This window comes from Vicugna pacos, chromosome 2, assembly GCF_048564905.1.
Source record: "Vicugna pacos chromosome 2, VicPac4, whole genome shotgun sequence".
Lineage (NCBI taxonomy): Eukaryota > Metazoa > Chordata > Mammalia > Artiodactyla > Camelidae > Vicugna > Vicugna pacos.
Window position 1 is genome coordinate 13,176,279 of NC_132988.1, and position 71,898 is coordinate 13,248,176.

General features: G+C 45.6%; 3 long non-coding RNA genes across 5 annotated transcripts; 1 reads left to right on the top strand and 2 right to left on the bottom strand.

Moving 5' to 3' along the window:
• Positions 1–15,476: 15,476 nt before the first annotated feature.
• Positions 15,477–16,473, top strand: LOC140699916 (uncharacterized). Its single transcript, XR_012078154.1, has 2 exons — positions 15,477–15,579; positions 15,878–16,473. It is a non-coding gene; the product is annotated as an uncharacterized lncRNA (long non-coding RNA).
• Positions 16,474–41,021: 24,548 nt separating this feature from the next.
• On the bottom strand, positions 41,022–48,893 carry LOC140699919 (uncharacterized). 3 transcript variants are annotated; one of them, XR_012078156.1, is made up of 2 exons: positions 48,652–48,893; positions 41,022–41,479 (listed from the first exon to the last, which is right to left on the bottom strand). It is a non-coding gene; the product is annotated as an uncharacterized lncRNA (long non-coding RNA). The 3 variants fall into 3 exon arrangements; XR_012078157.1 differs by lacking the exon at positions 48,652–48,893 and adding an exon at positions 47,576–47,782; XR_012078155.1 differs by lacking the exon at positions 48,652–48,893 and adding an exon at positions 47,511–47,586.
• Positions 48,894–63,239: 14,346 nt separating this feature from the next.
• Positions 63,240–64,075, bottom strand: LOC140699924 (uncharacterized). The gene is made up of 2 exons (XR_012078159.1): positions 63,962–64,075; positions 63,240–63,400 (listed from the first exon to the last, which is right to left on the bottom strand). It is a non-coding gene; the product is annotated as an uncharacterized lncRNA (long non-coding RNA).
• Between the last annotated feature and the right edge of the window lie 7,823 nt (positions 64,076–71,898).

Genomic DNA, 71,898 nt, shown 5'->3' on the forward strand with positions numbered 1-71,898 from the left:
TCCCAATAAACTTCCTGCACGCAGAGAAGGATTCCTACTTCCTTCCTGCATGCAAAGTACATGCTTCCTTCAGTACCATTCCTTTCAGGTGAACAAATTATTATTTAGCATATACTTGGGGCACCGTGCTAGACACTGAAAGGACAAAAATGAGTAAGATTTAGTTGCTGCCCCAAGAGAACATGTATCTTATGGCATCAGCAGAAATATGAGCAGAGAGTTTCCAAATCCAGGCATGCCCAGGTTGCTGCAGCAGTACCATGGAGCCTCAGGAGTTCAAGAAGGGTTTCCTGGTATGCCTGAGTGGAGTCTGGAGGGATGAGTAAAAGTTAGCCAGGAGAGGAGGAAGTACATTCCAGATGGAGGGACAGCGAGAACAAAGACACGGGGCCCTGAGAGCACAGAGAGTGCCCCTTGGTGCGATCAGAGAGTCACGTATTCATGGCTGTTATGATATGATAAAAGAGGGGAAGACAGACCAAGGAACTCGGAGTTTATTTTAGGCGCAGTGGAGAACCATTGAAAGGGTTTCAGCAGAGGGGCAACGTAGTCAGATTTCCGTTCAGAGGCATTGCTCTGGTGACTTTAAGGGAGTGTAGTAGAATATACTGGTGTTACCCATCTGTTCCAGCCTTCTCCCGGTGGGGGGGGGGGATGCCTCCCATTCTGCACTTCTGAGTGGCTGAAAAGCTACAAGCTACACTTCTAAGACTCCACTGCAGATGGGATTCTGGATATGACTTAAGTGTTCCCAGTCAGAAGTATTTGTCCAAGATCTGGAAGGTAGAAGCCAGGCGGGGGCTGGAACTCTGCTGGTCGTGCTACTAGCTCGAACGTGGAGGGGTCGGGGTTTCCTGCAGTGGTTTCATGATCACAGTTGATTCTGATTGTGGCTGTTTCCTAATCACCTTGGCTGCCTGGTCGCGCTGGCATCCTGATCACGGCAGCAGAGCTGTGGTTCTGGAGCTGGCAGCTGAAGCACAAGCCTCTCTATTTGGCAAAGCAACTTCCTGATTGTAAAAGAGGTGGTAGTTCCCTTGCTCTCCAGGTTCTGCGGTGGAGCTCCAAAGCCATTTTCAAAAGGGCAGCCTATTTTATCAGCTTTTCCAATGATTCTGCAAGCCACTTTGTGCCCTCGCGCAAATCACCTTCTGCCCAGACTGGATGGCGTGAATACTGTTCTCTGTACCCGAATCCTTACTGATACCCAGGCAAGACTAAAGGCCTGAGGGAGACATGTCACAGAGCTGTGACAAGTGTCCAGGCTGATGATAAAGAGAGATGTGGGCCCAAAGAGGAAGGAACGCCTTAGAAAAACATTTGGGAGATAAAATTAGCGGTACTTGGTGATTAGTTGGTGTCAGGGGTGGGAAGAGAGAAAGAATGAATTGCTATAATGACTCAGTTTTCTGACTTGAATCGGTTGGACAGGAGTCCTGATAAGTCCCAGTAATAAGACTGGGACTTTTGGGGAGAAGCAGAATTGGGAGTAAAATGAGAAGTTCAGGTGTCTATGAGGAATTCAAGTAAGACCTTTTCTGCTTTAAAAAAAATACAATCAGCTACAAATGGACACATAATTAAAATCCGTTCCTTTCTAAAACTGTGAATTCCATGACGGTCGCAACTGCATCCTGTTGGTTATACCCAGCACAGTCTGGCCCAGAGTAGGTGTCGGTAGACATCTGTTGAATGTGAAAAAGTGAGTTGGAGATTTAAAATCATAGTGATCATCCTCGCGCCATCAGGATGAGCAGTCTGCGCTGCTGCTGTGAGTAGTAATTAGACCCTCAGCCAGATTGTTCTTGATGATGGTGGTGATGATGATGATGATGTGTTTGACCAGGAACATCTCTGGGGTTAGAAAATCAAGCCAGAAGAGGAGAATTTCATCAGCCTTCTCCCCAAACTCAGAAAAAAAAAAAATAGGCCAGAATCTCCTACTTCAATCAAATTGTACTTCTGTTACATATTCATGAAGTGCCAATAGTGCAGTCGGCCTATTAGGTGGTTCTCCCAGGTGCTTTGCAAATGGGAAGACTTCTGTTGATCTGTCATATACTTAGTGCAATTGCCAGCTCTTGTAAATCAAAGCCAAAGTCGACTCCAGCAACTCAGAGGGAAGCGTGCCCTCAGCCAGACTGATTTCCTGCAGCTGCGCGCTGAGCACGGCAGCCTCATGTGCAACGTGGTGATTAAGCCGGGCTGTGATTGGGGCAGGTGCTGCCCCTGCCTGTTTCGCCCTTTCCCTCCTCTGCTGGACATTTGCTGTGCACACACAGGGCCTCCATTGTGGGTGCTTGAGAGGCGATTCTCTGACTCATCAGACATGATGGACCCCCCCCTTTTTTTAATAGTAGAACTGGGGATTGACCTTGTTCCTGCTAAGCATGTGCTCTACCACTGAGATATACCCTCCCCCCACCTATGATAGGCCTTTTAAAAATACGTATTATGCCTTTTTAACTTCCTGAAGTGCAATTCATAGATTCTATAACTTATAAACATACATGATTTCAGATAAACCAGTATCTTGCCTAATGGTGACACCGAGGCACTCAGAAAAACTGCTTGAGGATGATGATGTGCTTGACCAGGAATGGCTGGAAAATCAAGTCAGAGGTGCAGATTCATCTGCATTCTCCCCAAATCCAGAAAAATAGCCATATACATAGTATGAATTATATAATATATAAGGAAGGTCATGCACAATAAAATGACATATATCTCAACACACAAATGACCACATGGCTAGGCATGAGGAAGTGCTCAATGCTTGCACCCGTGTGAAATCCCCATAAACACACCAGCTACAAATGGAGACTGAGGGACGTTACGTGGATGTCTCAGAAACGAGTTGGGGGCGGTGCTTCAATTTTAAAAGTATGTAACATTTTTTTCTCTCTCTCCAACTAGAATATAAACTCCATGAAGTCCAAAAATAACTCTTATAAGGGGGAAGGTATAGCTGAGTGGTAAAGCACATACTTAGCATGCACAAGGTCCTGGGATCAATCCCCACTAACTCCAATAAATGAATGAATGAATAAATGAATGAATGAATGAATGAATGAATAAATAAATAAATAAATAAATAAATAAATAAATAAATAAATCTAATTACCTCCCTTCTCTCACCCTCAAATAGAAAAAAGTAGTTGCTTGGTAAACATTGTTTTAAAAATAACAATAAGTGGAATCACTGTCAGTGATGCAATTGTCCTTTGATGAAGTTCCAAATAAAATAAAGAGCAGTCTTCCCTTGATGTACCCAGCAGTGGCCTTCTTTGGCAATCAAGTGTATGGTAAACTGTAAACAAAATCAGAACCCTCAAAGCCCCAAAACTTTGTGTTAAGCTTCTAGGCGCAGATGATTGAAAGCAGATTGTTCATCTCTGTAGTTATCCAGTGGGCCAGACAGAGCTGTGTAGGAGGCAGACAGCTCTTTACCGTGAGAGCAGCCTTGGGCAGTGGTCCACTCAATGCCAGTAGCCATCTAGTCGTGACCACCAAGAAAACATCCCTCCCCAAATTTCCAAATGCCCCTGAGGGGGCAGTACCAGCCCCATAGAGAGCCACAGCACTCCAGCGGGAGCTCCCCGTCAATGACTCTATTCAGTAGACTTGAAACAAATGTGGGGCATGGGATGGGGCTCAAGGGTTAGGAGGACAACAGAAAATTGCCATGTTACGAATCCTGCAACCCAGGCACTAGAGTTAGTATAGTTGGAATTTACACAGCATGCATTTTGCAGGGGGTTCTCCTCTGTTAAACTCATAAATAAACAGCAATGGGAGCTCAGTTACCATCATCTCTTCTGATTCTTTGGAGCTTATACCTGGGAGAGTAGTTCAGCCTAATGACTTCAAGTCACTATCTGGTCTGAAGTATCCAAGTAAAAAGATCAGTAAAAGTGAGATCATATATACAAACATTTTGCAGCAGGCATTTTATTAGAGATTAAGGAGTAACTTCTTTGGTTCAAATCCTAGCCCTGCCACTTACTAGCTGTGTGACCTTGGGTAAGTTACTTAGCATCTCTGAGCCTCAGCAAGAGAAACAATGCTTCTGTTACATATTGCCAAATATATCATAGAGTCATGAGAATTAAGTCAGATTATATTGTAGAGTCCTTAGAATTGTACCTGGCATATATCATAAAATATCTGAATAAATACATTTTTAAAACAATGAGACAGTCACAAGCTTACAAAAAGTATCAGGATAAATGAGGTATCATAAGCAATGTAAAGGGTGGCAGATCAACAGCACAACAAGGAAAGAGACATCGTGAAGCCATTCAAGACTGACTTGTCAAATTTGGAGGAGAGTTGGATCCCACATGGATTTGTGAGGGAGGTTAGAATTATCCCTGGTTGCCACGTGCTGGATAAAAATGGGGGCTCTGTTACAAATGAAGGAGAATGGATATTGAGGTTTAACCTGAAATCTGCCAGAAAAATCAGTAGGAAAGGCACCATTATCCTCACTATAAAGGATTTTTAAAAAAGAAGGTGCAACTCTCAAGATGATGGATTGAGCACATCTCTTTCCTCCTGACACACACACACACACACACACACACACAAATAGTAAAGGAAAAAAAGCATAAACTCATAACAGTAAAAAGCATGGAGAGGGGACACTGTCAGTGGATGAGTAGTTTTAGCAAATTTCTGGCAGCCAAAAAGTGCATGTGAGAAACTTTGATGGTGCTTGCAGTAAAGGATGAAATCAGTCTACCCAGCAGAACCTGGGCAGGTTCTGAGCCCGAGTTGGCAGGTAAGACAGAAGGGAGGACTGAGAACTAGAACGGAAAGAGAGGGACTGATTAAAAGTCTGTATATAAAATGATTGCAGCCCACTCCCACCTCCTACTCCCGTGCCCCATACCCAGAATGCATGACAGCCAGGAAATGATCACCACCACAAAAAAAAAAAATTATATCAATCCCTAAAGGAATTAAACAAATGGTCTAAGAAGATTTTGGACGGCTGTTATGGTTGCTGGTACCCCAGGGTATAATCCTTCTTATTCTTTTTTTCGGAATTCTTCAGAACAACAGTCAGTTCCCGATCCATTTGCATTGGAGCAAAGCCCACTGTTCAACAAACTGTGCACTCACAGCTCCTAATGACTAACCCCTCAATCTTAAATATCAATGGACAATCAGGGTTACAAATAACAACCTGAAAATGTCACCCTGAAGAAACAGAAATCACTCAAGAGCAGAAGAGAACTTTACAAATAATTCTTAGTATCTTTCTTCACAATAAAGAGACTGTGTGATTTATCCAATCTGGGCAATTGCTTTTAAGTTAAAAATATCTTTATTAAAGTGGTTTCTTAAGTATTAAAGTAAATAAATTTGAATGTATTCAACACAGACATAGAAACTTGGCTTAAATGAAAAAGAGTTGCATAAGTTTTAAGAAATATAAATAAAATTCTTCCCTTGTACCTGCCACAGAGTAAGAATTAAATATATGGTAGCTCTTGAATGTTTAACTGAGTTACAAATACACTAGTTGCTATTGTACCCTATAGTTCTACATTCTTCTTCTCATTTCACTTTTAAAGTTTTTAAATTTTTTATTGAATATGGTTGATACACAATGTTTCACGTGTTCAGCAAAGTGATTCAGTTATATATATATATTTCCAGATTCTTTTCCATGATAGGCTATTACAAGCTATTGAATATAGTTCTCTGTGCTATACAATAGATCCATGTTATTTATCTGTTTTATATATATAGTAGAGTATATCTGTTAATCCCAAATTCCAAATTTATCCCTCCCCACCTCTTTCTTCTTTGGTAATGATAAGTTTGTTTTCTATGTCTGTGAGTCTATTTCTGTTTTGTAAGTAAGTTCTTTTGTATCATATTTCAAAGATTCTACATATAAGTAATATCATATGATATTTGTCTTACTCTGACTTAGTATGATAATCTCTAGGTCCATCTATGTTGCTGCAAATGGCATTATTTCATTCTTTTTTTATGGCTGAGTAGTATTTCATGAGTATACACATATATATGTACACCATGTCTTCTTTATCCATTCATCTTTTGGTGGACATTTAGGCTGTTTCCATGTCTTGGCTATTGTAAATAGTGCTGTTGTGAACATTGGGGTGTATGTATCTTTTTGAATTAGGGTTTTTGTCTTTTCTGGATATATGCCCAGGAGTGGGATTGCTGGATTGTATGGTAATTTTATTTTTAGTTTTTAAAGGAACCTCCATAATAATCTACAACAAAGGAGACAAGAATATACAATGGAGAAAATACAGCCTTTTCAATAAGTGGTGCTGGGAAAACTGGGCAGCTACATGTTAAAGAATGAAATTAGAACATTGTCTAACACTATTTATAAACATAAACATAAACTCAAAAAGGATTAAAGACCTAAATGTAATGCTGAATACTATAAAACTCCTAGAGGAAAACATAGGCAGGGCACTCTTTGACACAAATTGCTGCAATATTTTTTGGATCCTTCTCCTAGAGTAATGGAAACAAAAGCAAAAATAAATTAATGGGACCTAATTAAACTTAAAAGCTTTTGCACAGTGAGGGAAACCATAAACAAAACAAAAAGACAATCTATGGAATGGCAGAAAGAATTTGCAAACAATGCAACCAACAAGGGCTTAGTTTCTAAAATACACAAACAGCTCATACAACTCAATATCAAGAAAACAAACAACCCAGTGAAAAAAATGGGCAGGAGACCTAAATGGACATTTCTCCAAAGAAGACATCCAGATGGCCAACAGACACATGAAAAGATGCTCAATATTGTTAATTATTAGAGAAATACAAAGCAAAACTACAATGAAGTTTCACCTCACACCAGTCAGAATGGCCATCATCAAAAAGTGTGCAAATAATAAATGTTGGAGAAGGTGAAGAGAAAAGGAACCTTCCTACACTGTTGGTAGGAATGCAAATTGGTGCAGCCACTATGGATAACCTGAGACAGTTCTGAAAGTGACATAGGGAGCTGTTAATAATTATGCCAGGACAACAGGTATAAATCATGATCATCTGCAACAAACCAAGATATACAATCGTTATGGTCTGAATGTTTGTGTCTCCTCAAAACCTGTATATAGAAACCCTAACCCCCCATGTGATGGTCGTAGGAGGTGGGACCTCTGGAAGGTGATTAGTTCATGAGGGTGGAGCTCTCGCCAGATGCTGAATCTACCGACACCTTGATCTTGGACACCCCAGCCTCCAGAACTGTCAGAAACACGCTTGCTGTTTAAGCCCTCAGTCTATGGCATTTTCGTTATAGCAGCAGTGTCTAAGACAATCACCCTACTCCAGGAAGCTTTGGAAAGGTATTGCACAGATCCAGGAGAACCAAATGCTAAGAAAAAGGGAACAATTCAAACAGGAAAGAATCCTCAGAAATTAGAAAATACGATTTCCAAGTTAAATGTTTAATGGAAATGATAGAATATAAAGTTGAGAAAATCTCCTAGAACACAGAGGAAAAAGAGAATAAGATTAACCATATGAAGAAAAAAGACACAGAAGATCAGTTACAGAGTTCTGCAGCTGCCTTTTAGGAGTTCAAATCAGAACAACGAAAACACAAAGGGAAAATAACCAATGAAATAGTAGAAGAAAAGGCTCAGAATTTTCAAAACAAAAAGGCTACCAAATCCCAGCAAGAAAAAAGAAACAATTCTTTGGCTTAGACACACTCACTGCAAGATTTCAGAACGCTGGGGATCAGAAATGTCTAAGAGTTTCCAAAGAGAAAAAAATTAGTCCTCGAAAAAGAAAATCTAACTTGGCATAGATTTCAAATGCAAAACTACAGGTGCCAAAATGCAGTAAAGTTTTTAAAAGTTCTGAGAACAAATTACTTTAAAACTAGAATTCCATATTAAGCCAAACAAACATTTAAATATCACCTAATAAAGGCAGTTTCAGATATTACACAATAAATGAAGTTTATTTCTATAGATCCTTTCTGAGGAAATGACTTGAAGCAAAACTAAGGCAAACTCCCAGAAAAGGGAGAGTTTTTAATATAAGAAATAATAAAATTCACCCAGAAAATTCCTGGATTTTATCAGCCAACCTAGCAAGCAATTTGTCCACCTTAATACAGAACATCAATGGACTCTAAGAAAACACATTCTCAAGAAGAATGGAGTGGGTCCCATGAAATGAGTAGAAAGAGTTAAAAGCTGAATATGATAAAGAAGGTATATGTTTCTTCTACCAACAAGAAAAAAAAGACCTTCAGAAACTCAAGGAAAAACAAAACAAAACAAAACAAAACAAAACAAAACAAAACATACAAATAAGTCACTGTCCAAACAGGAACTAAACTAAAATGTGGCCTTATTTTGAACAATTGGATGAGTATGAGAAAGAAGAATATTTTTTCTTTTTTTTTTTATTGAGGTATAGTCAGGTTACAACGTGTTAATTTCTGGTGTATAACACAATGAATCAGTGATACATATATATTCCTTTTCATATTCTTTTTCATCATAGGCTGTGACAAGGTATTGAATGTAGTTCCCTGTGCTCTACTGTTTGTTCTTGATGCTTGAAACATTTTGCTTTGAGTGGCACAGGGGGTCATGACATTGGAACCACAGAGAAAAACATAATCACGGCAGACTGGCTTGGTAACAATATTTACGTAATCATCATGTAAGCACTGTTTTCTGGTTTTCAGTTTTTAGACTCAACCTATAAACAAGGCAGGGGAAACTTAATTGTGGTTACAGGATAGATAGAATTTGGGAGGTAGAAGTGGGTGGAGAAGTGGACGCAAGAGACTTTTTGCTTTTATCTTCATCTTCCTGAATGAGTGGTCAGAGGTATTAGTGACTGGTGCTGGGACAAGAACTGAGGATTTGTCTACAGTTACAATAGTAACAGAGCGACTAAAATAGCTAAAACTTTCAAAATGTGGGAGGGAGTAGGGTCATGATTTAAAACTTTTTCTACTCTAGAAGGAAGTGGAGAGATAATGTCTGCTAAGGTTGCTGATCAAGACAGAGCAGTGTAAACATACCATTTGGAGATGGAAGGAGAAACCACAGGCAGAGCTAAAAACAGAACCTGGTTCGAGGCTGTCCTCTGTGAGGAGTGGGATGAGGTGGCACTGTTTCTTGACTTTGCAAAACTTTTGAACTCTTTGCTATTTCAGTCATGCACAGGAATCACTGATAAAATCTGAATTTAAGTCCTGGAAACCTGTTTCACTGCCATGTCACAAAAATTGATTACAAAAATAAATGAAATTGTCACATTGAAGTGAGAGAAAACAGCGAAGCTCAGAGAGGTTAAGTGATTTATCCCAGCTCACACTGGCCATTGGTGGGGGTTGAACTCAGTTCTTCCAACACCAAATGCAGAGCCTGACTCATGGGCCGTGGTGAGGACAGAACAGGTCAGAGTGAGGACGTGCTTTGTAGATCACTGTTTCCATTTGCTGGCACGCACCAGCTATCTATGAGCACTTTGTCACCTTTAATCTTATTTTAGACATTGATGGAATTGAAGTAAAAACAAATGGCCCACGTCAGATAATTGTTACATATTTGGAACTCGAGTTGCTTCCTACTGAAAGGGATGGTGAGGTCAGACCTTCTGCAAGGGGAACAGTCCTTTTGCAATGGGAGCGTTCAGCTGGGTGTGTGGCAACTGGGTGCTTGCGCTGTGTTTTCCTGAAAGTACATCTCATTCTCTGGCCTTGGACTGGTTCAGTGGAGCAGTGTTGTCTCAAGCCCTCTGCTCCGTCCCCTGCCTGACTTCTCTGGTGCACCCTCCTTTGCCTTCAGACTCTCTCCTGGTACATTTGAGGCTTGTTTCTGTCCACTTGCTTGGCTCTGTGACCTCAACCAACATTTTTCCAGACTCTTCACTCTTTCAACAAATAGTGACTGAGTAACCACTGGGCTGGCCACCACTGCAGCAATGGGACATCTCTGTCACCCAGGGATTCGGATCTAGGGGAGGTACCACCAACACTGCAAGGACCCTCCTTTTCTGCACATCTGCACCAGTCTCAGTCCTGGGCCTCCTGTGTCCCTCCACCAGGAGAAGACAGGCAGTCGCAAGCAGAATTTGAATTCCTCATCCATTCTTAGCTGGTTTGCTTATTTGAGGGGATGGTTCCCGTCCTCAACCCAGCTTGTTATCTGAATTTGTTGCTTCTGAGTTAAGCAAAGAGGATTTGAGTATTGAAATCTACTTCCAATGAGGACTTTGACCCAAACCTTTAAAGACTGTATCTGGAAACATAAATCAGATATGTAGAGCCATGACATAGCTAGGAGGCTGTGATGGAAGAAACATATGCTTGCTTTGGGGATGTAATGCACAATTACCTGATTGAGCCCTGAGAAATAAACTACAGACGGACAGGGTTGGCGGTTGGTGGGCCTGTGGAAGAGCCCTTGCTGCCTCCACTTGGTAAGCCAAGGAATGATTGTGGAAAGGGCTTGTTGAAGCTTTTGAACGGTGGCTATGATGTAGCTCAGATCTGCCTGGAGGTAAATAAATTTTGCCAGGTGGTGGGGAACTGGCCTGCACTTCTAGTCAGGAGACCCGTCTGCAGTCATCAGCTGATAAAGTCAGTTTCAGATATTGCAGAATAAACGAAGCTTAATTCTATAGACCCGTTCTGAGGAAATGACTTGAATGTGTCAACTTCAGCAAAACTAAGGCAAAAATCCCAGAAAAGGGAGAGTTTTTAATATAAGAAATAATACAAGGGCAGGGAGGGTATAGCTCAGTGGTAGAGTGCAAACTTAGCATGCACAAGGTCCGGAGTTCAATTCCCAGTGCCTCCGCTAATAAGTAAATAGAAACCTAATTATCCCCCCCCAAAAAAATTTAAAAGTTTTTAAAAAGAAATAATACAATTCGCTTGGGAAATTCCTGGATGCCATTTGTTAGCTGACCTAGCAAACAATTAGTCTGCATTAATAGACATCAAGGGACTCTGAGAAAAAAGATTTTCAAGAAGAATGGAGTGGTTCCCATGGAATGAGTAGAATGAGTAAAAGCTGAATACGATATAGAAGGTATATGTTTCTTCTACGAGCAAGAAGAAAGACCATCAGAACCTGGAGGGAAAACCAAACAAAATGTGCAAATAAGTCACAGTCCAAACAGGAAGTCCTCTGGGGAGGAGGCAGCTGACCCAGCCTTCACTGAGTGTTCATGGGAAGCCCAAGCAGAAGCCAACACTTTTTCTTTAAGATCGTCCCTGAGGAGCCCTGCAAATTGCCATTAGGAGCAGTGGGAGATGAGGGAGATTCTGGTTATGTGGTCCTCAGTCCCCTGGGAGGCTGCAGAATTTGCAAAATGCCTGGTGTCCATGTGCACATTCATATACAAAGTAGTCATAGATTCCAGCTGTTTCAGAAATTTAGAAATCTACCTTTCCCTCTTTGTATATACACGCTACTGTGCTGCATAAAATACAAATAATTTTAAAGAATTATTCAATCAACAGTAACTTTTTATCATTATGTGGTTTCTCAAAGGACATCTAAAAATACAACCACAGTTTTCTATGATCCCCTCAGCCCTAATTAGGTTTTCATATTAGACTCATAATCTCTATGTTTTCCTTTAGAGCACTTAATTTTTAATTGTATTTCTATTTCCATGGCCATTTATTTTGTGTCTGTTTCTCCAGACTATAAGTTTCATGAGGGCAAGAAATGCATTTATTTTTCTCACAAATTGTATTTCCAACTCCTAGTAGACTGCTTGGCACATCCTAAGTGCTCAGTAAATACTTGTCAAGCAAATGAATGAGGTGGTGGGGCTGAGGGAAAGTGTCCAAGAATTTTTTTTTTGATGGTTAAAAAGTTTGGGAAGCAATGATCTGGCCATTTTACAAATATAACTGAGGCCCAGGAGAGCCAGGGGACTTATCAAAGAGGCAGGTTGGTTCACTGCAACTAAGGAGGCAATCTCAGCCCAGTGAAACTCCCAGGATTCTTGTCCATTTCTAATAGCATTAATTTTTTAATAAAATTATACATTTAATTGTAACATGGTGCCGGGCATGAGACAAAGTGGACCAAGCAAAGGCTCAGTCTCTTTGGTGATTGCAATCTAAAAGAATGTCCAGTGGCTATATGGGCACAGAACTTAATGCTTCTGAACCTGTTTACATTGATGCTTTCTTAGAATGATTTAGTGTAAACTATATACTCGGCCTTCTGGGGTGCGTAATGGTGTCAGTCACAAACAATGGGTCACTAAAAAGAGGGGAGTCTATTTTCTGCAGCCCCCTACCCACTCCATTTGCCTCTAAGTCTCTTCTGGAACCTGAAATTAGGCTGTATTATTTATAGAATGCCAACTCCTAGAGAGAACTATTCTAGGAGCCATGGGGGAAATACGTGAGACTTAACAGGCATGTACCTGCTTTGGAGGTGAAAACAAGCAAGGCCATATATATATGTAGCTATGGTTCTTTCTTTCCAAATATCTGTTCCAGGGACTTGGCAGGTGCAGAGTTGACCTGCAAATAAATTCAACTGCATTTGCAGTTCCCAAGAATGACTGTGACCAGTTCACTCACATAGGTGAGAACAAAATATTTTCAGAGAAGGCAGAGGTACCTAAGAAAAAGTCGCAGAGAATGAGTAGAAAAGGCCTGAAATTGCATTGATCCAACACAAATTCTTGGTTATTTGGAAGTAGCGTTCATTCTAGTTATGAAGAACATCTCAGCATGCATCATACAGGGGGCCCTCCAGCAGCCTGTGGGCCACGTCATACCCTCTCCCCCGACTTAATGATTATTTGCTGCCATTGCTTGGCAAGGAAAGTGAGTGGGAGTATTTACAGACTCTAAACTCTACTCCAAGATGAGCTGGGACTCCCGGTTCTAGAGATCACAGCTAGGGAAGGGTGACCAGATTTCAAGCAAAAATTTTTTAAAAATTGAGATAAAACATCCTTTCACGCTGACAGTTAACAGCAATATCTAGATCCTTAAAGTCCCTTTTCTCAGGGCATTTGGGTTGGTGTCCTCAGAGAAGGCAGGAAGCATCCATAACTGGGCTGCTTGTGAAGACAAGGGTCCTGCCTTGGCCATGTATGGGCTGCAGGACAGTGCATTTCAGCCTCCTTGTGTCACCACCACCTGAGGACCCGGCCAGTGACATCACATCACTGTGCCTTTCTCTCTAAAGTGGCATTCTCCCTCTGCTCTATGGTCTTCTTCCCTCTTCACTCTTGGAAAAGGGTAGGAGAGAACTGAGTGCACATTGTCTTTCTGTTTTGGCCCTCGAGGCCATTAGGAAGAGGAAACAAGGTTCACAAGGGGTCTACCACGTGTCAGAAGATGTAGTGGGTCCTTTCCATGCAATAAGCCATTGGATCCACCCCACCGCCCAGGGAAGGGCTTTCCATTGTCTTCCTCTTGCAGATTTTAAGAACAAACAGGTTCAGAAACATTAAGTTCTGTGCCCAAGGTCCTACAACTCTAGCAGAGGCAAGATTTGAAGTCATCATTTTTGTATTACAAAACTAAGGTCGACCTCTACTCTGAGAAGCCTTTCTCGACACCGTGAACAAAGTATCATCGTAACAGACTCTAGGGGAAAGGAGACCTCCCTGTGACGCAGGAAATCGGATGTGGGACGTGAGGAGGGCCGTGTCCCAGGTTTCGGTTGAGCTGCTGGGATGTGCCCTGCCAAATGTGGGTCCTTCATTTCATGCAGGAAAGAATTCAAGAGCAAGCCACAGTTGAGTTAAAGTAGATTTATTCAGAGAGATACATTGAAAGGCAAGAGAAAGGCCCCGAGGTATGGGGGCTGGGTGCTCAGATTAAAAGTAGGTACACACTCCACAGAGTGCGGGCTGTCTCTGAATGGAGAGAGGCAGCCTCCAGGTGCCTTGTTGCCAGTTTTTATGGGCTTGGTGGCTTCATATGCTAATAAGTGGAAGGACCAGTCTAAGTAGCCTGGGGAAGGGGCTGGGATTCCCAGGAAATTGGCCATTTCCCACTCTTTGACCTTTTTTGGCTAGCCTTGGGACTGCCATGGTGCCTGTGGGCATGTAATTCATCATGTTAATGTATTACAATAAGCATATAATGAAGCTCAAGATCTGCTAGAAGTTAAATCTCCCACCATCTAGAGCCTCAGGGTCTCCTGGGGGTTGAATCTTTCACCATTTTGATGTTAATTGCTGTAGCATTTCTTGAATGGCTGTGCTCTGCCCTCTTCCATCCTGTCTCACATGGACCCCATCTTCTGCTTTTGAGGAGGTCCTGCTCCTCACCCAGTGGGGTAGGAGGGCCATATTCTTCCAGGCAGAACCCTGCTCTCTTCTTTCTGCAGGAGAAAACAGATCCTTGACAGACACATCAAGTTCACCCTGCAGACCTTTCCGTGGAACTGCAATATGTTCTGTTTCATGTTTCCTAAATTATTTGCAACAGGCAGCTGTGCTAGGTCAGAATCTCCGAGGTGCTCTGGGATTCCAGACAGGGTGGGGGCTGCCATCCTGCTCTGCCTGGCTGGGAATAATACAATTCACAAATGTGGAGCATCTGGGGAATTCAGGGGCTAAAAAGAGAAGCTCCTGGCTGGAAGTGGCTAAGATTCCTGGACCTCCGCGGTGTCAGGGAACCGTTTCAGGGATGTTTTGCTTTCGCTGTGGAGCTAATAATAAAGCATCCCTGTATCAACAGCTACTGTGCTTGGTACTGTACCGAGGGCCTTCAGAGGTATTGTATTTGTCCGCCCTTTCAGTTCTGACAACCACATATCACGGATGAGTAAATAGAGGCTCAGGGATCATCAGTAGCTCACCCAAGTTTTCATAGCTTCGAGGCCAAGTCAAGATTCAAACCCAGGCAATTTGACCTGAATGTTCATATTTTTAACAACAGTATATTGCCTCTAAGGAATTTATTCTGCAGCTAATGAATACATCAGACAGGCTTCTCTCCATCTCATACCCTACCCACCAAATGTTTGGGCAATTAAAATAGTTGAGTTCACTTACAATGGGAATGGAAACACAGCACTTAGGCTCGTCCCAGTTACATGAATTAATTCTGTCTCGGGGTTCTGATGACAGCATAAACCAAACAGCCCAAAATCCCATGATGGAATTATATCATTAAAGCCCTTGGCAGCTCAGCTATTATGTTATGTAAAATATATGCATAGCTTCGGAGAATTCCTCTCCACCAGCCGACAGGTTGAAAAAAATATATTATTAACGATCGGATTCTATACCATCATCCCGGTCCCTATGTGGTGTTATTGATGGGAATGCTGCTTGTTTGGAATCTGGAAGGTAAACAGAGTTTCAAATTCCAAGGCTCTGTTGTGGACGTGAGAGTGGAGACGCACGGCCATGCAAATGAAGGAACCCTGAAACCCCAAGCCTCCAATCACAGCCCCTGCGCACCGGCATTCCAAACACGCCTCGCTCCCCAGCGCGAGCCTGGCGCAGGCCACGGAATCTTTTCAGAGCCAGCATCAAAGGCTGCTGGAGGCTCAGTATTTGGGACATCTCACTGCAGCCGCAGTCCCAACGTGGGGTGAGGTCAGCAAGGGCAAATAACTAAATAGTTTTCTCCAAAACCCCATAGTTGGAATTCCCTCTCCTGGCCTGGGATCCCTCGCGCCCCGTCCCCTGCTGCCGGACAAAGTCCCCCGGGCCCGGGGGTCTGGCCGATCCCCACCTGCCGCACGCGGCGCTGCCCAGCACGGCAGAAAAGCACTTTTCCTCCCGCAGAGAGGGACGAGCTCGAGACACGCCCTGGCTATCTATAGAAAATCCCGCCGGGGGTTCTGCTGACAAGTCACTCGAGATCCCTCCTTGGGCTTTTATTATGTCACAGGAACCCTGAATGGAATGTGGAGGATTAAATTCCAAGCCCTTCGCGGCCGGCTGGGCCCTAAGGGAGGGGAGCCGGCAGCCATCTGGGCTCTTGGGTGCCCCCTACTGAATGTCGTTGTCCCTCCGGCTCCGACGCCGGCAGCCGCGCGGTGCGGTGGTCCAGGCCTCCTGAACCCCGGGGGCTGCAGGCAGGTGGGCCCTTTGCGCTCTCACAGCATCCAGGACACCGAAAGGAGGGTAAGAACTCTGACCGGACCCTCCGAGCTCACCAAGTAGATCTGGGCGGGTTACTCCCCGCTCTGAGCCTCAGTTTCCTCACCGAAGGAACTTCTGAGGCGTAAGGTTGGGACTGTCACTTCCACAGCCAGGGAGGTTACCAAGCAGGTGACACAGCAGCGGTGGTGACCTCTGAGCACGCGCTGGTGGGGGATTGGGAGACCCCCACTGGCAGGGACAGTCCTGTACATCTCAAATGATGCTGCTGAAGATGCCAAAGGGAGGAAATACTTCAAATGCCAGCTGATTCTTTTATTAAAGGCAAGGAATCAATAAAACTAAATAAATAAATTAAATAAAGGCAAGAAAATTACCAGGTTACTTAAACCTAACAATCTGTGTCCCTTATCCATAGTACAAGAGTAATAATAATGACTACTAGGTAAGTCTGTTGTGACAAATAAACGGGCTAATTCACAAAAAAGGGCTTCAGACCGTACCTAGCATGTAGTAAACCCCCTTTTCTTCTTGTTGTTGTTACAAAGTCCCAGAACACAATTCTTTGTAAAGACCACTAGCATTGGTAACATTTATTGCACATTTATGACACACCAGTCATTCGGCTGAGCATTTTAAACAATCTATCGTTTCAGAAACAGCCCTGCGCAATCAGTACCATCCTCTGCACCCTTTAATAACGAAGAACCTGAGCCTTCAGTGACTTGCCCCAGGTCAGAGAGCCAGTGAGTGGGCAAGGTGGTCATGGCCCTCCCATCAGAGCTGGCCTTGCTGTGTGAACCTGCATCCACCCTTGACCTTGCTGGGTCTCACATGGAGACAAAAGGCAGATCATAACATCTGCCTTATTTCCTTCATGCAACTCTCTTGAGAAAAGTGCTGTGCAAACTGACGTTCTGCCCAGAAATGGGAGGAATTTCATCTTCCTACAAGGAGATAAGTCAGAGGAGGGAATATGGACGGGGAGCAGTCAGAGGGAGCCAGCGTTGCTGAGGGATTGTTCTGCTCCTTCTCAGGGAAGGAGAAGAGAATATGGGGGCACAGGACACATTTGATCTAAGCCAAGAGCCCATGGAGGTGCCCAAAGTCCTGGGGAGGCCACTGGTCCTATGAAAAGTCAAAGCTCAGAACCTGTCAGCTCTTCTCGAGAGGTCTGTCAATGTGTGTGCAAGCACAGGCGCGCGCGCACACACACACACACCCAAGCACGCACAGTAATAATGCATCACTGGGCTTCTACCTTAGCAGAGCAAGTGAACATGTAAACAAATAATAAATTATGCCTGCACCAATGGGGCGTAGAAACAGTAACTATAAAATACTATCCAGGGAAGAGAAAGTTTATTGAGACAGTGATAGAACACCCCAATCTCATCGCCAGTGGCATTATTTCACACCTGGAGGAAGGTGGCAGGGTTGTTATTTCTTGAAGGAGAACTTTGTCTTTTTTCTTTTTCTTAAACACTGCATTTTTTTTCTTTAAATAATGCAAATCTTTCCTTCTGAAGGGATCTTGAAAAGCAGATTCCTTCCATTGTCATGAAGACACCTCGATCTCACAGAATGAAGGAATTCCCAATGACAAGACTTTTCAGTACTACTGATTTGGCAAGCTGGGCTGACATGTCTCTGTCTCTGAAGGCCTTCAGATGGGGCGCAGCCCTTGGTTCCTGGGTGGAGGAGACCTCTGATGGTCATATCTCCTGTGGGCCTTGGGTTGAGAGGTGAGGCTATATGGCGGATGAGAGCAGTGGTCTCCAAAGTGGGGTGTCACACGCAGAGGGTGCTGTCCCCAATCTCCTGGAAGTGAAAGAACTAAAATTTTTCATATTTATTTTTCTAATTTGTTCCTTTTTTATTCTTATTTTTTATTGAACTGTAGTCGATTTACAATGTTAGTTTCAGGTGTATAGCAAAGTGATTCAGTTATACATATATATTTTTCAGATGCTTTTCCATTACAGCTCATTATAAGAAATTGAATATAGTTCCCTGTGTTACACAGTAGGTCCTTGGTGTTTATCTACTTTATATATAGTAATGTGTATCTGTTCAAACTTTATTTTTATGTTACCATTACAAAGCCATTTTTGCTATTAAAAGTTGAAATATATACAAAAGTAGAATAATATCATGAACTGCCCATGTCCCCATGCAGCTAGCATCCAACTTTAAAAATGATCAATTCATGGCTAGTTTTTTCTATTCACCCCCATACTTGCCCTGCCCGCTTCTCCTCCCACATTATGTGAAGCAAATCTCAGACGTTGCATACTGGAAAGGCCATCTGGTGCCTGCAGTCTTTTGACAACCACTCCCTCTCTCCCAGCACTTCTTCACCGAGAGATAAAGAGCCCACTTTGTAGGGGAATAGCTGTCCCTGTTTCAGGCTCAGTGAACCTGCCTCAGTTCTGCTTGAGCGTGTACATTGGTGGCCCCCCAGGCACACCCCCAGCCTTCAGTATTTCAGAGTCCATGGGAGAGGGATTGGGGTCTTTCCACCTTGAGAGGGGTGCATGTAAGCCACCTGCCCTGCATTGGTTGTCGGGAGAGACCCAATGGCCATGGAGGACCACGCCCACTATTGAAGCTGATATTAGTCTGTTTCTTTTCTATGTAAGGAAAGTATTGCTCCATCCAGTATTTTTCTTGGCAACTCTGATACCAAGATGAGGTAAGCAGAAGTGTTTGGAGTCCTCCCCTGGGACTGGTAACCGGTGCACAGCATTCTGCTCCCTGGAATTGATAACTGGTGCTCTGGTGTTCTGCTGGATACACAATCGTTACAGCTATAAATATTTTAATATACAGATCTAAAAAACAAATCTATAAAGAACAAGTCCTCCCTCTTTAAAAACAACCACAATGTCATCATTCTACTCCCAAAGCATCAGCAATAATCCCTCAAAATAATTGCATATCCAATCAGCATCCACATTTCTTCGATTGTCTTATAAATATATATATATTTTTAGTTTGAATTGGGATCCAAACAAAGTCCACACAAAGTCCATTGTAATGTATAAATATGTCCCTTAAGTCCATCCCTTTTAAACTATTGGTTTCCCCCTCTCAATCATTCTGTTGGGATTTTGGGGGTTTTTTTTTTTTCTCTCAAATTTTTGGTTGAAGACCTTGGATTGTTTTTCCTGACTAATCTTCTCCAGGCTGGATTTTGCTGATTATGTTCCCATAGTATCATTTATCATGTGCTTCCATCCCTTGTGTTTCCTGTAAATGAAAAATCGAGAGGCTTCATCAGGTTCAAATTAAATATTCTGGCAAGAACACTTTGTAGATGGTGTTATGGACATCTAATGGGAGAACATAATATTTGATCGTCTCTGTGGTATCAGCAATCTTCGATGATCATTGCCAGATTCTTCAATTCACTTGTGGTTAAAAAGTGAGGTGTCCTAATTCTATCTATCTGTCTTCATTTATTAGCTGGAGTACTTCCACAAAAAGAATCTTCTCTTTAAGTATTTGCTAACCCTAAGGCACAATTCTTACAAGAAAGGTAGGATAAATGCTTTTTATTTTTTACCAGTTTTCAAAATAATAAGTTGATCACCTAGTGTTCTCCAAAAGTGATCACCAGGTTTTCTTTTTAGTGTTATTATAAACATACAAATACATATATATATATATAATACATATATAAAATATATATACACACACACATACATATATATATTCATATATATATGGTTTATCCTGTTGCAGTTGTTCAAGCATCCCATTTTTTGGCCAGTGGAACCTTTCACATTGGTTCTTGAGATATTTTGATGTGACCTCAGTAATAATTGATAGCTTCCTTGCTTCCTGATGTGACAAGATGTTCCAAGCTCATTTCCCAAGCAGCTGGTTCCTTTTAGTGAGAGATGGTATTTAGAGACCACAATCTATACTTAGGTTTATATTAAGCTTTTATTTATATTTTTGTGATACATGTTTTATAATGTACACAATGTTTTGAAACTATGGCTGATACATATAGCTTATCAATGCCAACCAAACAGAGATACATATATTGCCTGAAAGGGATATCCAACACAGATAGTGGATAGACTATGTGGTTAGTGCACAGACCTGAGAAATGTGCTTGAATTGTGATCCTGGCCTTCCTTCCTTCCTAGCCATTTTGCTATGGTCAAGCTTTTTTTTTTTTTTCCTCTCTCTCTGAACTTCAATTTCTTTTTTTGTTTGTTTGTTTATTTTTTGTTTTATTTTGTGAGGGGGAGGTAATTAGGTTTTATTTGAGGCGGGTATTTATTTTAACGAAGGTACTGGGGATTGAATCCAGGACTTCGTGCATGCTAAGCGCACACTCAACCACCGAGCTATACCCTCCCCAATCTCTGAACTTCAATTTCTTTAAGTGCAAAATCAGCATAGCAATAGCCGCTTCATGGGGATGTTGTGATGACCAAATAATATGGTAGACAAAGACAGTGAGAGAGAGAGAGAGGAAAATATATGCATGCTACACACCTACCTTGGCTTCACTCAACAAATAGGAGTTATTCACAGAATATCAACTAAAATATCAGTATTGACAGAGCCCCTCTCATAGAGAAGGTTCTATGTCCTCAAGGAGCTTGCAAGCCAGAAGAAGGGAGAAACACCATACACAGGAAAACTTACAATCCTTCCAAGGGCTTACTGAGCCATATGGAGGATAAATCTCTTGGAAATTCAGAGGCGAGAGCTCTCTGGAACCTGGAAAGGTCTGAAGTCTTTGGGAGAAAGACAGGCCTTTAGCTGGGCCTTGACGTCTCGCCCGGGGAGGTGGGGGTGGGATGGGGTAGGCACGTCTGGGCTGGGGAGATGAAACAGACAAAGCAACAAAGCAGCAGGAGGAGGAGAAACTGCTGGAAGAACCAGGGGCAGGAATGATTGTTCCACAGCCCCAACCCTCCAAAGGGGTGAGCAGGAGCACAGAGAACAGGACCCCGCTGGCTTCACGGGAACCCCTTTGTGTCCGGGTGGTGGAGAGAGGCCAGGCTGCGGCGGAGAGGACGGAAGTCAGGGCGTGCGCCTGCGCGGAAGGCTCTTGGTGGCTGGTTAAGAGAACAAAGCAGCTCGGGCACTGGAAAGTGGCGGTGTGACCCAGAGCACATAGGCTACCCCAGTTGGTGGCAGGCATCCACCAGGAGCAAGTGCTGGAGGAAAATAGAGACTTTCAAAGAGGCTTTGTTGACCCAAGCCCCAGGAACTGCCAAGGCTAGCCTGGCGGCAAGAAAGCAGACACCACGGACGACTGAGACAGTGCTTGCCTCTCCAAGAGGAGGTGAGAGTTGAGTGAATCTGGTGGGAGAGCCTGCCCCATGGGGCTGGGCTGCAACAGGAGTTTGCATTATCCAAGGCCGATTACACACACCAGGCACTGTGTTAAACTCTTAACATACCTTATTCTGTTTAGTCTTCATGGTCAGCCTCTAAAATGGATAAGGTATTCCCAATGAACAGATGAGGACACTGAAGATGCAAGAAATCCAGTGTGTACTGAAAGGTAAACACAAATTGAGGTGAGATCCAAACTCAGGTCTGTCCCTAAACCCCTTTCCACTTCTTTCTACTACTTTCTCCACTGCAACAGACTGTCTTTAAAGCGATGATCAGATTCGTTCATTTAGCACAAAATCCGTGGTCACCCATGAAAAGCTACTTATTGAACATGTGCCAGGTACATTTCACAGTTTCTGTATGCTTTAACTCATTTAGTTCTCTCAAATCTTATCAGAGTCTTCTATGCATCTTATTTTGGAAATGAGGCACAGAGAGGTTAAATAACTTACCTAAGGTCACACAGTAAGAACAAAGCAAGGATTCAAACTCAGGTAGTCTGGATCCAGAGCCTATGGGCTTGACCTCATGTTGTATCACCTGCCAGTGGGTGCCCATGGGCACCAGGCAGGCCGCTTCTCCAACCTGTTTCCTTCCAAATGCAATAGTGTGCCCACTGGGGAGACACTGTGGGTGAGTGGTGGGAAGTTCCCTGAGAACAAGATGTCAGAGGGGACAGGTGGCAGTCCTATGCTAAGGACAACATCTATTTCCTTGCAGGGCTGCTCTGATGCTAACATTCAATTTGGCACTTGGTTTGGGGACTCTGAGAAGTCTGAATGTTAGGGGTAACAGTACACGTACCAAGGAGGGGGCCTGTTCAGCTACCCTGGGGTCAAATTTTTCTTTTCTTAATCAAAAACTCTTCTTGGGAGGTTTTAGGGAGACCGCAAGTAGGTGGTGTTAAGAGTGGGGAGAAAAAGTCCTTATTCCCTGGGGACTGACTGAAAGGAATGCCTGCTCTACTGAGATTTGCAGTCCAATTTATCTTCCTTAAATGACCACCTAGGAAAATGATCACGGCAGCGAAGAGATGTTAGAAATGTGAAATGGATAAATAAAACCTTGGGTGAGCACACTGGCTGCTGAACCCATGTGAAAAATGGAGCTGTGAAGGGCACACAGACTGAGCAAGGAGAGGCCTTTCAAAAGAAGCCAGTGGAACAAAATGTCAAATGTTTATCTGGGAGAAAAAGAGAAACTGATGTACGCAAACCCTCAGGCCTTCGCAGGACTCTTTCTCTGTGAAGAAGGCTGAAAGTTTCCACAAGGTCACTTCCCTGCCGTGGTTACAGCTGCTTTTAGCAATGACTGAGGACCATGGCAGAAGGGGCCTTCGAGGTCACACTTTATAGTCTGACCATCTCACTTTGCAAATGAGGAACCGGGCCCAGAGTGCTGGAGTGACATGGCTTGATATTTTATGTGCATTTTCTTGTGGGATGTTTATAAGAATCAGATCATTCATCGGATTGGAATGTAGGCCACAAAGTCGCAGCAACCACTGGCATCAGTCAACCCTGCCACGTTCCAGAGAGCAGTGAGCCTTCTGCAGACACGATTGCATTTAGTCCTCACAATAGCCCGACGAGAGTGGTACCAGGACAGCCCGTGTTTTTGTAGCTGAGGACACTGAAGCCGGAAGAGATTAAATGGCTGGCTCGATCAAGGTCACACTGCTAAGAAATGTGGCACCAAATCCCGTGTTCCCCCTCTGCTACCTTCTGACAAGAATTGGGGGATGGGAAAATAAACCGGGATATGCCTTTTGGGATATTATTTTCCAATTAAAAATTATTATGAGCTCTATGCAGTAACATGGTAATTGCTCATTATATGGTGTTTAGTGAAAAATGCAATACTCAGTGTAAAATATGCAGAAGAAAGATGGAAGCAGAATGTTTAAACACTTACGGTGGCTGAGGAGTATGAGAAGCTTATTTTATTTCTGCTTTTTTCCCTCTGTTAGTGTTTTATAATGTGGTACAGGTCTTTTGTAATGTAAGACTGAATGCAATCTTTTTTCTTAAAGAACTGGTACTGGACTCTCAAAATCGATAAGGAAAAGGCTAAAATGAATGGTAATATATTTTCCTTTCCTTGGCAATGAAAGCTAATAAGTAATCGATTTGCAGCATGAGATAGGAGATCATTACACGAAGTCCACACATAACACAATTCTCTTTTCATATTCCATTCAATGCAACAAAACCCCAAAACTCAAAGAACTTAAATTTCCAAGCTACCCTATTTTTATGGCTTGCGTAGCCTGGTCTATTAATAAAAGGACATGATCACTTTCCCCTGTTTGCCAGGGTAGTGACTAATCATTCTTTCCTTCTGTCTGTAATTGAGTTCCAGCCAACATCCAGGCTCATAGACACATTAGGCTGGAAGGTTCCCTCCTGCCCACTCTCCCATTCCACACGTGGAAGCTCAGACACAGATAAAGTCTCTTGCTCAAGGGCTTGTGAGTCTGAATATTTAAATCCTGAATGTAAACTCTCAGCTCCCAAGGGCAAGGCTCTTTCGTGTCTGTGCCAAACCCAGTACCCAGTACCCAGTGCTGAATCTTTCCTTTACTGGATGTGTTAAAACCTCAGTGAGGGGACAGGATGAAAGTCCGGTCTGATAGCTCACATTCACTGTACACCTTCTGTGCACCAAGCACCAAGATAAAGGCTTTACAGGGGAGATTTAGCCCCAAGACAATCCTGTGATGGAAATAACAGCATCTTATTTCAATGCTGAGGAGAATGAGGCTCAGGAAGGCTGAGCCACTTGCCCCAAGTCACACAGCCGCCTGCTGACTGAGTCAGAATTTTGACCTGGGCTGCACTACTTCGCAGCCAGTTGTCTTAACTCCTGTCTCAGAGTTGGAAAGGACTCAGCACCAGCTCATGCCCATGGACAGAATTTTATTCCTGGAGAACTTAGCAATATGCCCAAGGTAAGAGGGGAACTAGACTTGAGTGCTGAATATCTGCAGTCCTGAAACCTGGCCAAGACCATTTGGTAGCAATCCAGTACGCCTTAAAATGACCCCCATACACGCAACCACTCAGTGCCTCCTTCCCACTGCTCCAGACCCACGCAGTGTATCCGCCTCCTGGTCACCTTGCCCTAACTGACTTAGCGCAGACAACTGTTTTTAATAGAAACATGTTCCAGTGTAAACTCATACACTAGTTCCAGTTTCAGGCCTGTGCAAGGCATGAGGTGAAGATGTTGAGTGCTAAGTTCTTCCCCAAAATGTGATACGTGACCTCAAGAATTTTAACATCCACCAGCAGTTTTTTCTTTAACTTTGAGCCCAAAGAGCCCAACAGGTGATGCCTTTTGCACGTGCTCTTTAATAATGAGCAGTGCATAGACATACGTTTGCAGAAGAATTATGCAGATATTTACATACCCTAATAGCCAGCGAGGCAGGCCTGAAGCTCCCTGAGCTGAATGGCCTGAGTTCTGTTTCCTCTGTTAAAATTAAGTGGCCCTGGCTGAATTCAGAGTACACTGTGTGAACCTCAATGAGCAGACCCAGGAAAATCGGTATCAGAGGAAAGTCAAAGAAAGAAACGAGCAATTTAACAGCACACATTTGGGAAGCAAAGGTATCGAGATTGGGCCTTGGAGCTGGTCAGATCTGACTCAGAAATCTTGGCGCCAGCCAGCCGCTAGCTATGTGACCTTGGCAAGTCCCGTAAGCTATTCCCAGGTTCTGCTTCAAAAATCACAAAAATGGTGTACTAATATCTACCGTAAGGGGCGATTGGTGCTAATGTGTGTAAAACGTGAAGCACAGGGCCCGGCGTCTTGCGCTGCCCCGTGTGTGGTAACTGTTGCTGTTATTTACAGTCGCTGGCAATTTCCACTAACACTTGGCTTGTGTTCGTTGTAAATTAAGTTGGGGACTTCCAAAAGTGAGGAAAAGTGATTTCTTAAAGCAAAATCTACAATCAGCTGGGCAACATTTTGAGCACCTGCTGGGTGGCTAGCCCTGCTCTGGACTTCAGTGGGCCTGGGAGAGCACGGAGTGCTCCTCTACTTGCTTTTTTAATGATGGTGAGAAAATAAACACACAAATTAAAATGAAAGCAACCAAGAAAGTTTCTTTGCAAACCCCTGAGCGAAGCCTCTGTGGAGAGATAAAATGAAATCACCAATTTGTTTCAGCTCCAAAGGCGAACTGTAAATGAATACGGAGATCCAGTTGGCACCCAGGGTGGGCCTTCTGCGTAAACACAGGAGCCAGAGGCAGTAGTTAAGGTAATGCAAGCTGCTGGAACAGACAAACTCCAGAAGACAATATTTCTTTCTCCTTTGAAGTCCTACAAACTGGGGATGGGAGGGGTGTGGAAGGAGTCTCCGCTCCTCTGCAGTCCAGGGTCTAGGCTGGCTGAGTCTCTGTGGTCTCCAACAGGAAGCTCCCAGTTCTGCCCTGGCATTGACATCCCAATTACAGATGAGGGAAGTGGGACAGGACTGAATGTGGCCAGTTTCCGGGAGCAGAGCCTGGAAGCCACACTTCCTGCCTCTGCCTCCACACTATTGGCTGAAATTTAGTCATGTGGCCACACTTAAGTGCAAAGGGAATTTTGCTGGGAAAACGTGTTTGCTCAGGAGTTAAATGGAGGTGAGTTTTCAGAATAACAGGGCATGTGCAAACTCCAGGGACACGAAGACCGGCTTGAGAAGCCTATGGTCTGTTTCTTCCATGTCTTTATTCTTGCAACTAAACCCAGGTATTTAGTCCTCAGGCCACAGGTAAAGTTCACACAGCACAGTAACAAAGTAGAAAAGGGAAGAAAAGATAATGCGGACTCTGAAAGAGGAAAGTCAGATGAAATTTACACTGAGAGGGAAAAATCGACGCTCACCCTCTCTGCTTACACAAGCCTCTGAGAAGCCAAGGCGGCATCCACAGAGCTGCAGCTACGGGGTCTGCTGTGTTTTGACAGAGCAAAATTTAAGCCAGATCTTGCTCCTTTCTCAAAACAAAGGTGCTTGACTGATTGTCGCAGTGCTATGGTTTCTGGATATTGTGACTCGAACCTACATCCCCAAATCACACCATTTGTAACGACCATGCTTTGTTCTGGGAGTGCTCAGCTCTCAGCACTTCCAAACCTCAGAGGAATGGCTTCTTCTATCAGCAGGTCTAAACCAGATACCACTACTCTTGTGGGTCGCCACTGGACCATTGCTCGTTCTCCTGGGGTTCACGTGGCTCAAGCCAAAAGCAGCTCAGGCTGAAATTTCCTGTCTCATCTTCCACACCTCATCACCTGCCTGTAAAAACCCTGCTTTGGAGTTCATATCATCTCAGCTTCAATTCTTTCTTACTTATCACAACCATCAAGAAGAAATATATTTTACATTTTGATTCAGTATGTGCGCAAGCACACACACTTAAAATAATTTTCTTTTAACATTCTTTTAAAGTTAAGAGTGATGCTTTCAGATAATTCTGTTTTGTCCTATTTCATTCCATTAAAAAAAAAAGCAAATAAATGCTGCTTGGGACCCACTAAATTGTTTAAGCAAACTATCTTCCATAGGTTGTCATGGTTATCTACTAGCCTCCCCATCATTAGCTTACATTAATAGAATTATTTTTTCTCTCCTTGAAGCCAGTGAACTTTGCCTCTGCTCCACGCTACCCAGATTGTCCTTTGGCTTTTCTCTGTTTTACCTTTCAAATTTGTGACTCCAGTATCTCCTCAGACCTCAGCCTCCTGCTCTTCCAGCCCCCTACCTGTTGTATCCACTTCACCTACACTTCATGCTCGTTGGGAGCTTGGGATCCTTACTCTTCCATTGGCTCCACTCTATCAGCATCTTCCCAGTTTTGTCTCCTCCTCAATCTACACAAACCCCATGACCACAACTTCCTGATCTGTCATCAGTCCACCACTTGGCAGGAGCTATTTTTGGTTCTGTCCTGATTTTAACCAAGCCTGCAACTTGCTCACTAGCCCAATGGGTACAGCCCAGAAAGTGTAGAGGTTAAAGTATCTGGACCAGGCTTATCAACTTGAGATGATGTCCACACTAACTCACCACTGCTGGTTGATTCCTTAGTCTGCTGTAATCTTCCCACTTCCAATTCCTCTGCACTATCTTATAGATTGAGAAGGGCAAAGCATACTGTTTGGACTTTGGGTGACTCTCTGTGGCATCTGAGACTGTTGACCTTCAGAATTTCTCACCCGTTACTTTGATGATTTCCCTTCTTCCTCTTTCCTCTCTTGTTGCTCCTTTTTAATATTCTTCATAAATTCCTTCTCTCTACTCCTTAACTGTTGGTTAACTCCCCTTCTCATCACCTTCTACAGCATTCCAAGGCAAACCTGTCTGCACCCATGCTCTCCATCACCATCTATGTGATGAGGATCCTCCAGGTATATCCCAACCTCAGCCCTTTGTGGGATCATATCCAATGCCTGCTGCCTCCCTCCACCTGGACGTCTCACACACCCTTCCAAACTCAGTGTGTCCCCTACTTAACTTGGGTCCTTCTCCTACTTAGCACTCACCAGTGACTTCCCATTGCACTCAGAAAAAAATCCAGAATTATTACTATAGTCCTCCAGGGCTGAGGCTTAAGTGATCCAACCTCTAGCTTCCTGATCCTCTGCCTCACCATCTGGTCTTTTCTCATGATTCACTCTGCTCAACCCAGGCTGGCTTCCTTGCTGGTCCTCCAGTAAGCCAAGGATACACTCATCACAGGGCATTTGTCCAGGTTGTTCCCTCTGCCTGAAATGCGATTGCCCCAGATCAGATAGCCGCAGACTTCTCTCCCTCACCTCACTCAGGTTTCTGCTGAAATATCAGCGGTTCACGGAAGCTTCTCCGACCAGCCTGTCAAAATAGCAGCCCCTTCCTCTCTATCTCATCAGTTATCACACGTGAATGTGTTTGTCTGTTTACCTTCACTAGAATACAAGTTTCTTTATTTAGCTGAATCCTCAATGCCTAGAACACTATTTGAGACAGAGTAAGAAGTCAATATACATAATTGATGAATGAATAATTTATCTCCTCCCCGACTCCTACCCTCTAGCCCCAAACTGTGCTTTCACCAGGATTCTAGGTGAAAGATGCGCAATTTTCCTAATCATGGTCTAAGCCAGAAGCCTGGCCTTGGGCCACATTCCCTCCCTCTCCTCTCCACCCGCATCCCATCTGTCATAATTCCCAGTGAATCTTTCTAAATCTCTCTTCCATTCAGTCTGATTTCTCCACCCTCACTCTGGAGCCTTGGTTCGGTGTCATGGAACCCTTGTGAATCTGATGAAAGCTGTGGGTCCTCTTCTCAGTAAAATATGCACACAAACAACACAACTTTCACAAAAGGGTTTCTAGATTCTCCAAAGCCCAGTGAGGAAACCCGTCTGTCATCTCTGTCACCCAGGGATTCGAATCTAAGGGAGGTGTCACCAACACTGCAAGGACTTTCCTTTTTTGCGCATCCTCTCCAGGTAAGGGTTGGAGCTGCCCCAACCTCAGTCCTGGGCTCCCCTCCCCGGATACCACCAGGTCCAAGGATAAAAATCTCTGGCTCAAAACTGTCTTGCTTCTTACCTGGATGGCTTTGATGTCTGCTGTGATCTGAAAATTTGTGTCCTCCCCAAATGTGTATGTTGAAATTCTCACTCCCAGTGTGATGGCATTAAGAAGTGGGGCCTTTGGGAGGTGACTGGGTCATGAGAACCTTCATGAATGGGATTAGTGCCCTGATAAAAGGGACTCTAGAAAGCTAGCTGGTCCCTTCCTCCCTGTGAGGTTACATGGAGAAAACAGATGTCAGTGAGGTAATGGGTCCTCATCCAACACCAAAATCTGCCAGCATCCCAGCTTCTAGAAGGGTGAGAAATAAACATTTGTTCTTTGTAAACCCCCTCGTTGATGGTGTTCTGTGACAGCAGCCTGAATGGACAAAGACAACACCCTTTGACAGGTCTCCCTGACACTGCTGTTACCCCTCTTTGATCCACTTTCCACAGGAGCTACTGACGTCATCTTTTACCAGTGCAGTTTGTCCATGGCCTCTTGTGTGTCCTCCTGTCAATGGTCCTGCATCACTTTAAGAATAAAATCCCAAGTCCTCTGTGTGGTTTCGTGGTTCTGCTTATTCCTCCAGCTGTAGCCCTTTATTGCTCCACATCCGCACTCAGCTGGAGTCATTCTGAAAAGCCTCTCTCTCACCTCCTTGCTTTCGAACATGGGGGTCCTTTGCCCTCCTGGGTGCTTCGCCTTCCGTCTACTTGGCTACTTGCCCTTTGTCTTCCCCTGAACAGCACAAGGATTGTCAGGAAATGACTTCCTGGTCTCCTGGGGCTCAGCAAGGGGTTCTTCTCCCATCAGACTATGTGGGGTCATTCTCTTGTCCATTTCCCCTCCCAGATGCTACATCACTGAGGACAGGGGCTGCCTTGCTCATCTCTGTGGCACACAGTAGGTGCTCAATAAAGGCGTGTTGAATAACCGGATGGAGCGATCAGGTGAAAAGGAGACAGAGGAGGCGGCAGCACGTTGTGGATTCACATCAGTGGTACAGGTTTCACCAACACAACATCCAAAATGGGAAAATCCATATTTACAGAGAAGATAAACCTGACAGTTCCACCATTTACAAAAAGGATTCACCACAGGGGGCCTCTAAAGAGCGGGTGCTTTAACCAGTCTCTGTACGTGTTTATTTACAGATCATTCCTCATTTTATAAAGAGGCCAAAAGCTAAAATGCAGCCAGTTGGAGCCTTTAGCACTGAATCACGGGGCTTCTGTAAGTTAAACGGGAGAAGGATTCGATGTTAAGCTATTCAATTAACAGATAATTTTTTTCAGGAACAGGCCAGAGAGAGAAAGAGAGGGAGGGAGGGAAAGAAGATGAGGGCTCCAGGAACCGGTGCAACAGTCTTCCCTCTTGCTCCTGGCCATGCGCCTTCTCTCAGGGATCCTCTGTTTCAGGTATTAAAAGATAAACTGAAGCATATTAAAATGTTTGAGTTTATTTGAGCAAAAATCGATTCCAATCGGGAAACACCAAACCGGAAGTGGCTAGAAACCCTCCACTGACAGGAGCTGTGGACAGGGAGGGGAAGACTTTTTATTTAGTTAGTTTTTTTGGAAGATTTTTATAGAGAAGAGGTGGAAGCAAAGCAAGGAAATGACTTGACTGGATGTAGCCTATAGTTGCCTTATCTGGGAAAGTCTAGTTGGGTGTATGTGATTGGTTGTCCTGAGGTTTTGATTTCTTAACCTTGAGGCATTTCGGACTTAGGTTTCGGTTGGCTTAGGCTGCTAAGGCATTAAAGCCCCCTCAGTGCCATGGCTTCCTTGTTTAGTTAATTTAAAATAAGGACGGGCATCTCCTGTCCAGCCAGAAGACAACAAAACAGCTCTGGTGCCAACCAGCCTGGGTCAGGTTGGTTGTTCACAATGAACATCTGTCTGGTAACCAGTGGTAACTCCCAGCCGTTAGAGGAACATAAGGCTATGGTTCTGCACCCCAACAACCTCACAATCACAGCACAACGCAGACCAGATTCTGCCTCATCCACAGGCACTTATTAGCAGACACGCACAAAGATGGTCATACGACCCGATCACTAAGCTCCCTCTCATCCACTCACTCAAAAGCACCCTGCATGAAAGGCCACAGGCAACTTCTGGAGTTATTTGTTTGTTTCTTTGTTTTTCACACCTGGAAATGTACTACTAGCATCTAGTGGGTGGAGGCCAGGGAGGCTGCTGACCATCCTACGATATATTCGGTCAATCCCCCGGGACGACAGGTGCCTCTTCCTAAATGAGTTTAGACACAGTCTTGCTCCTCCTCTCCCTTCTCCTGCCCTTGTTTGAACTTTCAGCATTTCAGACAACATCTTTTCCCCTTCAGTCTCTAGGTTCTTCTGTTCCCTCTGTCTCAGTCTCCCATCCTCCCATCAGATGGCCCTTCCCAAACCAGGACCGGTACCCTAGTTTTCTAAATTCTCCAGTAGCTCCTCACTGTGCAGCAAGCCAAGTCCCTGCTTGTTCCCTTGCCTCCTCTCCCTAGGGCATTTTGTTCCAACCTGTTGTAGATGCGCTAACATGCCAAGCTCTCCCAAACCTCTGTGCCTTTGCACATGCTGTTCCTCTGCCTGGAAGGCACTCCTATCCCTCTTTCATACTCTCTTCCACCTTGCTAGGTACACAGGTCTTGAGCCACAACTCAAACACGACCTCATCCTCTGGCTCCTCCAAGCCAGCCCTGGGGCCCCTGCTGCCCTTGCCCTACTCTGAACAAACCCCCGTTAAAGCAGATGTCACAATTGTCTCTTTGCACTGTCACTAGTTTGCATGTTTGAGTCCCTCCTGAGCTCTAAACTCCTATAAGGCGGGCTTTGTGACTAGCTCACTGAGCCCAGCATGCTACTTGCTACACAGCAGGCGGCAGCTAAATATTTAGATCATTCAGTGAATGATCACTTTCTATGCCCTGGGTTGTCTGTTTTCTGCCTTTTGTTTGTTTTGGTTTTGGACAGGTTTAAAATTCTTCAGACTTTCAGTGGATAAAGTGATACAAGTGAGATACTCTGGCTTTCAAATCTCAGTGAACCTAAGAATCGTCTTCAGGACTTGTTCCAAATGCAGATTCCTGGGCTCTAGATACCCAGGCAGTCTTAGAAATTCATTAATTTTTTAAAACTGAGAAATAATCCACATATCATAAAATTCACCCTTTTAAATTGTACAATTCAGTGTGTTTTTTAAAAAAGTATTTTCACAAAGGTGTACAATCAGCACCGTTATCTAATTCCAGAACATTTTTATCACTCCAAAAGAAATCCATACTCATTACCAGTCACCCCCTATGCACCCCTCCCCTCAGCCGTTGGCAATCACTACACTACTTTCTGGTCACTACAAAATTTGCTTATTCTAACTATTTCCTGTTAAAAGAATCATACAGTATGTAGTCTTTTGTGACTGGCTTTTTTCATTTCACATAATGTTTTTGTGGTTCTTCCATATTGTAGCAGGTATCAGTACTCTGTTCCTTTTTATGGCTGAATTATATGTCATTGTACGAATATATACCACATTTTATTTATCTGTTCGTCAGTTGATGGTCATTTGGATTGTTTCCACTTTTTGGCTAATATGACTAATATTGATATAAATATTTGTGTGCAAGTTTTTGTATGGACGTATGTTTCAAATTCTCTTGGGCATAAACCCAAGAAAGCAGAATTTCTAGATCCTGAGGAACTGACAAAATTGTTTTCCACCATGGCTGAACCACTTTATATTCCCACCAGAAGTGCCTGAAGGTTCCAATTTTTTCATATTCTCAGCAACACTTGTTAATGTCCATTTTTTTTTTTTTGATAGCTAGCCTAGTGGGTGTGAAGTGGTAGCTCTTTGTGGTGTTGATTAGCATTTCCCTAGTGACTAGTTGAGCGTCTTTTCCTGTGCTTATTGACCATTTGTATATCTTCTTTGGAGAAAAGTCAATTCAAAGTCTTTTTAAAACTGGGTTATTCAGATTTTTTTTTTAATTTAAAGATCTAAATGGCTTTACTTAAAGGTTCATGAATCAGGCACCATCTCATCTTAGCAGATAGAAAGAAGCTCTGAAGAACCATACAAACTGGAAGACATAGTCAGAAGGAGGTGGGGCAAGGAAGTTATTCTAGCACAGAATGAATTGTTTCAGGCAAAGTCACCTTCTTTTGGGGGGCAGCAGGAGTCTCTCAGGCAAATTACCTGACTAGTGCAGACTAGGTAATGTTTGCATATTTCTGTTGTTGTTGTTGTTGAGTTGTCATTCTTTATATATTGTGGCTATTAATCCCTTATCAGATACACTTTTTGCAAATATTTTCTCCCATTCTGTGAACTAGCTTTTCATTCTCTTGATGGCCTTTGGATGCACAAGAACTTTTAATTTTGATGAGGTTGAATTTATCTGTTTTTAAAAATTTCTTGAGCATTCGGTGCCACATCTAAGAAACTACTGTCTAATCCAAGATTATGAAAATTTATGCCTATGTTTTCTTCTATGAGTTCTATAGTTCTAGATCTTGTATTAGGTCATTTATCCATTTTGAGTTACCTTTTGTGTATGACACAAGGTAAGGGTCCAACCTCATTCTTGTACATGTAGATATCCACTTGTACCAGCACCATTTGTTGAAAGGGCTATTCTTTCCCCCACTGACTGGTCTTGATGCCCTTGAAGAAAATCAATTGACCACAAATGTCAAGGTTTATTTCTGGACTTTCAATTATATCCCATTGATCTACAGGTCTATCCTCACGCCAATAGAACACACTCAGATGGCTGAGGAGCATTTGGAAAAAGCTCGGTCTAAATTACAGTTGCTGTAAATAAGAGTTAATCCAGGATAATGGTTCCCAAGCAGACTGAACCTCAGAATACTTACAAGGGCTTCAAAAAGAAACATTCTGATCTCCCAGGTCTCCCTTTCATCCTTTCCCCTCTCCTCCCCAGAGGTTTTGATTTAGAAGATGACTATAAGGTTCAGGGGCCTGCTTTGAAAAGACTACTCTTGTGATCATCCAGAGAATTGCTGGTCCAGGTGATCATTCAAAGCCATCGACAACACAAGGGACTTATAATGTTAGGAAAAAAGAAAGTAGAAGATGGAAGTTTGACCCAAAACATGTTAAATAATCATCTTGTGTGTATTTGGCTGTCAGGAAGCATTTGTCTGATGAAAAAAATCTGAAGATGATTCTATGAAAAACAGCTGGAATCAAAGGACCAGTATGGCTCTAGGATGTCTAGATGGGGAGGGGAAAATCCACATTTCAGTGTCAGTGCAGATGAGGGACGAGCCCCAGGCCTGACACAGTGCCCACCTCAGTGCTCCCACCGCCCCGGGCTCTATGGATGACATGTCTTTCTCTCCTACTAAACTCTGGGTCTTCTCAAGCAGAAACAGGATCTTTTCCTCTTTCAAGTCCCCAGTGCCCATCACTGTTACTGGAAAATTGCAAGTATTGAATAAAATGTCAAATTAAACTAAACATTTTCTATATTTAGTCGAATACACAGATAAGTTCAAAGAACAGGCTTTATGTAAAAATGCTAGGTATGTGGTGCATTGAAAACAGAACTGGAAGGGAATTGAGCAGTTGGATTTAAAAGACTATTTTTTTAAAAAAAAAGCAAGCAATTATTTTTGCACCATGTTTGTCATCTCAGTTCCTACCCACCTGTGGGTCCCAGCAGGAAACAGATGGCTCATCAGAGTTGAATGGACAAACTATTTCCAGAGGAGTGGGCAGAATGAAAGGGGACACCAAGGAATGAAGTCCTGGGACTAGTCACAGTAGGATGTCCTAAGCATCCGTAGGCCCTAAAGGACCAGAGGGCAGAGCACAGTGGCCAGAACCTAGTGAGAACTGGAACCTAAGAGGGGGCCGCATGGCAGGACCTGTAGCCAGAGGAGGAAACAGGCAGAAAAGGGCAGAATGCTCCTCTGAAGGCCGTCTAGAGGACCACCAGCACACCCACCCAAAGGAAAAGGCAGACAGGGACAGATTCAACAATGAGCCATGGGAAAACAGAAACCTAGGGAGCTGAGATGCAGTGTACCAGTTTAGCTTCTGAGTGTGCACTTTGTTTTGTAATGATGTGCTTTCCTTCGTTCGTTCATCAAACACTTGAGCCTTTTGACATTGTAAGACACCGTTTTGGAGTCTGGAGACACCAGAATGAATAAGACACATATCTGCCCTTAAGAAGCTCATGAGGGAAGCGGGGGACACAGGCAGGCAGTAACTATGCAATCCAAGAGTGAGATGGTGTTGGTTTGTTTGTTTGTTTCCTAGGGGCTGTCAGAACTTGCTGTAGCAAAGTATCACAAATTGGGTGGCTCAAACAACAGAAATGTAATGTCTCCCAGTTCTGGAGGCTGGAAGTGTGAGATCCAGGTGTCGGCAGGGCTGGTTCCTTCTGAGGCTGTGGGAGAGAATCTGCTCCAGGCCTCTCCCTTAGCTTCTGGCGGTGTGCCGGCTATCTGTGGCAGTCTTTGGCTTGTAGAAGCATCACCCCAACCCTGCCTGCATGTTCATATAGCATCCTCCCTGTGTGTGTGTGTGTGTGTGTGTGGTGTGTGTTGTCCCAATTTCCTCTTTTTATAAGGATACCCTCATTATATTGAGTTACAATGACTTCATCATAACTAATTACATCTGTAATGATCCAAATAAGATCACATTCTGAGGTACCGGGAGTTGGGACCTCAGTGGTCAATTTAGGGGACAGAATTCAACCCCTAGTAGTAATGGGGACAGGCTTGGGGTGAAATGAAAGCACACACAAGGTGACTGTGGAGGACAAACGACGAGAGGAGGGCAACTTGATTGATCTTAAAGGATGGGTAAGTTAGCCAAGTGAAGAGATGAGTGGGCGGAGGGGGAGAAAGACAGGGCAGGAGGGGCAAACAAGAGGCCGCACCTGACCCTCATGCCTCAGGAGAGAGAGTGCAAGGCTGCAGGGAAGGGCCACAGCTCCGGTCAGGAGGGCCTGTACCACCTGCTGAGAGTCCAGATGAGAGAGGACGGGAGGGTTTCAAGCAGGGAATTGACAAGTCCAGTTCTGCCTTTCAAAGGGTCACTCTGGCAGCAGGATGGGTGCTGTTCAGGGCTGCAAACAGGGCAAACATCCACGAAGCTGTTGTATTGAATCAGGAGAGAGAGAGTCACGGTAGAGACAGTGCGAGGAGAAAGGTAAGTGTGAGAGATGCTTGGGAGAACGTGATGGAGACAATAACTTGGCGGCGGCAGCCCCACCTCTGCAGGGGGTGGTGCCTTCAGCAAAGTGGGCAAGAGGTGGCTTAACAGGGAAAGTGTCCCTGATTGCTGTTCTGGAAATGCTGGCTACGTGGTGCCTGTGGGAGAATCTAGGGGCAAAGACTGCAGTTAGAGGAAGGGGTTTGGGAGTTACCCGCACATCCCCTGAGAGAGGGTGAATGTCACCAGGAAGTGTGCGTTGTATGCATGCCAGAACAAGATGAGCAGTGAGTCAGAATGGAATCCTGAGGGACCACTGCATGCCTGGGACGGGTGGAAGAAGAGCAGCCCCTTTCAGAGGGACCATGGAAACCAGAGAAAGGGGCATATGGATGTAAAGGATCAGGAAGCTTCAAAGAAGTGTAATCCATACCCTCAAATGACTCAGAAAGTTCTAGTGAGGAAAAGACTGCGTGTAGTCTGCTCAGTTCATTATCAGGGAAGCCATTATTCACCTGGGTGACAGCAGCGGAGTCCAGAGGGTGCGAGGGAACAGACACGTCTGCACAGCAGGACGTCTGGAAGAGCGCGGGAAAAGGGGTGCTGAGAAGTGACCAGAGGAAGACGTGGGGCATGAGACTTGAGTACCAATCATGAGAATATTGGAAATTTTGTGAGAGTTGCCAAAAAAATGAGACACAGAGCAAATTTTGTTGGAAAAATGGCGCCGATAGACTCGCTCAATGCAGGGTTACCACAGAGTTTCAATTTGTTAACAAAATGAAATAAAACAAAAAACCCCACAATTATCTGCAAAGCTCAACAAAGTGAAGTGCAGTAAAGTCAGGTCTGCCTCGTTTTATTTAGAGTCTGTGTATTTAAAGGCTTAATAGGGGATGGAAGAGATTTTTACAAAAATGAAAGAGGGGATTGTAACCCAGCAGGACCCTGTGGAGCCTTCCAGGGCGCGGCGAGCACACGAACTTGGCTTTGGTAACAGGATAACTATCAAAGTCTGTCCTCAGGCATCAAGGGGGAGAATAAAGGGCTCAGAAAGAGGGAGCCACCTCTGAGACTGAAGGGGAAGGCGAGTGTGCGTGTGGAGGTGTTGGTAGGAAGCAGGTGGGAAGCTGAAGGAGAGTGAGTCTGATGACCGTGAAGTCAGAGGCAAGTTTATGTGCTGGCTACAAGAGACTGAAGGCTGAGCAGGAGCCCTGGTGAGAGCTAGGACACTCGGGGTGATCACCTGGGGCACAGAGGAGGGAGCTCTCCGGGGACAGGTAAAGGTGACGTGGGCAGCACTGAGGACCCAGCGGAGGTTGGCAGCCGTGGACTCAGGGTGGCTGGCCGATACCGAGCGTCCGTTCCCTGGGAGTGCTCAGTCTCAGAGCCAGAACAGGGGCAAAGGCTGTGAGGGCCTCCGTGCACCTGGGTTGGGAGTTTGCTTGGTGAGAATCGAGGGGACCTGAGGGATCTGGCCCAGGAAAGTGAGTGAAGGAAGAGAGGGCAGGAGAATCCCAACAAATGGGGAGAAGACGGAGGTGTCAGCAGAATAAGAACACAAGAGAGCCGCAAGCCTACAGAGATGGGAACAGGGAAGGGACACACTTCCCCTGTGTATGATTTTACTGAGTGGGATACAAGCAAACAGCAAACCTGTGTTCCTCTCGCAAACTGCTCACACAAAGGCACTGGAGCTGAATTACAGGGGGAAATGCACTAAATGCATCCCTGCTGGCTTGGACAGTGCTCCTGAGACAGGGTCCCACAGCGATGTTACTATGATTAGGGGTGTGTGATTGCTGCAAAAATAGAGGAGGAGCCCATCCCTTGATTTTCTTACCTTTATCAGAGTCTGGTGGAATGTGTCGGCTCTTTTCCAAGACAGTATCTTATAATAACTGATAGCTATCTTTCCACTTGGAATGGAGTCCCCCTGGGTTAGGAGGGTCTGTGGATGGAGGGCAGTAAGTAGAGGGCTATCACCGAGCCTCCAGCTGCATCTTCTGAGCTGGGCAAGCGGCCGACCCATGGCAGGGAACCTCTCAGCCGTCCAGATGCAGCCATCCCACACCGGCCTGAGTTTTGATGCGGAAAGAGCGCCTGGGACTCTTGTCAAATCACCAAACAGGATGTTGGCCATGCTGCGAACAGGCCTGCAAGCTGTTGACAGCCGGATGTCGGGCTGCCAGAGCCAGGCCCCATCACTGATGGGCTCAGCCCCAAAGGCTCAGGGGCAATCTGTATTCCAGTGCACGCCCTCGGCCACGCTGCAAGCCCTCCAGCCCGGGTTCCCAGCGATGCCCAGGCCCTGGACCCACAGACACTGCTGTTGCAACTCACACAGGCTTCTTTGTTCAAAGACTCTGCATGCATGAGTGGAGACAGCATCTCTGGGTCCTTTTCTCAAGGCCTGGGAAGAAAGGCCTTGCAGGCAGGCTGCCTGCCGACCAGCTCCGGGAGTAGAGAGGCTCCTTGCTGAAAGTCAGTTGGCTGTAGTGTGTCCAAAAGTGGAGCTGGAAGGACTCAGCCAGACCGTGGCAACACCTCCCTCAGGTGACATCCAGGCCTGCGCGGGGCTGGCTGGGGGCCTGTGGCAGCCCTTGCTTATTAACTGCATTGAGAAAGTGGCTCTGACAGAGAAGTTTCGGTCAACACTGGTGCTCGGGGCAATCTCTTCAAATGACAAGCAGTCTCTCGCTTTGCCGATGGGAAAAAGGGCAAGAGAGATTCAATATGGGGCCCAGGACCTGCTGCACAATGACCATCTTCTTCTTCTGGAGCTGCTGCCTCTGCCCTGAAGTGATCTTCTGTCAGCTGGAGAACACTCAGCTGTGCAGTTTGGGGCCATTCTCTCTCTGCCTCCAACCACACCGCCTAAAACTTGGATGCTGCGTTAGGAAGAGGCAGCCAGTGGGGAAGGTGGGCCTTCAGACCATTCTTCCCGGACCCTGGAGACATATCTAGATCATCACCTCCCAGGCCTCAAGAAGCATCGACAAATGGGTTCCATTCTGCACGGACACCTCCTTTCAGTTCACAATAGAAAACCATTTCCCTTTAAAAACTAGATTTTTGTTCATTCCTCATTTGTCAGTTCTGGGAAGAATTTGCTGCAGAAAGCTTTTGGGTGGTTCCAGAAGTCTGCTGCATGGCCAGCATCCTGTTGGGTGATTTGCAATTTCCCAGCAAGGTGGAGGGTTCGAGGGTGTCCCCTGGGTCCCTGGTATTAGGTGGTTAGATAAGTAAGGGCACTGGGCATACAGGAGGAGGAGAAGCAGGAGGGTCCAGAAGATGGTGTTATGCCCTCTCCAGCATAAAGCGCTTTACTTCCTCTAATTAGTGCCAGCCAGAAACCAGTTAGAACCTGACAGCCGCAACTGTGTGGTGGCAACAAGGACCTAACTGGACATGACCCAGCGCTCATTGTAATATAATTAGCATTGTGGTTTGCACCCTCCCTGGGTTTTTCTGTGTGCATCATAGGTGAGGACATGCACAAAAGGGGATGAGCAACTAAACACTGCAGGGGCAAGAGCTGTCAATCAGTTAGGAGACCATCTCTAAGGAAGGGTGTCAGAGAAGGTGCAGAGACCACTGCTGTCCGCCCTGGGCTCAGCCCGCCTCCCGTTCTTGGAGGAGTGCTTTCCATTTTCTAATAAAACCTTTAAAATCTTTCCCTACACAGTATTTTGTCTCCTGTCTGAATTCTTGTCTTTCAGGTATGACAAGAATGGGGGTCTTTTCCCTTCCCCTTTTGAGTAACACTGGCACTATGTACCTTTGGCGCCCACAGGCCAAGGATGCACAAGAGGAGTGGAGAGAGAGGTGGCAAAGCCAGGTTTGCCGGGTGGCAGGGGCTGTGTTCTTCCCCCGCCAGGTCCTGTGCTGGGGGCTCCCTTCCCACTGGGTTTTCCCCATGGAAGAGAAGTTACGCTCTGCCTGCCTGAGACCAGCACCGGGTGCGACTCGTTCTATGGCGCTCCAGAACCTAGGCCAGCACGCAGCAGGGACTTAACAGATACTTAATGGCTGGCTGGATGTTTAGTAGGTTTCAAGGGACTGGGAGGAAGTGGTTCTTTGTATTTGGCTCTGTCAGCTTTATTTGGGGGTGAGACAAGGGCATGCATCTCTGGAAAGGCTCCCAAATCTGGAAATCTGGGTTTTCTTCTTATATCACCCCTCCAGCAGCTCAGCAGGGCCACCACCGCTCCCTCCTCCCCACAAGGAGAGCTCACTGCTGCTGAGTTAGGCCTAGACAAAGAGTTTCTGCCTGCCCCTTCCCATCCCTGAAGCTGGCCCCAGTCCAGAAGAGTTCTAGGAGATGGAGCGTGAGCCAAGGCAGTTAGCAGGGTACCCCTTAGTTAATTTGGTGCCCTTAGTTGTTCTCCTGACTTTTTAGAAAATGTAAACCTCTCTAGGGGTCTAGCCCACCCCTCCCCTACTGACCTCTTCTAGCAGACCCTCCTCCTTGCTGCCCACCGTATACTCATTCAACAAACACCTATTCAGCGTGCACTGGGGTGTCTGACATTGCTAGTTACTAGGGATGTAAGAGGACTAGGGTCCATCCATGGGTTTAAGGACCACTGGAGGAGGGAGAGATGCCACTGCTCAGTGCTGATCTTGAAGCTGCTGACATGTGATCGCATGCATAAGGCCACATAGGTGGGGGCAGCTCACAGTAAAGAAGCATCAGCCCTAATTTCTGTGTTGGGGATGCTTGGTTTAGTGGATCATCATGTCACCTTTCATTTATATTTGCAACTTACAACAGATTTTCTAACACATTTTCTCCTTTAATCCTCCCAATAATCCTGAGAGCAGGGATCTGATGTCTGCTTTACAAATGAGGACACCGAGGCACAAACCAAGTGGCTGTTCCAAGGCCCAGGGTTACCTGGCAGGCCCTACACTGGGGCACTCAGTGACATTTTTGAGTGGTTGGTTGTGGGTTGGGGCCACCTGAGCCATTTGGTCCTGCGCCAAGATCCTTCAAAGTCTTATTAAGAATGTTTGGACCCTCATAAAGCACTACTATACCCAAGTTTACCAGGAGATTTAGGTAGGAATGGGGTTGACGGACTCTATCATTCCTAAAATCAGGAGTGCTGATGAAAGAAGTAAAGCCTTGAAAGCTTCCAGTCCTGCGCCTGCTCACCGTCCCCATTAACCAGCTTCACGTGGATGGAACGTCAGTCTGGCTGTGTTGGGTGGGAACGTGGGACATCACGTTGACTTGTAGACGTCCTGCTGCTGCCCTCCTGCATGAATAAACACACTTGTGAGAAACACACACACACACACACACACACACACACATCAAAAAACAAAGTCCCAGGGTTAATAGAGGGTTTGAACTTAGGGTTCAAACTCCACAAGCCGCCTTCCCAGCAGCCCCCTCCCATTCAGGTGGGGAACATGGGGTTCCGCCTCATAAGACGGGTGAAAAAAGAACCCCAAAGCCAGAATGTGGGCCCCTACTTTCTTTCCTTGATCTCAGCCGCTTGTTTCCTTTTTCAGTTTCTAAGCTCAAAATAAGAAATAAAAATAGGGATGTGAGAGTTCTGTTTCCTCCTTAATGAACCCACCTGCTGACTATCGCCAGAAATTCCTTTAAAGAAGCACAAATCCCTTCATTCTGCAGGTATAAATAAAAAGCTTAAGATGCAAATGCCTGGAAGCCTTAACACACAGGTATAAATAAGTTCCACTCAAGCCCAAATGATAATAGAAGATTCTGTCCTGCTTGTCCTGAGCTGGAAAGTGGGAATAAAAATCAGCAGTGTTATATTGCCTTTCCAGTTCAAAAGCAGTTTCACTAAAATCTCTTCAATTTTACATGCACACATATAAAATACATATAATTTTTTTGAGCATCTAGTAGGCATCAGATACTGTGTTGGATGCTAAGGAGAACAGAGGTGAGTAAAAGAGATGTAGTGCCTTCCTCCATGTAGGCATGGGAGACTGAAGGATACAAAAATTAGATAAATAAATAACGCCAAGCTTAAGGAGTGCGATGAAGGGGAACAGAGCAAGCAAGGCTTTCTCAGGCAGAGGGAACAACGTATTCAAAGGCTCCAGGGCAAGTGTGGAGCACGTGAAAAGCTGAAAGGACCGGGAGTGGAGAGAAAGGAGGAGGGTGGGGATGGACAGGGCAGGTGGGCAAGACCGGACTGAGAAAAGACGGCACAGGAGGTGTTGGTTAAGGACCTTGGGACTTGGTCTCAAACCTACCGAGGCTTCAGGGGAACTTAGAGGGCAATGGGAAGACATTTGAGGGCTTTACAACAGGAGGATTAATAATGCGATTTGTATTTTCCAGGAAGGTTAATTTTGCTGCCGAGTCAGGATGGGGTGTGAACAGAGCAGGAAGGACGCCATTGCAGTCGTCCAGGTGAGGGAGTGATGGGGCTGGACAAGGCTGGAAAAGTAGGGATGGGAGGAGAGATGATTCTAGAGATCTTATAATCTTATAAAACAAAACCGATAGGATCTAGTGATGGGATGTGGGGAGGAAGCAGGGGCTGGTCAGGAAGGACCCGAGCTCCTGGCACTGAGGCGGGGTGCATGGCAGTGCCGTGGGTTGAGGGAAGGACCGCCACAGAGGGAAGGGGGTGAGCTAGGTTTGGGGCTTGCTGGGGTCTAGGTCTTGTTAGCAGGGCCATGCATGCATCCACGTGACATTTCTGCCTTTCAGTGGCTGAAATTGCCTTCCTTGGTCCACATGGCCAGACCGAATCAATGTCCAGCTCATTCTGTCTGGTCCCTCCTGCTGTCTTCCCTGAATCCACAAAACACAACACCCGGAGACTGAAACAGAAACCGTGTCCCTCGTGCATTCAGTGTCCCTCCTCTGCGTGGTCTTCATTTCCCGGAGGGCAGAGGGAGACACCAGTTTCTGCAATTTGCACTACGAGATGTTCTTATTTGCCAGGCACTGGCCGCAGAGCTGACCGCTGCCTCTGGGCAGGCTCAGGCGGAGCTGCAGAGAGCCGGAGCAGGCGAAGGGAGGGCCGGCCGGCCCCCTCCGCTGCCTGCCTCTGTGAGCTCAGGGGCCGGTGGGCTGCTGTGAACACAGCCCATCTTCCAAAACGCAAACAAAAGAAAACCTCTATGAGAGAAGCCACGCAGATCAAAAGTCCGTCTCCAGACTTCGCATGCACTCCGCAGTTCATTTTTTCTCAATCCTTTCATTGATTATATTGTCTTAAGGGAGGGTGAGAAGAAACCGACGTCCTCGAGAGGCTGAACTGTGCCTGCTATGATTTCTTCTTTCTGAGCAAGTGTTTCAGTCAATGAACAGAAAAGAGCCTTTGCCAAGCTCCTCCCAGCCTGGAAAAGCCTCGCCAGACTCTGCTCCCTAAATCCCACCCCAGGAAGCGCTCTGTGCTCCGGGCCTGCCAGTCTTTGAAAAGCTTGGAACTTTGCATACAGGAGAGTAGCCCGTTTCCCCACAGGAGGAAAGAGTGGCCGCAAGTGGGTCTTTCAGAGCAAGGGAGGGGCCTCGCCTCTGAGCTCCAGCCTCACAACTCTTCTCTAATGAACAAATATCGAGGCTGCAGTTAGAGATGTCTCGAATACCTCTGGAGAAGCAAATGAGGGAGTGCCTTATGTCACAGTAAACTAAAAGGGGTGTCTTGGTCTCTGGGAAAGTAGAGATTGAAGCAAAAAATTGGGAGGTGTAAGCAGAGCGGTGAAGGTCACAGGGAGCTGGGTAAGTCAAGGTGAGAAGGGGTTCTGCAGGAGTTTAGCTTCTGCTCTGGCCAGGGTCAGCCCGGACGGCGAGAGCCTTGACACCGGGATGTCTCTGGAGCCATTGCCTGAGGAAACACACCTTGTGCCTCAGCAGAGCTCACAGGAGGGAAAGAGGGGAAGGGTCTGTCCGTGGGGCTCCCTCCCATTTCCTGCCTGTCAAGTTTCACCCCAGAGGGAGCCCCTCCCCGAGTCTGTATCATTCATACCCTTGTCTCAGAAACCAAATCCCACACCTTACACAGTGATGTTTCATTCAACTCCAAAAGCAGAACAGATGGGGCACTGAGAGAGAGAGAGAGAAGGAGAAAGTGAAATTGGAGTTGGGGTGGAGGGGGAGGAGGTGGAAGGAGGGGAGGCATAGAAGAGGGATGGGGGAGCAGCTTCGGCTAAGGAAATCAGAGAAGGAACACAAAGTCTGTGCCCCAGTACAATGGGTTCAATGGGTTTCCTTTCCACGGAATCGGTTTCAGTAAAAGAAGGAAAAGCACAAAGCGGGGTGGTGGGGTGCAGGGGTGGATGGCCAAGGTCTGAGGAGCAGACTGTGTTCCTGGGAGGGAGGGACTAAGGGGGCAGAGCTGGGGCACCTGAGCATTTTGTGCATCAGGAACCTGGGGCAGAGAGCAGTGAGGCAGGCAGAAAGGGAACCACGGGGCCAGGATCCCCACCCCGGGAAATCAAAGTGTGCAGAGAGGCACATAGGTGCTTGCCCACAGAGAAGAGTGCTCATAAAACCAATCACAGTGGTTGGTGATGAGAAATACTGGTCTACTCCCCAACCTACCCACCCGAAAGGGCCCAGGGAGACCTAGAGAGGGCACCTGATGCTGCGCTGTCTGTCCAGTTAGTCCTAAGGATAGACCATTATGCACCCTTGGCGAGGGGACCAGAAGATGTCAAACTGGGCACCCGTGGGACAAGGGCAGGACCAGGCCGCTCCTTGGCAGAGAGGGAGCCAGGGTCCCTTTTAAAGATGTTCCCTGGCCCATTCCACTTGCCTGGACAGAGGAAAAGCAACACACACTCAATTTCTCTTCCAGCCCTCATTCCTGCGTGGGACTTGCCGACAAAGCATTCATTAAGGGGTCAGGGGTTTGAGAGATCCCTCTTTTGGTCACATGTTGGTCTTTTGGGAGTAAATTCATCGGCTTTTCCCTGGCAGAGCCCCATGAAAACTGCCAAGGGCATCTGAGAACTCCCGGACTGCGGGCTGACGGATCCCCATGAAGTCAGTTACAAGGGAGCCAGAGCAGCTTGGGCAAGATGGTTGGTACCCGCTGAAAATGGCCCGTGGTTTGGACCTTTCAGGCTAAACCTGGGTTGTGACAAATACGCATTACTCACAGTGCACTCCAGAGTGCAAAGTGCCTTCCCCTCGCCATCTCTTGTTTTTAATAACAAGACTGAAGTTGACAAGGAACAATCTAGATGAACGGGGTCATTAAGAGGAGTTCCCAAGGTCACACAGCAGACAGACTTGAGCTCAGATCTTTCATTGCTTAACTCTGCTCCAGTTCTGTCTTGGCAACCAAAAGAGGAGCCAGAGGGATGAGACTTCTGCGTTTAATTTGATTATTCTAATGTAGAGCTATGGTTCTGAATTCTTGTATCTAAGTTAGCAACTAAGAGTCTCTTAGGCCTTGGTCTTTAGACAGCACCTACCCCGCTGTTTCACGGGCACAGCCCCGGAATCCCCCAGATCATGCATTTTCATTCCTCGGTTATCAGCCCTCCCACCTGGACAATTTTGGGGAAGGGAATCTACAAGCATTTCACAGGCTGCTTCTCTCTCTCTCTCTCTCCCCCCCTCCCTCTCTCTTTCACCTCATCCAGCACCACCAGGAGTGCTGGCAGAGAGAGACTCCCTTGGAATTTTAATAGCATCAATCAGCCTTACAGCTGGGGGGCAGAGATAAGGGTGCAGCAGCTCCTCCCCGAAAGCCCTTTCCCTGGGTTTCTCACGTCTTCATTTGGGAAAGCTCTTCACACAAAGACAAACAGGTACAATTATCAGTCACTAGCGTGGAGAGAGGTGAGGAGAAATCAGCTCTGGCTGCCAGCCCAACCGTTCATCTCTTTACCACCAGGATCTCTTCCACTTCCCCCTCCTCTCCTGGTCCCCGCAGTGCCCTCCAGACTGCCTCCCCAGCCCCTCATCCCGGAACGAGGCCAGTGGGGGAACTCTGGGGCCTCCCTGGGTGGGACACAGCAAAACCCTGTTTGAGGATCTGGGTCATTTCTAGACTTACGACTGTGGGGGACCCGGAGCAGTGGACAGGACTAGCTTACTGACACCCTGCTTCCCTCAGAAAACTCAGAGGCGTTGCTGTCTTCCTGAAAACACTAGTTTTGTCCTTTCTTGTTGCTTCTTTGTACAATAGGCATTCCTGGACTTTCTTCCTCCATCTCCTAGGTTTTACATGGCTTGAGGGAGAAGACATTGGCTTATCCATTATTTTCTTGTTTTTAATGGGCTTAGTGGCCCCATGATGTCATATAAGGAGATGATCAGAGGAACTATACTGAAATACTAATTTTTGCCCCTTGCTGGTGTGCATCTGGTGCCCATTACCTAACCCATTTCTGCCTCAACTTCTCCATCTCTATCATTTTAATCTGTCTGGAAGGGTCATTGTAAGGACTCAACGAGATAATGCTTGGGGAAACCACTGACCCTCTGAAGGCCCTTCCCTGACACAGGGTCTTCCTGAGCAGAGCCCCAGCACCTTCGTACTGGATTGAAAACCAAAGGAAAACATCACCCTTCCCTTTGGAAATCCCTTTGTCCTTCTAGTTCTTTATTTCTCCTTTTGAGACAGCAGGGAAGGGAGCAGGGCACAACCATCGAGGGAATGACACAGCAATTTGCACCAAGACGGCAGAAAATTCAACTCCTAGTAGACCTTGAAGTCCAAGACAGCGGGAGATTTGACTTCCAGTAGACCTTGACCTTCATTATACACTGATTGTAATGTATTAGCATGGTGAATGGCACTCCCACAGGTGCCATGAGAGTTTCAAGGCTGACCATAAAAGGTCAAAAAGTGAGTGATGGCCCGGTTCCTGGGAATCCCAGCCCCCTCCCCAAAGTAGTTGGAGCAATCCTCCTAGTCACTAGCGTATGAAGTTACCAAGCCCATAAAAACCAACAACCCTTCACCTCGTAGTCACGCTCCCTTCTGAGTAAGATGGCCCGCCTTCTGTCTACGGAGTGTGTTTGTTTCAAAGGAAAATTTATGTCCCGCCTCCAGGCAGAAAGGGGGAAGTTTTTTCTACATGTACCGCTCTTTTCTTGAACTGCCTTCAGCTCAGAAGAATTTTTATGTCAAAGGACATGTTTTGAGGTGACATATTCTGGTTTCCTTCTCATGGGGAGGAAGATGCCAAGGTTTCGGCCATCAGTGGCTGGCGGCGACCGGTCTTGGCAGAGCTCCCGCTGCCCGTCCCAGTATGGGTGCCCCTCCCGCATCTCCCCACTTGATTTCTCTCCCCAGGACTTTGGCTCTGGCCGTCCCACCCTCGAATCCCCAGCCTCACATCTCCTCATCTTCCTCGGCTTTCCGGACTCTGCTGCAAAGCCGCTGCCGGTCTTGACGGCTCACCTGCAGGAACGCCTCGGCGGGCACCTCAGAAACCGAGAACCCGCTCCTCCCGTTTCTAAGGTGACGCGTGGGTTATTCGCCGTGCAGGTGTTTACACCACACACTCAGCAGCCACGTTGCTTCCTTTCTGTTAAACTATTGAGTCTTTCTCTTGGCAGCTGAAGGGAGGCTTTGATGTGGGATATGTTGTAGTTTCTGAAGGAGGGAGACGTGGGTGGGACGATTTACAGCTGTTTGAAGAATTCCTCCGCCTCAGCGATTGTTCTAGAGGGAGGAGCCACGGTGCATTTTCCCGGCTGGGCTGCGGGCAGCTTTCCTGAACCCTGTTTCTCTCCAAGAAGGAGAGGAGGGAAACTGAAGTGCTTCCAAATAAAGATCTGAGTAATGAGATTGGATCTGAAGGGATCTGGTATTAAACTCCAAGAATTTCCAGATGCCATCCAGGGCTCCGGCAGATTCTGGTCCTTCCGGGCAGGGGAAGGGGCTGCTCTGCGGGGCGTGGGGAGGAAGGGAGGTGTTTATTGGTCCCTTCTCCACCCCTTTTCCCTTTTACATTTTCTGCCATGAAAGACTTCCTCAGTTGTGTTGCAGCAACTCTCAGCGAGTGAAGAGTGGTTTCTGGGGACCGCGGCTTTGTTAAGTAGATCTGCAGTGATACAGTAGAGATTTTAATGTGCAGTGCTGTGTTTTAATAGACTATTAAACTCCAGCATTACACATTAGTTGGCTATGGTGCAATTGCAGACATATCGAAGATGTGCTCTCAGGAAAGCACTATTTACTTTAATGGGGAGATGCAGTAATCGACTGAAAATCTCTGCAAAGAGAGCACAGGGGGAAGGGGGAGGACCCAAGGGCGGTGACCTGGGCTGAAGCCAGCCCTCTTCTCATTCCCAGTACCTGAGCCTGGGCTGGCAAGTCCTGGCTGTTTTGCAACCAACCCAGCACTAGCTGGCTTGCAGCTCCCCATTACAGAGGATTTGGAGCAAGCTGTGCGTTTCAGAATCACCTGGTACCCCAAGCCCATTCTGATTGGCCTCAAGTTCGAAGTGACTTTGAGGCATGGGGTCATTTACCCTAGTTTATCAGGGGCTAGAGCTTTCCTTTTCCTGGTTTGCTCTGTTCTATGGCCAGAGTGACAGGTGCACAAGGTAAGTGATGTTCTTTAGAAAAGTCATTTTGCTCCAGGACTTTTCTCTTCTCAATGCCGGCAACCCTGCACACACTCACAGGCACATGGTCACGCACACCAGCTTTTTGTAAGGAACTCAGCCTCTCAGAGTCTATTCCCCTCTCATCCCTTCAGAGAAGGCTGGGCCTCGTCTCTCCGCGGAGAAAACCAGCAGCTTTCTGATCGGCTGTGATGTCACATGTGGACTCAGTAGCTAAAGGTTCGGATCCAGCTGTTACGCAAAGTAAAACTCTGGGCACGTTCCTGCCCATGGTCTCATTCGGCAGTAGAAATAAACCTTGAGAACAAGTCTTACCCAGATGAGAGCTGTGAACAGCATTTTCCAAAAAATCTCTCTTATCTGCTGTGCCTTTTCCTGCAGTGCCTTCCTGCAGTACAGCAACATTTAAAAACCAAATTGCAAATTCTAAAAAGAGGTCGGTGCTTTCTCAGGATCTGTTCCCCAAAACACACTCATTATGCAAACCCAGGCCCACAGGAAGCCTGGAGGAGGCAGGAAGAAACAGAAAGACAAGGGAAAATAGCCCCCCAAATCAGTAGTACAACAAGACTTCCCCATCTGCCTAACTAGTTTGCTCATTCAGCCTTGGAAGTACTCGCTTTCTTACTTTCTTACTCAGTGACATTTTATTCTAGGTGCACAGACAAGAATGTTAATTCCGTTGGTGCTCCCTTCCATGTATTATGGAGTCAGGTGAAGGGCTCTCTTTTTCTTTTTTCTTTATTTTATTTTATTTTTTTAAATTAAGAAAAATGAGGAGGTAACTAGGTTATTTATTTTAATGGAGGTACTGGGGATTGAACCCAGGACCTTGTGCATGCTAAGCGCACGCTCTACTGCTGAGCTATAAGCTCCCTGCTCTTTTTCTTTTTCAGGTAGGCAGGTTGCCAGCCACAGCATAGGATTGGCTTCTTACAGCCCTGGCCTGTCACCCCACCTTTATAGCTTCATCCCTCCGGGGCTTGGAGTCACACAGACAAGAAGGGAGCTCCACAGACAGCTTCTTTAAACCTTTTGAAAAAATATGTTATAAAAATAACATGCCTAAGGTTAAACAGTATTTCCCCCAACAGCACAGGAAAGTATAAAATATAAAGGAAAAATATTCTTCATTTATCTTCCCCCTGATCTAACTCCTCAAAGGGAGCCACCATGAACAACTCCAGTGTTTGGGTTTTTTAAAACCATGTTTTAATCATTATTATAACTTTAAAGGGTATATATTCTTTGTTTCAACTCAAGAAGCTATCTAACGTATAGCCATGCATAGCTACAGCATATCCTACGATGGAAAGAGAAAGAAATGTACCTCTCCACCTTGGTTGTCCCTCTACTTCTTAAACTGGCTCAAGATCTCTAGGTAACACCTGAGAGTTAATTGCAATCTTAGCAACAATTCAGAGTGAGCTAAAAACACTTAGGTGAGGAGCGGGGAGGAGCTAAACAGGAAAGACTGGAGAGGAAGGAGGGAAATCCAAGAGGGGAGAGGGAAAGAGCTGTAGTGAATTTCTTTTACTGCATGGCTTTGTCTGGCCATGATTTTCCCCCGTTAGTGAAAGGAGGAGACTTAGGAAGGAGGAGAGCTTCGATGGGCAAGGTGAGGGCTTGCTTTAAGAACCTCTACTATCTCGCATTCGTCTCCATCCATTAAAAAACATGTCTATTCATGCCAGCAGTAAGTAGTTCGCTGCATCTTGTGGGAGACTGCATTAATGACGCAGTCCTCCACCCCTTCTTGCATCCATGCCCTGTGCCATGTGACTTTGCAGTCTCCTGTTTTGCGGATGGAGTGCAATTCCCATCCCTGGGCTTAGCCTTGCGTCTTTCCTCATTGACCAACAGGATATCAGCAGACCAGGCACAGGCGTGCTGCCTTGCTTCCTCATGTGCTTCTGACATCACCATGAGAAGGACTAGCCCTCCGTTCCCAGAGGTATAGGACAAACCACAGAGCAGAGTTGTCCCAAGTGAGTGCAGAGGCACGGGCCAGCCTAGATCAACTAGAGCCCGCAGACCAGTGAAAAACAAAGGGTAATGGTGGTAAGCCACTGGCATCGTGTACGTTTTGTTAGGCCACCATTTTGTGGCAAGGCTAAGTGATACCCACGCCTACGATCTTCCAGGAACTATTCAGAACCCTGGAGAGAGCAGCAGGGAATACAGCTGAGCCACAACTCTCATGGAGCCGATGTTCCAATAGAGCACTTTACACACGTGTATCCTTACACACTTGATCCTCCAAAGCTCAGGTGGCAATCCCATTCTGTGGATGAGGAAACTGTGACTCGAAAGGGCTAACTTGCTTGCTAATGAGAACAACCTAGTAAGTGCCAGAGCTGCGATCTGAACTCGGATCTCTGACTCCAAGGGCTACGCTCCTTCCACTGTTGCAAAGCAACCCCCACCTTCTGCTGAAGTCAGCACCTCTCGTGGGAGTTACAGAGGGAGCTGACCCGGGTGGGAAGACAGATGGGAGCTGCAAGTCTGACCCAAAGAGGACTGCTCTGTTATCGACAAAATGAGAAACAACTCTCATTTTTATCCCCTGAAATTGTTCCTCCTTGCAATTAAACCAATCTCTGTTTACAAGTATTTAGTGTGATTCTAGAAATTACATTTTGAAATTATGTGAACAGAGAGAGAAGGCAGCCCACACAGTGAGCGATTTCTTGTGGGTAATTGGCTGCTGGTTCTGGCTCCAGTGATGCCTTCTCTTTTGGAGCATAATTAGTGATTTCAAAAGACACTGTTAGAAATGGCCCAGGTCTCTAAAGAAAGGCTTTTCTAGCTCTTAACATTAGGAGATCTACTCAAATGCATGCTGACAAATTTCCCTTTTTGTTTTTCTCCTTTTTGGAATGAACTCTCAAGATATTTTCCAAAGATTGGAAAAGATGTGGATGTATAGAAATTTCCCAGATATAAAAGAAATCCTAGATTCCCATCAGAAAACTTAGACTCTCTTCCTTCCTTTCCTCTTCCCCTCTTTCCTTCCTTCATTTCTTAATTTCTTAGAAAGTCATAGAATATTTGGATATTAACAGGGTGCATTCATTAAGATTAGGTTCAAAAGTTAAACAAAATGGAAGTTTATTTCTCTCCCCTGTTAGGAAATCTTTAGGCAGTCATGGGCTGCTATGGTGGTCCATGTGCAGCAAAAACCAGGCTCCTTCTATCTCTTATCCTCAGGGTCACCTAATGACTCAAGATGGCTGCTGGAGATTCAGCCATTACATCCACATTCAGGGACCAGGAAGGAGGGCTAGTTCTTCCCAACTGAGTCAGTTACTTTTAAGGCGATTTACCTGAAGTCCCACAAAACCTTTCTACTTAAACACATTGACCAGAACAGAGGCCTGAAGCCCTATCTAGCTGTAAGAGAGGCTGAGATCAGTGCAGCAACCTATAGGGTTCTGTTGCTAAGGAGGAAGAGAAGAATGCATATTGGGGCAGGAAACCAGTTTCTGCCACAAATGTAACAATGGAGAACTGTGGACATGTAAACTGAATGAAGATACAGTTTGGTTGGTTTGAAACTAATCTCAGCATCAAGCCAGGAGCTTGGGATGTAAAAGAGCTTTATCTTTTGCCCCACTCTGTTCAATAGTGTTATCCATGATGCAGGTGAAGACTTTGAGAGCCCTCTGTCCATCTCTGCTGATGGCATAGACCAGAAAGTTTAGCTACTCTATCAGATAATAGAATCAGGATCCTGAAGCCCTGGAAAGGCTAAGGTACTGGGCAGGAAATAACAAGGGAAAATGTAACAGGAGAAAATGTAAAATTCAGTATTCAGATCTGAAAAACAAACTGCATGAGTGCAGGATGAAAGAGACATGGCTTAGCTGCAGATTTCATCTCTCTGTGTTAAAAGTGGGATATGGCTCAGAAAAGATGTAATTGGATCTGGCCTTTGACAGGAAGGAAAGGAAGCTAATATTTATAGAACACCTAGAATATGCCACACCCTTTGATGGGCCCCGGCGGTGGTTCTAGAAGATAAATGTTGCAATCCCCTGCACCAGACAGCGTCCCAGTCATGGCCCAGTTTCACACAGCTTGTTCCCTCCTCTCTCCGCAGATGTGCTGATTCTAGAAGTCCCGTTGTTTGCTGCTGGCCCAATTCCCTTTGTAGGGACCACTCCTCTCCTTGGGGAATGAATTCTCACCAGCTGGGAGAGCACTTTAGCCAAGTAGTGTTAACAGCAACTAGTACATCAGATTAAGCAATTAGCACTCTTTGTCACTTAGCAGAGATCAGGGGCCCAGAGGAACCACAGCAGAACAGATAAGGTACTAAGGGGAAAAGATGGGAGGGAGACACCCTGGGGAGCAGCAGAGAGTGGCGGAGGGAACCAGATGCCTGTGAAGAGGGAAGGGGCAGTGGAGACAGAGCAGCTCTGAAGACCCGCAGCCCCTTGGCAACATCCTTCAGGACAGATGAGGAAACTGAGGCATGGGGTCAAACAGAATTTCCCAACTGTTGTCTTCCAGCTGGCCAGCTCAGTGTTTCTGGGCTCTGGGTGCATGTCAGAATAACCTGGGACTCTGAAACATACTTATGCTGGAGTCCCACTCCAGACCAATTGTATCAGACTGTGGGGAAGCGGTCAGGAACTGGTATTTGTAAAAGCCCCCAGGGGATCTACTGTGCAGCATGGGTTGGGTGGGCTGCTCAGCCAGGAGGTGCTGGGCTGCCCCTGGGAGGTGGGGGAGGCGTAGGGCTGGCCCCGGGTTGGCCTGGGAATTTCGTCACTGTCAACACAGCCTTCTGCCCAGTTTCATGGCTTTGGGGGTGAAAGCACTTCCTCATCAAAGGCTGAGTGAAGGATCGAAGATTCAGTCTGGCCTCATTATGTGTCTCCCAGGAAAAGACTGAATTCCCCTTTCTTCAGGGCCCACATCTAAAGCCCTCCCTGGCTCCATTTCTGCCTAGAATGCCCCACTCCTCCAGAAGCGATCTTCACTCAGGCGGGTCTGAAATGCCCACTCTTCCCTGAATTGTTCTCCAATTTCAAGAAAAGCAGGCTTTCTCTGTTTCTCTTACGATGCACGGCTATGCAACAACCTCGGCGCGCTTGCTCTTTGCTATTGCAAACGACCCCAGCTTTTACACCTGTGCCAAGCAGATCGCCAAAGAAGTTAGCGAGACAAAAGGACTCTCGGGGCTTCCCCTGAAGATTCTAACTCTACAGGTCCAGGGTGGGCTCAGGAAGGGTGCTACTAAGAATACTGCCCACTCTGGCCAGGTTTGCCCCTTGGCCTACACAATAAGGTATAAAATGTTAAGGAGGAACTCTCCTTAGAGTACAGTAGTCTTATGCAATTGTGTATGTTTGGATTACAAAGGAATCACCAGGCATTCATATTTCTGCCCCAAGAGGAAAGGAAGCTGAAAATTAATTCTGATTTTATAGATATTCCATCTTAGATCTCTATGAGATAATAGCATCATAGGATGTATGAAACAGGAACTGGCAAAATCTCCTCGAAGAGGACTCAAGTTCAGACTAAAACAGACGAGATTCTCTTTGACCTACTGACTGCAGGTTCGAATGTGTTCCCTGAGGAGGAGAAACTGGAAATTGATATCAAATCTCTGAGATATGGTATACAGAGCTGACTATGAATAAACATTGCAATAAAGCTTATATTTCTAGAATGTTCTTAGTCTAGAATGTGGGTTCAAGTGATTGTCTTTTTCGTTTGTTTGTTTTTGTTTTGGGGGGTAATTAGGTTTATTTATTTACTTATTTATTCTAATGGAGGTACTGGGGATTGAACCCAGGACATTGAGCATACTAAGCATACACTCTACCACTGAGCTATGCCCTTCCCACTGTCTTTTTCCCTTTGGGTAATATTTCAAGATTAAAAAAAACACACCACAGGCACTGATTATGCATATGTAGATTCAAATTACGGGCTACATTCAGACTATTATAGTCAAGATTTAGTGCCCAGGAAACCAGGAAAGCAGTGGTGCTTCCAGTCGACGTCCCCAGCTGGGCTGACCTGTAGAAGATCTGCCTCATGTTAGCCCTTGTGGGGCACGAGCAAGTGCTTTGTCGGAAAGTGCACTGAACGTCACTTAGCCAGCTTTGCCCATGTGTCTGTGTTCATAGAGGCTTAAACTGAAAGTTCCTGGGGGGCAGGAATTAGGCTCTCTAGGTTTTCTCCAACAACTTGCATCACCTGGATGGTAATCCGGATTAGAAATACACCCTCTCACCAACAGACTGAAACCCAAGCAGCCCTTCTCCACTTCATCCCAGACCTCCTTCATGGGTAGTAATCTTCCTCCTCTTCACTTGAAATGCTTTATGAGAAAAGGAAGATGAAACAAATACAGCCAATTGGGAGACAGAAAGCCTATGGCTAAAGCTGGATTGACCTATGTTCCTTTGGGTTGGGTAATTAAGTCTCCACATTTCTCTAAGAGCTGAATCTTGGCTAATTATTCCTCTGGGAGGATTATGATCAAGGAGTTGTGTTTGTGCAGGTACTAACTACTATATGTAAAGCAGATGAACAAGGTCCTACTGTGTAGCACAGGGAACTATATTCAACACCTTGTAATAGCCTATAATGAAAAAGAATATGAAAAGGAATATGTATGTGTATGACTGAATCACTGTGCTGTACACCAGAAATTAACACAACATTGTAAACTGACTGTACTTCAATTAAAAAAAAAAAAGAGTAGCTATGTCTGGAAGCAAAAGCAGGCAAATAAACATTTTATTTGTTGCATATGGAGACCCAAAGGGAAGCCAGGGGTCGGGGGGAGGGACCAGATCAGTAGAGAGTGGGGCCAACTTCTGATGGGATTTGAATTCCCGCTGGAGGTGGGGTCTAGATCAGATCTCTGACTTAAAGTGCGGAGGGTGCTGGTCTTCATGCTCCGAGAGCAGACCCTTTTGCTCCCAAAGCTCCGTGGAAAGCAATCAGAACCACTTAAAGCTGACATTTCTAAAGCTGAGAGCAGTCTCTTCATGTGCCTGTTACAGTATTGATTAGATTTGCTCAGGAAGTTTTCTACCAGAAAGAGAGAACTGCCAAGGATGTTTGCATCTATTTTGAAGCTCCTGGACGTGCAAGGATTTGAGATCCCCATAATGGATGTCCGCTTCTCCCTAGCACTCGGGGAAGCCCAACGCTCCAGAGAGGTCCTTGAAACTTGCCCCTCAATGACAAGTTATTTGTTTTCCCAGAAGAGGCCTTGAACCTCCAACTTCCCTGCTTCTCCCCTGCAAAGCCCTCATAAGACCCTGCTGCTAAATTGATTGTCCTTCATGGTGGGCTTTTGGAAGATAGGTGGATTCTAATCTCCTTGAGGACTCTCTTGTAGCCTTTGGCATTCCTCCCCCTGCAATCCCCCGCCCTCACCACGGCTATCAAAGTGTGTGGTGTGCAGAAGCCCCTGCTGTCACCTCCATGGGTGAAAGAAAACTCAGGTGTGAAGTCAGAATGAGCCAAGGTGAGTGGAGTGGAGGAGGCTGCTCTGGGAAGAAGCTGGGACACTGGTCTTGAGCTGGAATCACACTTTTGGGCCATGAGGATGTTGTGAATATCCAGGGTGGACAGGGGGTTGCATAAAGAGCTTCCCAGTTCAAATTTTAGAGGTCAAATTTTAGAGGGGCAGACAATCAATTCGACACATTCCATGGCAGAAATCATTTGAAACGTTTTCCTAGATCAGGTATTTATCAATGCAGTAGACCCTTCAAATGAGGAAGAATAAACAAGTCACTGGTAGGTAGAATTAAGATAGTCTGTAAAATCTCTGAAATCATAGTCAAAATCATGGGTGGGGTGCATAGCTTTTATCAGAATCTCAAAGAGGAATATGGCACTTGGAGGTTTCAGAACCACTGAATCAATGCCTTGTGCATTTGGCATCCCTACCCAGCCCCTAGCCACCAAGAGTCTTCTGGGAAATCAGAAATAGATCCACTTCGGGATAATATCAGTGCTGGGAATACTGCCCAGCCCTACCTTGTCCCCTTAAAAGTCTACCCCTAGTGAGAAAGCCATCCTAAATAAAACAGGAAACACAGAAATTATAAAAGAAAATATGGACAGATTTTATTATGTAAAACAGAAATGTTTTTATACAGAAAAAACACTGTCAACAAAATTAAAAGCAAATGATAGACTCATAAAACTATTTATAATCTACATAGTAAAAAGTGGATATTCTTAACATACAAAAAAAGTTTAAAACTTGGGAAATGACCTGAAGAGTTTATTTATAGAGGAGGATATTGAAACAGGAATAAATAGGAAGACCCACAAACCTCCCTAGAGATTAGATACCTACAAATGAAAACAGAGATACATTTCCCACCAAATAGATTAGAAAAATGAAGATCAATAATGTCTAATGACTAGTCATAAACTTTTACAGGAATATAAACTGGTGTAATATTTTCAGGGAGAAATTCTACAGAATTGAATTCTACCCAATTAAATTTAAAATGCATATGATTTTTGATCCAGAAATTTCACTTATAAGAATGTATTCCCCACAAAAGTCATGCAAATGTGTACAAAGTTTGCTGAGTCAGTGTAATCGGAAAAATCTGATAGTGACATAAATATTAATTCATAGAATAATTCATAATACATTATGGTTGATCCATGCTGTAGAATACCATGCAGCCATGAAAAAGAACATTGTCCCTCTGCATGTACTGACATGGAAGCAGGTCCATGTTATGTTATTGCACTTAAAAAAAAAATGCATACCAATATAAGATTCTATTTTTATCTTTATTATAAACCACAAAACAGTGTGCATATGCATGAATAATGTGCATGTGTTCATGGACACACATGTCCGATGGGCATAGCCAGAGTTCTGGAAAAATACATATTTATCTATTAAATTATCTACATAATTTATCTATTAAATTTGTCTCCCTGTGATGTTGGGGAGTCACTTTTAAAATCAGTTTTCAGTGTATTGTTGAATTTTTTCAGTCTCCATTTACTACTTTGTAATTATAAACAAATAAACAAAACTCTCCTTAGGAACACTTCCCAGCCCAGTTGTGATATGGTTTGTATAGATGCTGCCTTGACCCAGTTCTGAGGCCCTGGCTACAGACTGGTCTGTTTCCCTTCTTGTGTGGACAATGAATTTCACACCTCCAATCACCTTGATGGAGCTGTCACACTCCAGGCCACTGTTCACCTGCCCTTATCACCCCAGGGCCAGGTACCAGACAACCAACGACAGCCCCTAAGCACCAGAGCCTGGTGAAATTACCCGAACGAGCCGATCCTAAGTCTGCCTTCCCTGACTCACATGTTCCTTCCCACGGAAGTCACAGTAAAGGCTCTTGCCCACAGTTCCACTTTCTCTCTCTGCCTTGTGACCGAAGCTGCTGCTTCCCAGAGTGGTCCGGCCTGGTGCACTGTGTTCTTCCCAGGGAACTTTGAGTGTAACAATCTATACAACTCTTCCCAGCATCTCTCTCTTGATCTGCACCTGGTCTCACCATATCTCACCCAAGGTAATATGGTTGAAATAGGAGTAAAACATACTTGGACATGTTTTCAAGAAATACCCCGTGGATGGATGCCCAGTGCTCCAGAACTGCCCTCAATTTTATCTGCCTTTGCTGGCATCTCCTCTTGGCTTCCACACTCCTGATCTTTGCACAGGATCTGGTGCCTCTCCCCCCAGGGCCCGCACCTGATGCACTTTGGCTCCGTTCCCTGGCTCTGACTTTTCCTCTCCCATCTGGTCCAGCATCTCAGTGGAGTGGTCATTGGCTAATGACCTGCTGTCCAGGCAGGCTCCCACCAAACACAGCCCAGCTTCATGGGCCATCTTTTAGCAAACTTGACCAATGAAGAACAGAGACAGAGCAAAACTCAGAGGCTGTTAGACCTGGAGTAGGCTGAAACTGGGGTCAGAAAGCAGGCAGATGGATTGTTGAGGGGTTGGCAGCCTGGGAAACCAGCAATCACCAGCAAGCCCTCTGAAGCCTGCCCTGTAAGCAGAAATAGAAGCACAAGTGGATGCTGGAGCCGAAGTGAGCAGGCTTATGGACACACTGAAAGGCAAAGCCAGGTAGAGGCCAAAAGGGTGGGCTGATGGTCTGGGAGCAGCCCACCCACAGAAGAGGCAGTGCAGGTAATAAAGAGCAGCAAGCGTGACTTCAGAAGACCTGGGCTTGGTCCCTGGTTCTGCTGATGCTGCCAGAGCTGCACAGATGAAGGCACTTAGAGCTTTTTAAAATTTAATTTAATTTTTTTTTATTTTGGGGAGGAGGTAATTAGGTTTCTTTCTTTATTTTAATTTTTATTTTTTTTAATGGAGGTACTGAGGGTTGAACCCAGGACCTTCTGCATGCTAAGCATATGCTCTCCCACTGAGCTGTACCCTCCCCTTCACTTAGACCTTATAAGTTCCAATTTCTTCATCTGTACAGTTGAGCATAATGCTGCCCACCCAGGTCCATCTCATTGGACATCAGAAGTGTTCAGGATGTGGTGGCATTTGGCCAGAGGTGGGGAGACTGCTGGGATGGGAGAGGCGGCACACTGACACTTGATTGGGAAGGACTTTCAGTTTCTTCCTCTCCCTTTATGTTCTGGCCTCAATGTCACTGTCCTCCCTCAAACACCCTCTGCCCCCCCATCCACACCAACCCTCCTCCCACCCCTCTTTGGCACTGCTAAGAGCCATGTGCCTGTAGCCAAAAGCTCAAGGCCAAGGGATGAACTCCCCAGGTCAGCTCTTCACTCCCTCCCATTCACCAGTCCCTCAGGATCTCCAACAATTTCCATTATCGGCAGACACGGTGTTTCCAGGTGGCACACTGCTCTCACACAACTGAAATTTGCAGACAAGAAAAGCGCAGCTGCTCCGTAGCACTAGCTGGGCGGGAGGCTGGCCGTGGAGGGCCGCACACCTTTTGGTCGCAGCTTGTGTGCTGGGACCTCTCTCCATTTTATGCATTGGGGTGTCTCAGAATTTTCCAGGATGTGGGAGGAGCCGTGTTGCTTCCTCTCAGAATGATGGGTGTCGGGGAGGAAGAAATTTTCCTCTACCCTTCTAGGTTCTTCTGGCAGGCCTAAGAATTAAATTGACATGAGACATTAACAGGAGAAAATCACACAAAAGTTTAATGACACGTATATACATGGGAGAGATCCAGGAAAAGTGAGTAACTCGCCAAAATGGCCAAAACCCTCAAATGTCCCCCTCCCCCTTAACAGAGGCACTGGGGATTGAATCCTGGAATCCCGGATCTCGTGCATGCCAAGCACGTGCTCTACCACTGAGCTGTACCCCGACCCCCACCCCCAAAACTCCCATCTTAAATATCATCTTCAGCTGAAGTCAAAAGAGGGTGCTGAGATAGTGGTTTGGGACTTCAGAGGGGAGGAAGGCAATTGACGTGGAGACGGGAAAACAAATGTTTGGTAAACAAGTGTTGGCTGGGCCAGTCTGAGACCGTGGGGCACAGAGAGGAATTTTAGCAGATTTGCTAGGTTCCTCCCATCTACACACCTAGAGTATCCACGGTGACGGTGCCATTTCCAGAACAGCTTCTCTGTCTACATTCTTTAGGCAGTTAGGGGGAAGGTCAAAGTTTCTTCCAGTCTTTTGGGACTTGATCGTTTTCAGCTCAAAATAATCTGCATGCCAAAGAGACCGCTGGGGTGACAAATTGTCCCCCTCCACTGGCAAGGGTGGAAGGGGAACCCCCAGAGTCTCACCTCTGGTGGCCACTTAGGATGTGTGCTAAAGGAGAGGCAGGGTGAAGCTAGCCTTCCTCTGCAACTTTGCACTCTTCTGCTGTCTCTCAAGCTGTCTCGGGGCTAGCTGGGAGCACTGGTCCCGGGCTCTGGGCGCAAAGCAGCTCAAACTCCACCTCTCGTCTCCCTGTCCGGTCACTGTTCCTTGAGTCACCACGGTGGGCTGCTGAGAGAGCCGGCTCCCTTCGCAGCCCAACGAGGTCCCAGACCAGCCAAGGGCCATGGTGGGTCACAGTTTCCTGACAAGCACCAGGCATCTGGAGAATATGCTGCCAGAGAATCGGTTCTTGTCTGGTCTAGGAAAGAATTCAAAAGTGAGGCACAGTAAAGGGACAGTAGATGTATTCAGGGAGATACACACTCCATAGACAGAGTGCTGGCCATCTCAGAAGGCAAGAGAGAGAGTGACCGCAGGGTGTGGGATTGTCAGTTTTCATGGGCTTGGTAAATTCTTATGCTAATGAGTGGGAGGATTATTTCAACTCCTTTGGGGAAGGAGCTGGGATTTCCAGGAATTGGGTCCCTGCGCACTTTTTGACCCTTTACGGTCAACCTAGGAACTGTGATGGTGCTAGTGGCTATGCCATGAGTCTCAAGGTCTACTGGAGGTCGACTCTCCACCGTCTTGGTTCTAACCAGTTTGTCCTCAGTTGCTGTGTCATTCCTTCAGTGCCCTGCCCCCTCTCTCCTGTCCCAGAATGAGGCAAAACCAGGTGCCAGATGGGGGCAGACATGTCATTCTGAGTCTCCCCACTCACCTTCCCATCTGCTGTACCAACCTTTTGTCTTTCTCTTCCATTGTCCCTAATCCACCACCTTCCCACTACTCTTAACCTTGCAGACCAGACTGTCAGGACACAGGACAGATAATAAAAGGCCTCAGCCATCTTCAACACAGGGAATAGCCCCAACTGTTCTTTCTGACTTCAACTTGAATTTGCTGAGGCTTCTCCATCTAGACCTATGCCGTCCAGTAGGGTGGTCACCAGCCACATGTGTGACTATTTAAATTTGAACAAATTAAAATTAAATACAATTCAAAGTGTTTAACAGCCACTTGTGGCCAGTGGCCACTTTATTGGACAGCAGAGAAACAAAACAGCTCCATCACTGCAGAAAATTCTGATCTAGGCTTCCTATCCTGACTCTTCTAGCTCCAGCCTCCCATCCCTCCTTATTCCGATTCCTTCCTTACACACAAAAAACTCACAATTCCTTTTTATCTAGACCTCCTCCCTAGATGAGGCTCCACTCACCTCTATGTAAGGAAAGCTCCTTCAAAGATTTTTCTGCACTGAAGGACCAGCCCCCCACCTCCGATCTGAGTTGCACTTCTCCCCTGAAATGCTGGCGCACTGGAGTGACTTCTCTTTTCCTTTGGGGGAGGGAGAAAGCTAGTGTCCGTGGGGGACAGCCAGCCGATGGCTAGGGAAGAGTCTAAGGGTTAGACTTGGGTGAGCAGTCTGGAAGGTTCTGTGGTTAGACACTGATGATCAGAGCTGGGCTAATCAGAACCAGGCATGTGGGCAAAGCACGAAGGACCATATCCCAAAATGTGCAGACTGAGGTGGAAATGAACAGAGACGTCAGTGTGTCCACCTCTCTCTTTGGAAGAGAACTCTAAGCTGAAAGAGACAATCCGCACAGTTAACAAGGAAAAGCCGCAAATCTATGTGATGCTGGCGTGTGGGCACAGATTGACCAGGAATGGGTGATGAGCAACTTGAAGAAAGAAGAATAAAGGCCTCACCAAGGGAATAAGTGCATTTCAGAAAAAGTTTCCTCTAGGATGGAATTATTTTAAATAAGCCCCATTTGCCTTTTGACATCCAGCATGACGTTGAAAAGTGACTCTTAACAACGCAGCAAGAGTTAAAATACACGAATGTTCGTGTATGTAGTTTAACTCGGAAAAAAAAGTCCAGTAACTTTTCTTTATTAAACTCTAACATCAATACTCATCTTGAAAACGATACATTGTTCTACTCAAAATGAAAGCAGCGATGAGCACATAGTAAGCAATCAATAAGCCCTTGTGGATTGATTGAAAGTAAATCACAAATAAAAAAACAAATTAGGAGCCCAGACTCTGCTGACCATTCCCTCCCCAGGCTAATGAGCTGTTTACTTCGCTGGTGATGGTCTCTCGTTAGGGGCTGTTAGTGCAAAACGTGCTCGTTGAGGTTGGGTCTGGGCGCATCAGCGTGAGAGATCAGTCTGTCTCTCAGGTGGTGGTGACTGCAGAGCTAGGATGGCAGGCACAGAACCCCGGTTCTTTTCATTTTCACAGCGGGCTGTGACTTCATCCATCAGCTCCTTAAAGGAGGAAGGCTCCGACTGGCATTGCAGTAAGTGGAGGAGAGCTGGTCCCTTGGGGCAAGTCATGGGTTTGAGGGGCAAAGAAAGAGGCACTTGCTGGCTAGGAATTTCAAACCAGACAGTGTAGTCTGGAAGCGGGAGCTGTGATTACTTGGATGGAATGTAGCTGGTGTGCATAATAATGCTGTGGAGCCAATAATAGCAACAATTGTGATGGGCACTTGTTGTCTTTGTTCTGTGTCCACTTCTCCTGCTTCTGATGAAAGTGACCCTACAGACTGCTTTTGGGGGCGAGGGGGGCAATGACGTGTCCCTTTCCACCCCTGCTATTAGTTAAAGCACAAGACTCAGTAGCCATAACAAAGACTCCAAAATGAAGTGTCTCAGACTTTAAGACAGAAGGTTAGTTCTCTGTCACGTAACATTCCAGAGCTCTGCTCCACCATCATCCAGGGACCTGGGCCAGCAGGGCGGACACGTCAGCCACCGTCAGTGCATGGCCTCCAGGGTGGCCTCAGTCTTTGCCACGTCCATCCTGCAGGAAGGAAAGGGAGCCTGGAGGAAGGTGGCCTTGTGGGTGGCTACCTACTACTTGGACTCAGATTCCATTGGAGCAAACTTGGCTATATTTGGCTTCAAGGGAGTCTGGGAATTGCAGTTTCTAGCCAGGCCCCATATGTGCCAGCCATTACTCCAGGCAAAAGTTGAGCACATAATCCAAGCTGGGTAAAGGACTCTCTCCCTCAAACACGCTCCCTAGAAATTTTAATTTTGAGCAGAGTGCCAAGAAGCACGAAAATGGTTGGAGCCAATCCTCCCCAGTGGCAGAACCTGTCACCTAGGCATTCGGAACTGCGCTAATTCCTGCCTGGTTTTTTCACCTTTCCCCAATGCACAGCTGCCTCTCCCTTCTCTGCTCAAGCTAATGAGAGTTGGTGTTCATTATTTGCAAGAAAGACAGCAATTGATGCAACTACCTCTTGAGAACCACCTACTGCTTATCTCAATAACAAAGATTTCTTGTGTACCTACTGTGTGCTGGCCAATGTTCTAGGCAGTAGAATACACTGATGAGCAAAACAGATCACAACCCTACCTTCACTGAGCCGCCTCGTCTGATTTCCTGCAAGCAAATCTCTTGGCTCAGGGAGCTCTCTCCTCTGTTTCTTGGGTGGGAGGCTGAAACTGCAGGTCACACTCAGCAAGTTTCTCACCTGGGCGAGTGAGTACACATGATTATCAATACCCCTTGCGCTTTTCTGGGGCATTCTCGCTTTCATTTTGCCTTGTGTTTGTGTTTGCCAGATGTAAATTAATTGCAGTGAATCCCACAAGTGAGCTTTCCCAGGGCAGCAATTTGACTGTTGCACTGCGGCCTCGACATCCCTACCAGCTACAGGCTTAATGTTGGTGACAAGTTAGAATTTGCATATTAGCGGGCATCAGTGTGCTGCTTTCCGGTGAACCCAAAGGAGAATTCCATCTCCCCTCAGGCTGTTATTAGGGGCATCCAGTACTTAGGAGCACATTCAAAAACAGATGCCTTCATTAGGGTCTCCCCTTTACCTCATTGTCATGCAAATCGCCCGAATCAAGGAGTTGGAAAAACTGTTGGAGAGGTGACCCTAGAGCATCTTAAAGAAGTAACAAGTCAACGTTCAGGGCATTCCTTGATTAATTGGGACTGCTAGGAAAATACTGCCGCCTTCCGCCAATGGGAACTTGCTGACGTCAAATTATCCCTGAGTACCCTCCAGTCATGTGTGAAACTCCCTCTTGCTACTTCTGTCAATTCTTTTTCCTACCTTTTTTTTTTGTTTTGTTTTGTTCTTTTGGAGGCGTGGAGGTGGGACTTGAAAGAAGAAGTGGGACTTGGAAGGAGTTGCCAACTGCAAATGTTCAAGCTAATTAGCAGGGCGCTGGGGACCAGGCGGGCCGTGAGGGTGTCGGGGCAGTGTGGGAGTGGGGTGGACCAGTGCACTTAATCCTAGCAGCCTAATAGGTTTCAACCCTAAAGATACGTGGTAGAAAGATGGCATGAATAATTCAGTGAGCACGAGGTCCTGAACCCACATTTTCTCTCATAAAGAGGAAAGCCAGGAGCCTTGGGTACCAAGTCTGAAACCTATCAGAGCTAAATCTTCCTCTTTCAGAGTTTCTAAGTGCTGTGTAGGTGTGAAAAGCCTTATTACCATGTAATTTTGTTGGGAGCAGACTTCCAAGTACCTGCTTTACTTTATATTCACACACACAAAAAAGATCAAAATGCATTTTATTTCCTAACAATAGCCAATTTGGCTATAATTATTGTAAAATACTGAATTTTTGAGGCAGAGCGCCCAAGTGACTCCCTCCATGGCTCCCCTCCATACGTGAATATCTTCTTATTTATCGCCTTCCCCATAATGAACTTCGAGATAAACAACAGAAAAAGTAATTTGGGTTGTTGTGTTTTTTTTTTTTTTGACAATGCTGAACCTTTGAATAGAGAAAATCACACAGTTGAACACAGAGCGCAGTCCTGTGTGGTAAGTGGTATCCATGGCAACCAATAGATTTTATGCTAAGTCTGGCCTTTAAAAACATTTCACGTTTACCACTGAGAAAAAGATGGCCTTGATTTAAAAATGATACAACAAGTACCTCGAATGGGCATGCTTTCTGCTCTGGGCTGCAAACACAATTAAGAGGCATCTCCTCGGTACCAAATCACCTCAGTAAGATCTATGCCATCCTGGAGGAACATCAGAGCCTGCCTGAAAAACAGAGAAAGAGGTTGGACGTGCTGTATTCTGCTGCAGGGGCTGAGGCAGTTTGTTTTTCACTTGTGTTCCTTGTGTTTAATGCCAGGAGTTAAAAAAAAAAAAAAAGCTAGGGAGTAAAAATAGCACGTGGGCCTCTTATCTTAGTCTGTGATCATGGTGACTGTGAAAATATTATGGCCTGCTTATCTCGGGAGCAGCTCCAATCACACCCGCTTATTATAACTTGGAATAATGGATGGAGAAATATCTGCCATACCAGCCTCGGACGGAGCGCTCTAAATTAGTTTCTGTTCGCATTTAGAACTTGGGGACCCAAAATGGAATGCAGTCGTGGCAACGAGAGGATGTCGCCCTAATGATGCACTTGAAGAAAACCAGGAAGGAAGAGTCCCCGTCTTTAAAAAGAGGAGAAATATTTGATCAACGATGCACTAAAGGAAGGAGACAATTCATGTCTTGGAGAGGCGTTCGTTTACTAAGCTGCTTGTAGCTGCTGTGATAGCTTCCTGAAGATGGCATTTCTATTTCCTTTTGCAAAATGGGTTGTCCGTTATGCCTCAAAATGGGATGATCTTGGCCATATCGGGTCAGAGAAACCTTGACCTCCTTCCTCTGAAGGTGTTTTCAGCCGGAGTGTTTTTGCAATGGGCTGAATTGTGTCCCCTCTGCCAGATTCACGTGTGAAAGCCCTAACCCCCATACCACAGAACATGACTTTCTTTGGAGAAAGGGCCTTTCAAGAAACGATTAAGTGAAAATGAGGCTGCTAGTTGGGGCCCTAATCCAATCTGACGGATGTCCTTATGAGAAGAGGAAATTTGGACCCACAGAAAGACACCAGGGTTGTGGGTGCACAGAGGGAAGTCGATGTGAACACACAGGGGGAAGGCAGCCGTCTGCAAGCTGAGGGGAGAGGCCTCAGAAGAAACTAAACCTGCAGACACCTCCATCTTAGACCTCTAGCCTCTGGAACGGTGAGAAAACTCACTTCTGCTGTTAAGCCACCCAGTGTGTGGTATTTTGTTGCAGCAGCTCTGGAAAGCTTATACCACTGGGGTGGGAGAGGGGCATCCTCTTACAGAAAGGACAGCTTCTCCGAAGCGTGTTCACCAGCTCACTGGGGCAGGAAGGCAGGGTTGACGAAAGCATCAGCTTGTTTTGCCTTCTCTGCAGTGCTGGGTTTCAGCGGCTGGGTGGGCGGGGTATCGACTACATGAATACCTCTCCTACGTCCTCTGACTCAGCATCCATATTTGTCAGCGGCAAACAGGACAGTTTTGTAACACCTCGCCGTGGGCAATGAGGAATCAAGGGGACTTTCTGAGTCATCAACATTCTACACAGGCGAAAGCTCACACTTCCTTCATACTGCCAAATACCTGTGGACTGATGGAGACCCAGGAGGGTGGTGATGCCGGAAAGGCTGGGGGATGGAGGGGAGGACGGGGCTGCAGTTTGTTCCTTTTATTCACCAGCTTTGCTTGACGCCCGGGCCTCGGGCCCAGCACCACACATCAGCCACCTGCCCGAAGGCACGCGCCATTCATCTCTGTGGGATAATTTCCTTCTCTCCGACCGCAGAGAGCGCTGGGCTATCTTTGGCCAGGGAAAGAATGTTGACTGTTTGACACACTGAAACATAAGTCACTCTCTCTAGGCCTTGTTAACTTTTACTTATAAACTGTTTTAATGTAGAACTGTCAGGAGCCGGTGAAAATAATGGGTGGTGACAGGTTCAGGATTAAAATCTTCTCAGGTAGTTAGGATGGTGAGTTAGGTTATAAATTGCTTTTAAAGAGCTGAGGCATGGACTGCGAGCTTCATATACCTACTCCAAATGGACATCAATGAGGCAGCTGGGACAAGTACAGGCTAGTAATTCATCTTAATTATTTGTCAGCAAAGCCATCATAATAAGAGATGTCTTTCATTTTGATGAAAATGACCCCTGGTAATCTCCAAAGGGTCTCGTCTGAAAAGCACCATTGAAGGGAAGAAGTTGAGTCTTCTGGGGCTTGGGATTTTGTGCTTCAAGCAAAGAGCTAGAATCAGAAAAATATACCAACGGATGAAGAGCTACAGCTCGAGTGTCCAGTTAGAGATGCACCCATAATTCTCTCAGAGGACCGCATTTGCTTCAGCACCAAGGCATCAGTGGGCTCTTATTTTTTCTTGGAACTTTAATTAGAGTTCAGGACCTACTGGACAGGGATGGCTTTTACTCACTGGGAGGCGGGGCTTTGAGGAAGGACCAGGACCTGCCACTACACCCCAGAGCGGAGGCATGGATTGTGGAATATAGAAGTTCAATGAACAGACAAAGCAAAGAGCAGCCATCTCCAGCCCTAGAGAAACAAACTGCTTTCTCAGGGGTATATACCTGAAAAGGGTGTGTGGATGTCCAACAGGAGAAGGAGACTTGACTGGGAACCTAGGCAAGAACCGGGCTGAGCACGAGGTGGGGAGAGAGGAGCTGACCCACAGCCTTTAGAACTCAGGCCCACCCCTACTGATGCTGTCCCTCTGAGAAGAATTTCTCGGTACTTGGGGAACTCACAACGGTCACACAGAGGGACGCCAAGAAGTCCGACTCTCAGAATCTTTTATTCACTCATTCATTCTACACTTATTGTATGCCTACTGCATGCCCACACTCTTCCAGAGCCTGGGATATTTCTGTGAATAAAACCAACAAAACCTATCTCTTCGTGGAATATACCCTCTAGGGGGATCAGTTACTCCATGTCAAGACTCATCCATCAAATGGGACGAAGGCTGCTTCTGTGGTTTGTTCCTTGAGACGAGGGCTGCCTGGGAAGGGGAGCCTCAGGCAGTGGGAAAACACCTGCCAGGAAATGAGCTGGAAGGATGGGCTGCCTCAGAGTCACACATCCTCTTGGGCCGATGCTTCTGGGCGGAGAAGCCTTTCTGCATCTTGGAGAAGCTCTACAATTCAATAACAGTTCACTAAGATGTTTCTGACTCTTGAAACATGTAACTATAGCTACAGACAAACTGCATTACAGGGCTTCTGAGAACCATCTGCTAGACTTTAATTTGTTTCTGAGGACTGAGAGGATTATAAATCATGCAATAACCCATCTAGGAACATTCTTGCCTCCATATTTGCAGCTAAAAAAAAGGGCATGTAGTAACATCAACTTACTTTACCATTCTTTTCTTGGTGAAAAGAAAAGAGAGGTCCTTGTTCAGGACCTCTCACTAATGGATGGAAACAATAGAATCTCACTAACACAGTGCACAATTTTACTGTATGCAAATAAAGTTTGCAAATATACTGTATGCAAATATAGTTTGAATATTGTTTAATAAATTTGAAATACTGTTCCATAGGAATTTTTAACAGGTTTTTTTCTGTATTAAATGTGTAAGACTATATCATATCATCCCAAAGAGTCATTAGCAGACTCAGAATCATGACTGAAGAATCTACCGCATGAACATGTAAGACTCATGGATAAAATTATGCAGGAAAGATAAGACTTCCAGCCCACTCTTCTCAGGGAATGCACTTTAGGTTGTATTTCCAATAATCAGATCCTCCATTTAGCAAACATTTGTTGGGCACCTGTATTGTGCCAAGCCCAGTCCCCTCTAGGAGCTCCCAATTTAAGGGAAAAGAAACATGTAAACACAGAATCTCTAAAACAGGTTATGCTATAAAAAAGTATATTTTAAGGTACCATGGGTACACAAAAGTGGAAGCCCTTAACTCTGCCTGGCATGCTTCCCAGAGTAAAGAACATTTGTACATTCCTTGAGGAATTCCCAGCAACTGCAAAAAACTTATATAAAAGTCAGAGAGGGAAAGAAAGAGCCTGGAACGTTCTAGCAACCTCAAGCACAGCATCGAGGCTGGAGCCCAGGGTTATATGAGAGAGTGATGAAAGATGAGGCTGGAAATATTGACCAAGGCCAGATCATGGCAGGTCTGGTCAGCTATACTGGGGAATTTGGACTTAATCTTAAAGATAAGAAGCAGAGTTTGGAGAAAGTGTACTTTCCACTGATTCACCCACCCTTGCTCACTCCATCTTCTCTGAAATAATGGGATTTCAAGACAGTGCACTCCATGCCCCTGACAAGTTGGGAACTAATGTATCCATCTGAGGATTAAGCCTTGTCCTTTGCTTACCTAGAGATGATCATATTAAGTGAAGTAAGCCAGACAGAGAAAGACAAGTATCATATGATGTCGTTTGTATGTGGAAAGCAAGCAGGAAGGAAGGGAGGGAGGAAGGAAGGAAGGAAGGATAGAAAGAAAGAAAGAAAGGAAGGAAGAAAGGAAGAAAAGATACAAATTTTACTCATAAGCCAGATATAGACTCACAGACCTAGAAAACAAACTGTGGTTATCAGGGGAGGAAGGGGGGGTAAGGCATAGATTAGGAGTTTGGGATTAATAGATACACACTACTGTATATAAAATAGATAAACAACAAGGATTTACTGTATAGCACAGGGAACTATGTTCAGGAGTGGGCTGACAGCCAACTAGTCCATGCTGTTTTTTCATATTTCTCTCTGCTCCTTGGCACTTTAAGAAAAGTCATATTAAAGAGTAATGTCCAGGAAATATTTTTCTTTAGATCTTGCCCAAATGACTTTCAGATGTGATGAGATGGCATGCTGTCTTATTTAACAAGTCTGGAAATGAGGAGTGAATGAGTCTATACTATTGGAGAATTTTGAAACACTTTCTTTAAATGGCACCCATTTGTTTTATATGGGATGGGATGAAATTTAGCAAATCAAACATGCCTTTCGATGTGGCGAAAATTGGAGTCTGTTGACTGAACATTTCTACTTGGACTCTCATAGTTTTACTTCAAACATCCATCAATTGCTCTGGGTGCTTGAAGTTTTTTTCTAACTGCCACTTGCTGACTTCTACTGCGGAGGAATGTGAAAAGAGAAGGTGTTGGGTGGGTTGAAAAGAGCCCTGTCAATTTTCTCTATTCCATGCTGGGCTCTGACAATGTCTTGATTTGTAGGGTGGGACAAAGCACTTAACCTTTGTGTCTCCAAACGCAAATGATGAATTCCATTCCATTTACATTGTTTATTAACAGATGGGAGTTGCGTGTGATTAACTGCTCTGTTCCCTCATTTCTTTGACCTTAAGATGCCAGCCTCTCAAGGGGTTGCTCTACAGAGACGTACAGCAATCAGAGCCTCAGAGGAAGTGAGCAAATACTCAATGGATGATAATGGTGAGGAGAAAACTCACCTGACTTCTCAGCAAATGCCAGACTCCCTGCAGGACGACAGGTGTGGAAGGTGAGCCCTACCTCCTTTGGAGAGCAGGAAGAAGTGATGGAAAATGGAAAGAAAGGTGGAGGTTCACTAAAGCTGAATCTACTCTACTTTTCCATAGGAAAGCCACTGATAATAACTCAACTGGTTCAAAATCAAATGGCAGGTCAGATCTTTGATGAATTTCAAGAGATTAAATCAGTTATGTGCTGTTGACACTTGGCCACTAAGCCCAATGGGAGTTCTTTGACCTGGCATCACCGTCAATAACTTGGCAGATGAGGAGAGAAGCAATGAAGTCATGAAGAGTCTAGCTATCTATTTTCCATTCACTTTATGAAGCTCTTTTCAGGTTGCTCCCAAAGTCTTCCACACAGCAACAAAGGATACTTCTTTATCCCCAATGCCTGATAAGATGAACTACAATTCTTCTCTGTATTTGTGTGTGTTTCTGAATCCACATGAAATTATGGGGAAATATTTAGGGCTGGTTCCCTAAAGATTTAGGCTTTCCTTGAAACCAGCATTTACTAAAACGTGTCCCCCGCAAAAATACCAGTTTCCAAGATGCTCTTCAAATTAGAATTCCTCGATCAAATAAGTTTGGGAAACACTTTCACAATTTATTTCCTAAGTGTTAGGGATACAGTGATGAACAAGTCATTCAATGCCTGGTCATAGCATAAGGTAAAGTTGGAGAAAAGGCAGAGGCGGATCGTGTAAGGTCTTGTAAACCACGGTAAGGACTTCGGCTTTTATGATTAGAACAGGCAGTTATTGGAAGATTTTAAGCAGCGTTGAGCCAGTGCATAGTGGAATATTAAGAGGAAGACATCTATAAAGCTTCGTTTAATCCAGTTATTCCAACCTATTTGACTTATAATATCTATTAACACATTAGGAAACATAATTTTGAACTTAAGAGGAGGATTCCTTTATTCCATTTTGATGTCCTTGCCCATTATGCCCCTTTAATACAAAGATGCTGCTC